Here is a 72,089-nt window from a genome sequence, read left to right on the forward strand (position 1 = left end):
GCTGCCGACTCGAACCTTATTAATCCTGAAACCGTGTCCTGAAGGCTGGTTTTTATTTTGCTCATTTCGGGAGATGAGAAAGGAACCCAAAAAACCACATAAAACCATCTTTGTCTCAAAAAAAGTTTACACAGAAGTATCTGATCAACCAGTTATTACTTTCAACTTCATTATTACTATTGCTGTATTAACTTAAGTAGTACAATCTACAAGTTGTGCGTCGTTTGTGAGACAAATGCGATGAGAAAATCACTTGTCTTAAAAAGTCTTATTCTTTTTCGTGCCCTGGAAATTTACGACTTTAATCAGATACAACATTCTGTTTATGTTTCCGTTATTCTTTGTAATTTATAGTAATTCCCCATAAGCTTGCCGCCTCCGTCCAGCTATTTATCATTTACAATTTTCAGTTTTGAAGTACATGTAAAGCGCTGAAGTACCCTACACTTTTAAGCCACGGCGTAGAAACCGTCCGAAGGACCTCGTCACTCAAGTCAAATGTTTTCAGTCCCATTACTAAGAATTTCTAGGCTATAATCAATTATTGCGCGACCCATTTCATATTTTCGTCTCACATTTTTACCTCATGATACAAGTGACCATTTTTAGACCTGATTCAGAAGTCCAGTTAGAATCAATGAACGCCAAGGAAACATACATCTACATCGATACTCCGCAAGCCACCCAACGGTGTGTGGCGGAGGGCACTTTACGTGCCACTGTCATTACCTCCCTTTCCTGTTCCAGTCGCGTATGGTTCGCGGGAAAAACGACTGTCTGAAAGCCTCCGTGCGCGCTCTAATCTCTCTAATTTTACATTCGTGATCTCCTCGGGAAGTATAAGTAGGGGGAAGCAATATATTCGATACCTCATCCAGAAACGCACCCTCTCGAAACCTGGCGAGCAAGCTACACCGCGATGCAGAGCGCCTCTCTTGCAGAGTCTGCCACTTGAGTTTATTAAACATCTCCGTAACGCTATCACGGTTACCAAATAACCCAGTGACGAAACGCGCCGCTCTTCTTTGGATCTTCTCTATCTCCTCCGTCAACCCGTCCTGGTACGGATCCCACACTGATGAGCAATACTCAAGTATAGGTCGAACGAGTGTTTTGTAAGCCACCTCCTTTGTTGACGGACTACATTTTCTAAGCACTCTCCCAATGAATCTCAACCTGGTACCCGCCTTACCAACATAATGAGCAGACAGGCAAAATGATATTTATAAAATTTCGAAAGATTGCTGAACTTGAGATGCGGTGCTTTGGCTGCAGAAGGAGCACAGAATCAGGTTCCCAGTGTTGGCAAAAGTACTAGCAATTGGATTCAATTACAATTACACGAAAAAATATGCACTAAATTACAGTTACTAATTACATTTTCAAAAAGTAATTGGTATAATTACAATCAATTTTAAGTACGGTGGCTTAACGACATAACTTAAATAATAGAAAGGCTACATGGCTCAAACGTAAAACACAATAAAAGAATACATTGATTAACTAATAGAACAAAAGAATCCTACATCCCCTACTCCAACCCATTCATGTCAACTTCAGTACCGCCTGAGTCAAACCCTTCTCTTACATCTAACATTGTTCAGCAGTCTATTGTGCCCAAAGGAAAAGTGAAGCCGCTAACCCTGTACTTCAGCATCAGTGGTCTGAGAAATAATGGGCGTATGGCAACCATCACTGGCAGAGGAAGACAGGGAGGATCATCATTCATGAAGCAGACACCGAACACAACAGTTAATAAAACGATATACGAGGTTTGTCCGGAAAATACGTATAAAAGTTGAATAATAACTTTATTTTACAATTATTCAGGTATTACAATATGGTCTCCTTCAAAGCACTCGCCCTGAGACGCGATAAACTTCTGCCAACGCCGTTTCCACTGTTGATAACATTGCTGAAAGTCTTCAGTTGTTGTTCAGTTGCCGTGTCGTTTCCGCCTTGATGGCTTCCACATCTCCCAAATGCCGCCCCCGAAGCATCATTTTGCATTTCGGGAACATGAAGAAGTCACACGGGGCTAAATCGGGTGAATAAGGCGGGTGGTCTGTCACGGTGATTGAGCTTCGGGCCAAAAACTCGCGCACAACGAGCGAGGTGTGAGCGGGCGCATTGTCGTGATGAAGTATCCACCTGCCAACTCCGGTCGAACTCGGGCCACACGAGCTCTGAGACGTGTCAGAACATCAACGTAAAAATTTCCGTTCACTCTCTGGCCGGGAGGGACAAATTCGTTGTGAACAATGTTCCTAGAACCAAAGAAAACAATCAACATTGTCTTCACATTGGACCTTGATTTCCGCGACTTTTTTGTTCTCGGTTCTACTGCTAGTTTCCATTCCTTGCTTTGAGATCTGAGCTCGTAAAACTAGGACTCGTCTCCAGTGATGACTGACTCGTCTCCAGTGATGACTCGGTTGAGAAAGTCCCCTCGTTCCTCGGCTTCCAACCAATCCTAACAGCACTCAACCCTCTTTGCTTTCTGTTCTGGCGTCAAGAGCTTCGGTACGATTTTCGCACACAATTTCTTCATTTCAAGTTTTTGTGTCAGGATTTCGTGAACGATTGTTTTGGGGATTGACAGCTCGTCAGCAATCATTCTGACTGTCAATCTACGGTCTTTAAGAACACAAGCCCGAATTCGTTCAACATTTGCATCGGAACTCGATGTCGACGGGCGGCCTGGGCGAGGGTAATCGTTCAGTTCTTCTCGGCCATCCCGGAACCTTTTTAAACACTTGTTAACGGTTGGTTCCTTCAAAGAATTGTCTCCGTAAACCTGTTTCAAACGCTCAAAAATCTGACGGCCATTCTTGCCTAGCTTTGCAAGAAACTTGATGTTGACGCGCTGTTCCTCAATCAGAGAGAGCTCCATGCCGACGGCAGGTGAAAAAGGGCAACTGTCAACAAGCTGCCGCACACTCCCACCTCCACGCAGAGTGCTCTGACTCGAACTGAGCGTTGATGGGATTGATTACAGCAGTAGTCCCACCTGGCGGTGACTGCAACTTGTGACATAAAGACATTATTCAACTTTTATACGTATTTTCCGGACAAATCTGGTATATTTCTTTGTTTTTAAAAAAAGATACAAGAATGAATATAGATTTCACGAACATATTCAATATCCATTTACAGTTTTAGATTACCATTGACTTGGCAATTATCTTAAGTTCACGAACCTTCATCACCTCTCTGGATAAAATAGGTAGCTGCTGTGTAATTAACCAATGAATAGTTTATACGATTCAAAGTAATTTTTTTAAACTTTTTTTCTCGTTCTGTGTTAAGTCACTGTCTATCAGTTAGGTTCACGATCATAGCCTAAAATATGTTTTACGTGTTTCATTCCATACCTCATTTTCAAACAATTTTTGCTTTAAGCTATACTGTTGCAAAATATATTTCGCTAATGCGTTTGGGGTTAAGTGAAAAATATGTTTTGGGGTAAAATAGGCAATGGTTCAATTAAGGCCACTAGAAACATGCATTGTACGTATTCCTACACTCACTGGCACACACCAGTAGAAGCATTATTAAGCTTTAGAAGTAGGCATACTGTGAATTACAGGGTTCATAATGCCAAGGATGAGATAGTCAATCACTGAATTGCTGAAAGACGCAATTAGTTAACATATCCATGAAAAGTTTCATATTGGAAATTAGAAAGATGTTTGAACATTCCTAGGTCAACACTTAAACGATATACAGAGATGTCCTTTATTCTAGAAACTGGCTGTCAAATGAACATTTAAATTTTTTCAGAAAAGTGGGAAAACAGTATCTGACTATATTACTTCTGCACACGATATTTATTATCACCGAAAACTATATGAAATCTTGCATGTGGATTTGCTAAGGAGGATGGAAAATCTGTACCAAAGACCTGGGAAAGAGAGAACTTAACTGGAACAGAGTGGCTCGGGGCATTCATTAAACTAGACAGACTTTCATGACGTTTAATAGGACAGACAAGTGTATGAATGTCCACTAATTATACAGACGTAAATGTTGAAGTGTTAGACAATAGACAATAACTGCAGACAATAAGGTTTTCCTTCAAAGAAAATACAAACTTTAACTGCAAGACATGTTGTGTCTGGATTAGACAGCAGCGATCACTGAAAGTATTGTGTCAGTCTGGCGGCAGACCGGTTGGACAAGCTACGTCTGCTGGAAGAAGTTCATTTGTGACAAAGGTTAGAATAACTACCCCTCTAACCACAGTGCTCGCGTTTCCTAAGCTGCACATTAATGATCATTTTCGCACAGTGTCCCACACTGCTCTGTGGGTGGAGCTACAGTTTCACTTTGGATGTATAGAGCATTGTTTTTACCAGTTCTACATCAGTCAAACACAAAAAACACCATAAACTCATGATTCTGAACAATCACGGAAGTTACACAAGCGTACTAGCAGTATCATGTGCAAAAGACAATGGTATTATTTTACTTTGCTACCTCACACAAGTCAAGTTACATCATCTTGATCTGGGAGTTTTGTTTCTTTGAAGAAATTCCATAATGTAGCACTTTTTTCTTATAGCAAGCACAGAGGTATCAGTCACGACCTGTGATGTTGATGGACTACTGGACAGAGCATTACTCCTTGCCGTCACCAGCGGAAATATATGCATCAGTTTAAGGCATGTGGTAGTGAACAACTGAACGCAGATATTATTGGAAATGAAGATTATCTGCCAGCTTATTTGACTAGCTGATATTTACCAACTTGTTTACCCAAAGAATGTATTTACCATCTACTTTAACTGTTGGTGATTCTAACATGACAATAACTACAGATGTGAACATTTCTTAGCCTTTGAAGATGTCAAGGCCAATGGCAAAAGAAGTAAGGCACTATCTCCAGAAGACGTTCTCCCTTATCCTAAAGCCTCCCTTCCAGGAATAAAACAAATTATGAAAACTAAACCAATGATTCTGATGCACACTCCCATCAAAAACAGTCGTAATGAAGGAGTTAGATTAACAGAACAAAAAAAACTGAAGAAATGTAATTGGCCTGTAGGAAAATAGTCTAACAACGGAAGGCATAAAAATTTAAAGAGGAAAGTATTTGACTTTGAAGAATCAGAAGAGGTTGAAGGATCCGATCTGTCGCGTAAGGCAACTCATTCCCGGCAGTGAGTCTTTCTTCAAATGAAGAAAGCGTGGTGTATTCTCCAGGAAATTTCGTGACTGTAGCTGTCAATGGCAAAAATCTACCAACTTTCTGCTGTGATGTTGCTATGTTTTTTTCAGCTCGTAATACATGCAGTTCAGGTGTTATTTTTCGCACAAAGAGCGCCTTGCCTGAGCGTCATATTCTCTGGTGTTTAGTCAGATGTTTGCAATATCGTTTTTGCAATGTGTAGCTGGATTCAGTCCGAACAAATGCTGCTCACTACACCTTTCTTTCGGCGCCTGGTGTTGTAGGAAAGTATCTCTTTGTTTCTTGTTACAAACAAAATTACTTTTAAGGAGGAATTTTACTCCCTCATTCGACAGAGCGGCACCGAATTAGCCTAGTGCAATATTTATCGATTATGAATTAACAGGGACAATAAAACACGAAGTACAACCAGTATTCCAGCAGCGGCAGCACCCTTCTTGGCCCGTGCTGACAGCTAGCGCCACGCAATAGCGCTGTTGTTCAGTCGTTTCTGAACTCCCAAGTTATTCTTCGTGTTTTACCGTCTCTGTTAATTCATATCGATAAAATATATATTACACTAGGCTAATTTGGGACCGTACTATAGTATGACACGTAAAATTTCTCTTTAAAATCATTTTGTTTGTAACGGGAAACAAAGTTACTCCTTCCATGGACACTTGGCTGACCCCAGCTACGTATTACAAAAAAGAAATCGCAAATATCTGCTGAAGCAACAGGGAAAATGGGCCTGACGACTCTTAGAAGTGACACGCGGTGTGTGACTGGAACAATGAAATTTATGCAAACATACAAAAGAAGTTTTGTACAAGAGACTGATGTACTGAAATTACCTAACCCATTTCAATTAAGATCGAATAGGTGTGAAGATATGTTGTCTTTTAATTGTGATTTGAGTGACGTTGTGTTGTCCTAGCCCTTTGGAGGCTGTTGTGATTCTACGATTCTCGTATAAATCTCACTGTTGTGTTCCATGGGGTGCAGCGATTGGCTGCTATGATGTGACTTTGTTTCTGAATGTGTAACAGTTAATGACAACGACACGGTAATCTCCTGCAGCGTGTTAAGTGAACTACTTGCAACTGTGTTGTGTTTTAGTATCTGCGTTTGTTAATATTTAGATTAGGCTCTTAATATATTTTTCAAACATTCCTTATATAGCAACCAAGTCACTGATGTGTCGTTAAAAATAAAAATGCAGAAAGTTAAAACTAAAAAAAAAACGTTCCCGTTAACCTAATGTTACTCTGTATTATAAGTATAATACATTTAAAACTTACCGCAATGTATTCATACAGAAATGTAACATCTACCGGTCGAAGCGTGCTAGCCCAATGCTCTCCATGAGGACATCTAGTGGATCTGAGTTTGCCGGCACGGTAGCTCAGCATGTTCGGTCAGTGGGTTAGTTACCACTCTGTAATAAAAAAAACTGAGTGAATGGATCAACGAAGAACCTGAACGGGTGTCATCGGACGTCCGTCCATAACAAATTCCACGAACAATATAGAACAAAAAAAAAAAAAGTGCTCATCGCGGAATACCACCCCAAGGAGCCCGGGTTCGATTCCCGGCTGTGGCAGGAGATTTTCTCCGCGCAGGGACTGGGTGTTGTGTTGTCCTCATCATCATTTCATCCCCATCTCCGGCGCGCAAGTCGCCCAACGTGGCGTCGAAAGCAATAAGTACTTGCCCTCGGCGGCCGAACTTCCCTGAATGGGGGACTCTCGACACACAATGCCGTACGCTCATTTTCAGGAGTCACAAGCAACTTATGGATCATCGAGTTTATGGAATCGGAAATTACAGTATTTCTTTGTTTATTCCGTGAAGCTTGGCAATGTGCAAATGTTGATACCTTCTTAAAATGACGATCGTCCTTTACTGTTTGGCTGTTTTACAATGAATACAAATGTAAGCACGTAAAACGCAGCGAGACTGTTGGCAAAAGCAATTAATTTATAAAGAACAGAATTTCTGTTTACCTCTACTGCTACCAGATTTAGCGTATGCGCAGCACACCGGAGATGTGGCGGCAGGTTACACTGGAATTACATATTCCATCCTCGTCAAGAATGGGTGCTACTTGAACAAACGCCATCTCTTCTGGTTCATCGCTGCCTCAACTTCACCTTCACCAGGTTTCATGCCAAATGTCCTTAAAATAAGTAATTAGAAAGTTGATATTTGTAAAAATAAAACAGAACTGATATTTTGGAGTACTCAACCAAAATATACATTCTTTAACTTAAGTGAAAGTGTAAGTAGGCTGTTTAGGTTTTTTTTATTGGTAACGCCACGTAACGCTCTGTATGAAAATCACTGGCCGTGCTGTGTGCAGTCTGAGGCTGGTCGGCATTGTTGCAATAGTCGCTATTGTCGTATTGGGCAGTTGGGTGTTAACAGCGCGTAGCGATGCGCAGTTGGAGGTGAGCTGCCAGCAGTGGTGGATGTGGGGAGAGAAATGGCGCAGTTTTGAGAGCGGGTGATCTGGACGTGTGTCCATCAGAGACAGTACATTTGTAAGAATGGATGTCATGAACTGCTATATATATTATGACTTTTGAACACTTTCAAGGTAAATACATAGTTTGTTCTCCATCAAAATCTTTCATTTGCTAACTATGCCTATCAGTTGTTAGTGCCTTCAGTAGTTTGAATCTTTTATTTAGCTGCCAGTAGTGGCGCTCGCTGTATTGCAGTAGTTCGAGTAACAAAGATTTTTGTGAGGTAAGTGATTTGTGAAAGTTACAGGTTATTGTTAGTAAGGGCCATTCTTTTGTTGGAATTATTAAAAGTCAGACTGCGTTGCGCTAGAAAATATTGTGTGTCAGTTTAAGCACAGTCCTTTATAAATTTTCTAAGGGGACGTTTCATATGTCGACCCTTAGCCGAGGATACCTCACTGGAATCTTCTGATTTTTTCTTGTAGTTTGTGTAATTAGTGTAGCTATTGTTTATTGCAAGCGCATAATTATAGAGAGAATTTCCTTTTTAGTTGTAGTTTTTCATTGTTGTACAGTAAAACAGTTGTGGCATGCATGCAGATTTGCACCAAGTATTTTGCAGCTGCGCTTGCAATTAGCTAGATATTATTTTCAGCACTATGCTAATGTGTTTTCTTATTTTTGCTCTTCAAATTGTGCTTTTCTGTGTTATTGTGTGAAATATTGTGACAATAATGGCGTGTGAAAAACGTAATACTAGGCTCCAAAGTAAACTGAGAAATGACAGTGAAGACGAAAGCAGTGTGTTAGCTCCACCGTGTAACGAATTACCTAATGTACAAAGTAGTAATTTGGTAATTGTGCATAGGGAAATGGAGTGGGCTGCAAATAATGGTGTAGGCAGTGAAACAATTAGTGAACAGGGAAGCATTCTCGATCGATCGGTCGGCAACAGCTCGCCTCAGGAATCCGAAATGACAGGAAACAGTCTTGCAAATACTGCAGATTCAGGTTTTGCGTCCTCACCGTTTTCTCAAATAAGTCAAGACACATTTTCTGCTTTTCAAAATGCGAATATTGCCGGTTCAAATGCACTGCCGAATAGCACTGAGGAACATGTTTCAGACACCAGTGCATTGTTATTACAGTTAATGCAACAAATGGGACAAAGGCTATAAAAGTTAGACACAACGCTTGAACAAAATCAGAAAAAATGGGACAAAATCTTTAAAAGTTAGACACAATGGAACAAAATCTTCAAAAGTTAGACACAATGGAACGAAATCTTCAAAAGTTAGACACAATGGAACAAAACCAGAGACAAACACAGCAACAGTTAGACGCAATGGAACAAAATCTTCAAAAGTTAGACACCACGCTTGAACGAACACGCGAAGATTTAACTACTGAGTTACATAAAATCGAATCAAAATGTCAAAAAGTCTGTAATGACGTAAAAAGACAAATTTGTGAGCATTTCCAACCTATTTTTTCGCGGCATGAAAATACATTACAGAATCACGAAGCAGCCATAAAAGAACTGCAAACTATTGTTCATCAAAATCACGACACCTTGCAAGCTAAAACAGACTCAGTTGCATCTACCGATTTGGTAACGCAACTTGCAAAAAATCAGGAAAACTTCAAGGACACAGTAGACACGATTTCAACTCAAATGGAAACTCTGAAACTTGGTTCAGAAAAACACACTGAGGAAATAAGTTCACTATCGGATAAAGTAGCCGACCTTTCGGATCAGTTCACTAACTTATCTATAAAGGTAGATGATGATCTGAATGACACAAGACCTGTAGCCATCACTGTCACAGAAGAGTATGAACAAATTAAGAAATTCAAACAAAATCAGAATCAAACTAATACGCAACACAAAAGAGAAATCCGGGAAGTACAAGATCAGTTGGCACAAGTAATACATAAATTACATATTTCAGAGGACACTCACGCTCCAACACGGGAAGAGGGACTTAGAAATACGGAAAAGCCGCAAAATAATAACACAGAGCATTTCGAAAATTATGAAAGAAATTGGCAAGGTGCACCGAATTTTGAGATGGAACCGCCCACACGACATAACAATGACCGATATGCGACTCGCCGACACGATGATTTTGACTATAAGCTGTTCATTACTACACGTAAATTCAAAACATTTAAGAATTCTGGCAACGACATTTATCCACAAGCGTGACTCCATTAATTCTCTCATTGTTTTCCTCCCAACTGGTCACTGGAGCACAGGTTAGAATTTATGTGTGGCTACTTAGAGAATGAAGCAGCTGTAAGAATGCGATCGGTCTTTCACGACTGTCACAGTGAAGGAGAATTTCATCATGCCTTCCTCTCAGCATATTGGTCTCAAGACCGAGTAAAACATAGCATCATAATGATGAAACATTTCGAACAATCTGAATTTCCAGTCTTGTGAAATATTTTGAAGACATGTTGCACAAGATTCAGTACCTGTCAAACCCTTACAGTCCCTCAGAACTCATCCGCATTTGCTTAATCAAATTGCCTGAACATTTACGACATATTATTTGGCAGGACGTTGCAAAGATGACATTGAAGCTTTTCAAGGACTGTTGCAAGAATTGTAAATTGACATTGACAATCTTGGAACGCGAAAACAGGAGCACAACAATTACAGGTCACATCCGTCACAATTCCGCGATGACAGAAATAATAAATGGACACGAGAAGGCTGTTCTTACAACGTAAATCGTGACCAAAACAGACGCCACCCGTATGACAACCGTTGGCAGTGTAGTAATAATTACAGGGAAAGATCACCTCTCCGCAGTAATGACTATCACAGAGATAACCATAGAAACAAAGAATATGGGAACCAAAACAATTTTTATCAAGGGAGACAGAATAACAGTTCAGCGCGCTGTTACGATTCAGGGAGAAATTCTCCTCCATGTGACCAACAAGAAAGAAACTACGGAATCTACCGACATGACGACAGACGATATATTCGTAACGACAGACCTGAATTTCATCAGAACTGGTGGGATTCAAACAGGACAGGGCCCTCTCGCCAAGGTGAATTTGTAGAAGCTAGACCTCCAAGTCCCAATAACAACGCGCGCCAACAAAGAAATAGACAATGACTCGCACCGCAGGCAGCCACGTGCGCCGGCTGGCTCAGAGAAAAATAACATAGACGCTAATCTCGAGAAAAATTCCAGTATTCTTTACCGACGTATACCACATGATAATTGTGTTGAAGTTGAAACTCTGCGTACTAGGAAGAGTAAAGGATTGCACCACATTTCACATGTAAAACCGTTTATTGAGAGATAATCTGTTTTTAACTTAGTCTTTGCTATAAAATTTTTCACTTCACGTTACTAGTATGCTTTGTCAGACTTAGAAACTGTTAACATGCATCAATGTCTGAAGTTAAATATCCAGTCAAGAACCAAGAGAACTTATTTAGACAGTAATTACGAATGCATTGTTATAGTGAACAGACAACACAGTGTTATTGTGTGTGTAGATTCTTGCTTGTTAGTTGCACGATTACGTAATGACTATAAGGCTTACATACTTCGAACATATACAGGTACTGCTAATGAGATTTTAATGCAACATTTTGGTTTACTTGAAAATACGTTCTGGATTTAAAGTACTTTCTGAGAGATACCAGACGACACAGTGGTTAGTTTATGTGACAGCTACATGATTATATTACAAAGCTACTAATGTGTGACACAATTTACATTGTTGCTTTTGCGGTGTATCTGTTTTATATCTGCACAGTTTTTCTGTATTATTCTGGAAAGTAAAAGATGTTTTAGTAGTAACTTTTGTGGTATAGCTACAATGAGACAGCCTTTTTCATAGCACAACAATACATTACAGTATAGTACTTTCTTGATTATGGTACTGTACGTAATAACTACGATATCTATACACATAGAATTTCACTTTTGTTTATTCTGAGGTAAGTACATTGACTTCTACAGAACTTTTCTTACGGACGACGATAATTACTACATTTGGCACATTTTTACCGTCAAGTAATGACAGAGATTATCTTACAACAAGATGCACAGTTTAGCGCTACAGTACAAATATTTGAGTGATTAATTTTGTACTTAAAACATTTATTTTTAAAGATTTTTGAATTACAAAGAAAGTTTTCCGTGATACATTTCATTCCATTGCTGTAATCTGTAACACCTGAGGGTATAATTACATTAATCCTCAGGGGGTACACGCTTACTTTGTGTACCATGTGTCTGGCAAGCACAAGGAGCCCTAGCTAATATGGTATTTGCTTATACAACTTTACACATCGGTACCATATTTCTCTAACACATAAATTACACAGCTATCAGATCATTTAACTGAGAGAGACAAACATTTATTTTACTACATCAGTGACAGATGTTTACGTAATTACACAGTTGGATAACTTCACACTTATGAAATTGTATTTTGTCTGTACTTTGTGAACATTTCATATTTTTTTGGAACCATTATGATATTATAAGAGCTTTGAATGATGTATTTGGCATGGGATCACGACTTTTAAAGTACTTTTGAGGTAGATGACACTATTGAAATGAGCAGAGAATTTTTCTTAGGTCTTGAAATTATTGAAAGAAGCTGCGACGATTTTGAGATGTGATTGATCTATTATGATGTTATTATTACGATGGCGATGTGTATTATGCTGTTGAGGTATGTTTATGATCAATAAGCTGATGCTATATGAGGAATTTATTATGATGAAATATTGAAGAAATGTCGATGAATATGTATATGTGTAATAAAGTAAGGAATAATGAGTAGTGGTTAGGGAGTCTGGTTTGTGAAAAAGGATGTTGGAAACCAAGAATCGTAATTTAAGAGTTATGAAATGTGTGTATATCCGTGAATGTATCACAATGCCGGCGAACATTTTTTGGACACTGTTATATTTAAAAGATTTTGTTTCTACAGATTTGTAACGCAAATATTTCGACCTGTGAAATTTTATTTCTATCAAACCGTCACTCTATCGGAAACTGATGTCGTAAATATTTTGGTAAGGAAATAATAATTTTATGTTCTACTTCCAAAAAAGAACGAGGGAGCACAAAAAGACATTTCTGCTCACAGGAATTGCATACATAATTTTTGTCAATGACTTGGTAACTTGTCTGCTAGAGTAAGTTCTCGAGATGCATTGCTCTAGTGTTAAGATGTGACATAGGTATTAGACATGGCGATCTTTACTGTAATATTTTTTCTGCTTGAGCTTTGTCATGTTTAGATATTAGTTATTGCATTTGATGCTGCTGTTTGCCGGGCATAATGCTACTAAATTTCACTTTGTATTACTCTGTTAAGCCAGTTTTACTACTGATTTATTTTTCTTATTGCTGCACATTGGCTCATATTAGTTATAACGTTGCATTTGCTTTGCTGATTTATCTTTATTGCTGCTAACTTTGCCACTTTGCATTTTATTTGTCATTGCGGTTTATGTTAGTTGTTTTGTGCTGCTGCATTGCCTCGTCCCTTAGTTTATGCATCTGAGCTCAGTAGATTTAAGTTAGCTTAAGATGGGGTAGGCTATATAAGAGAACGAGTTGTGATGAATTGGAAGAAATGCATTGAGAAGCTATAAGAAAAGGGTTTGGCCAAAAAAGTATTTTGAAAGAGGAATGTTATTTACTTTGTAAAGATGGTTAGACATTATTTATTCTGTTTTGTTGCTCATGTGTGAAACTGATGTTTCGAAAGCTATTCTGATCTTTCATGTATTTACTTATATCATAATTCCTGTGACACTGATGTTTATGTTATTTCGATTCTTTTGTAAAGCCCGTATTACTACCAATGTTATCTATATTGTTATGTCCTTTAATGATGTATGAGGGCAGTTCAATAAGTAATGCAACACATTTTTTTTCTGAAACAGGGGTTGTTTTATTCAGCATTGAAATACACCAGGTTATTCCCCAATCTTTTAGCTACACAACACTTTTTTTCAACGTAATCTCCATTCAATGCTATGGCCTTACACCACCTTGAAATGAGGGCCTGTATGCCTGCACGGTACCATTCCACTGGTCGATGTCAGAGCCAACGTCGTACTCCATCAATAACTTCTTCATCATCCGCGTAGTGCCTCCCACATATTGCGTCCTTCATTGGGCCAAACATATGGAAATCCGACGGTGCGAGATCGGGGCTGTAGGGTGCATGAGGAAGAACAGTCCACTGAAGTTTTGTGAGCTCCTCTCGGGTGCGAAGACTTGTGTGAGGTCTTGCGTTGTCATGAAGAAGGAGAAGTTCGTTCAGATTTTTGTGCCTACGAACACGCTGAAGTCGTTTCTTCAATTTCTGAAGAGTAGCACAATACACTTCAGAGTTGATCGTTTGACCATGGGGAAGGACATCGAACAGAATAACCCCTTCAGCGTCCCAGAAGACTGTAACCATGACTTTACTGGCTGAGGGTATGGCGTTAAACTTTTTCTTGGTAGGGGAGTGGGTGTGGCGCCACTCCATTGATTGCCGTTTTGTTTCAGGTTCGAAGTGATGAACCCATGTTTCATCGCCTGTAACAATCTTTGACAAGAAATTATCACCCTCAGCCACATGACGAGCAAGCAATTCCGCACAGATGGTTCTCCTTTGCTCTTTATGGTGTTCAGTTAGACAACGAGGGACCCAGCGGGAACAAACCTTTGAATATCCCAACTGGTGAACCATTGTGACAGCACTACCAACAGAGATGTCAAGTTGAGTACTGAGTTGTTTGATGGTGATCCGTCAATCACCTCGAACGAGTGTGTCCACACGCTCCGCCATCGCAGGAGTCACAGCTGTGCACGGCCGGCCCGCACGCGGGAGATCAGACAGTCTTGCTTGACCTTGCGGCGATGATGACACACGCTTTGCCCAACGACTCACCGTGCTTTTGTCCACTGCCAGATCACCGTAGACATTCTGCAAGCGCCTATGAATATCTGAGATGCCCTGGTTTTCCGCCAAAAGAAACTCGATCACTGCCCGTTGTTTGCAACGCACATCCGTTACAGACACCATTTTAACAGCTCCGTACAGCGCTGCCACCTGTCGGAAGTTAATGAAACTATACGAGACGAAGCGGGAATGCTTGAAAATATTCCACAAGAAATTTCCGGTTTTTTCAACCAAAATTGGTCGAGAAAAAAAAATGTGTTGCATTACTTATTGAATTGCCCTCGTATTTTGTACCTTTGTAATTGTATTCCTATGTTGTAAATTTATAATTGTATAGACACCTTTCTTCAAATTAAGTTACATTTCACTGCACACGTTTCTGTTGGCCATAGTATATGCACAATAGAAGAGAAGTTGGGACTGTTAGTGTTTGCACGTGTGGTAATAATTCAGCAAGGGACTGATTAACAGTATTGCTGGTTCTAAGAACAATCCCAAAAAAGTTTGTGAGTGCACAAGTGGTGGTTTATGGACTTGCTATATAGTACAAGACTCTTCGATGGTGATTGTGCACCTGCACAGTCGCAGCAGATGCCGGTTTGCGTTACCGCTGTTGGTGAATGACGCTTCGTCGCTAAATAGAACGCGTGCAAAAAATCTGTCATCGTCCCGTAATTTCTCTCGTGTCCAGTGGCAGAACTGTACACGACGTTTCAAAGTCGTCGCCATGCAATTCCTGGTGCATAGAAATATGGTACGGGTGCAATCGATGTTGATGTAGCATTCTCAACACCGCCGTTTTTGAGATTCCCGATTCTCGCGCAATTTCTCTACTACTGATGTGCGGATTAGCTGCGACAGAAGCTAAAGCGCCTACTTGGGCATCATCATTTGTTGCAGGTCGTGGTTGACGTTTCACATGTGACTGAACACTTCCTGTTTCCTTAAATAACGTAACTATCCGGCGAACGGTCCGGACACTTGGGTGATGTCGTCCGGGATACCGAGCAGGATACATAGCACACGCCCGTTGGGCATTTTGATCACAATAGCCATACACCAACACGATATCGACCTTTTCCGCAATTGGTAAACGGTCCATTTTAACACGGGTAATGTATCACGAAGCAAATACCATCCGCACTGGCGGAATGTTTCGTGATACCACGTACTTACACGTTTGTGACTACTACAGCGCCATCTATCACAAAGCGAAAAAAGTGGTCCAACTAAAACATTCATGTTTCTTTACGTACTACACGAATATGTAAGAAAAATGGGGGTCCTATTTTTAAAAAAACACAGTTGATATCCGCTTGACCTATGGCAGCGCCATCTAGGTGGCCAACCACAGCGCCATCTCGTTTTCCCCTTCAAGCTAGACGAGTTTAGTTCTTTGTAGTTTTTTCGCTTGATGTTTATTTCGTGAGATATTAGGCCCGGTCACTATCAATGGACCATCCTGTATATAAATACTGTCCTTTGTACTTCATAAATCATTGTTGGCACGACCACGTCATGACCACTGATACCACTTTCGATGTGGACATCCTTAAAGAGGTCAGGTCTATTTGTTGCCATTGGATCCAATATATTTCCATCGCAAGTGGGGTTTCGAACTGTTGCTGTTGTTGTTGTTGTTGTGGTCTTCAATCCTGAGACTCGTTTGATGCAGCTCTCCATGCTACTCTATCCTGTGCAAGCTGCTTCATCTCCCAGTACGTACTGCACCCTACATCCTTCTGAATCCGCTTAGTGTATTCATCTCTTAGTCTCCCTCTACGATTTTTACCCTCCACGCTGCCCTCCAGTACTAAATTGGTAATCCCTTGATGCCTCAGAACATGTCCTACCAACCGATCCCTTCTTCTTGTCAAGTTGTCGCATAAACTCCTCTTCTCCCCATTTCTATTCAATACCTCCTCATTAGTTATGTGATCTACCCATCTAATCTTCAGCATTCTTCTGTAGCACCACATTTCAAAAGCTTCTATTCTCTTCTTGTCCAAACTATTTATCGTCCATGATTCACTTCCATACATGGCTACACTCCATACAATAACTTTCAGAAACGACTTCCTGACACTTAAATCTATACACGATGTTAACAAATTTCTCTTCTTCAGAAACGCTTTCCTTGCCATTGCCGACTACATTTGATATCTTCTCTACTTCGACCATCATCAGTTATTTTGCTCCCCAAATAGCAAAACTCCTTTACTACTTTAAGTGTCTCATTTCGTAATCTAATTCCCCCAGCATCACCCGAGTAAACTCGACTACATTCCATTATTCTTGTTTTGCTTTTGTTGGTGATCATCTTATATCCTCCTTTCAAGACACTGTCCATTCCGTTCAACTGTCCTTCCAAGTCGTTTGCTGTCTCTGACAGAATTACAATGTTATCAGCGAACCTTAAAGTTTTTATTTTTTCTCCATGGATTTTAATACCCACTCCGAATTTTTCTTTTGCTTATTTACTGCTTGCTCAATATACAGATTGAATAACATCGGGGAGAGGCTACAACCCTGTCTCACTCCCTTCCCAACCATTGCTTCCCTTTCATATCCCACGACTCTTATAACTGCGATCTAGTTTCTGTACAAATTGTAAATAGCCTTTCGCTCCCTGTATTTTACCCCTGCCACCTTCAGAATCTGAGAGTGTTCCAATCAACATTGTCAAAAGTTTTCTCTAAGCCTACAAATGCTAGAAACGTAGGTTTGCCTTTCCTTAATCTTTCTTGTAAGATAAGTCGTAAGGTCAGTATTGCCTCACGTGTTCCAACATTTCTTTGGAATCCAAACTGATCTTCCCCGAAGTCGGCTTCCACCAGTTTTTCCATTCGTCTGTAAAGAATTCGCGTTGTATTTTGCAGCCGTGACTTATTAAACTGATAGTTCGGTAATTTTCACATCTGTCAACCCCTTTTTTTTGGGATTGGAATTATTATATTCTTCTTGAAGTCTGAGAGTATTTCGCCTGTCTCATACATTTTGCTCACCAGATGGTAGACATTTGTCAGGACTGGCTCTCCCAAGGCTGTCAGTAGTTCTCCCGGGGCCATGTTCCGACTTAGGTCTTTCAGTGCTCTGTCAAACTCTTCAGGCAGTATCATATCTCCCATTTCATCTTCATCTACATCCTCTTCCATTTCCATAATATTGCCCTCAAGTACATCGCCCTTGTATAGACCCTCTGTATACTCCTTCCACCTTTCTGCTTTCCGTTCTCTGCTTAGAACTGGGTTTCCATCTGAGCTCTTGACATTCATACAAGTGGTTCTCTTTTCTCCAAAGGCCTCTTTAATTTTCCTGTAGGCAGTATCTATCTTACCCCTAGTGAGATAAGCTTCTACATCCTTACATTTGTCCTCTAGCCATCCATGCTTAGCCATTTTGCACTTCCTGTCGATCTCATTTTTGAGACATTTGTATTCCTTTTTGCCTGCTTCATTTACTGCATTTTTATATTTTCTCGTTTTATCAATTAAATTCAATATTTCTTCTGTTACCCAAGGATTTCTACTAGCCTTCGTCTTTTTACCTACTTGATCCTCTGCTACCATCACTACTTCATCCCTCAAAGCTACCCATTCTTCTTCTACTGTATTTCATTCCCCCATTCTTGTCAATTGTTCCCTTATGCTCTCCTTGAAACTCTGTACAACCTATCGTTTAGTCAGTTTATCTAGGTCCCATCTCTTTAAATTGCCGCCTTTTTGCAGTTTCTTCAGTTTTAATCTATGGCTCATAACCAATAGATTGTGGTCAGAGTCCACATCCGCCCCTGGAAATGTCTTACAATTTAAAACCTGGTTCCTAAATCTCTGTCATATCATTATATAATCTATCTGAAACCAGTCAGTATCTCCAGGCTTCTTCCATGTATACAACCTTCTTTTATGATTCTTGAACAAAGCGGCTTCCTCTTTCATTTCTTCCCCCCAATCCATATTCACCTACTACGTTTCCTTCTCTTCCTTTTCATACTATCGAATTCCAGTCACCCATGACTATTAAATTTTCGTCTCCCTTCCTTGTCTGAATAATTTCTTTTATCTCATCATACATTTCTTCAATTTCTTCGTCATCTGCAGAGCTAGTTGGCATATAAACTTGTACTACTGTAGTAGGCGTGGGCTTCGTGTCTATCTTGGCCGTAATAAGGCGTTCACTATCCTGTTTGTGGTAGTTTACCCGCACTCCTATTTTTTATTCATTATTAAACCTACACCTGCATTACCCCTATTTGATTTTGTATTTATAACGCTGTATTCACCTGACCAAAAGTCTTGTTCCTCCTGCCACCGAACTTCGCTAATTACCACTATATCTAACTTTAACCTATCCATTTCCCTTTTTAAATTTTCTAACGTACCTGCCCGATTAAGGGATCTGATATTCCACCCTCCGATCCGTAGAACGCCAGTTTTCTTTCTCCTGATAACGACGTCCTCTTGAGAAGTCCCCGCCCGGAGATCCGAATGGGGGACTATTTTACCTCCGGAATATTTTACCAAAGAGGACGCCATCATGATTTAACCATGCGGTAAAGCTGCATGCCCTCGGGAAAAATTACGGCTGTAGTTTCCCCTTGCTTTCAGCCGTTCGAAGTACCAGCACAGCAAGGCCGTTTTGGTTAGTTTAAAAGGCCAGTTCAGTCAATCATCCAGACTGTTGCCCCTGCAACTACTGAAAAGGCTGCTGCCCCTCTTCAGGAACCATACGTCTGTCTGGCCTCACAACTGATACCCCTCTGTTGTGGTTGCACCTACGGTACAGCTATCTGTATCGCTGAGGCACGCAAGCCTCCCCACCAACAGCATGTGGGGGGGGGGCGGGGGGGTGTTGGAACTATCTGTTCTAATTAGTTTTTAGAGTAGGCATTTAGTAATGCTTAACAGGATGCTTTATCATGCGCACCACTAACAAAAATGTAATTTTCCCGATTGATCTTTGAATGATTGTAGTCTCTACCGATGATTACAGTATGACTGGGGAACTTACATGTAAGTGAACTGAGACCTGGTCTAAAGCTTTCGGTTATATCATGAGATGAGCCTGATGGGCGATAGAAAGATCCAGTCCCAATTTTATGGCTACTGCTGAAACCGAGTCTTGCCCAAACAATCTTACATGCAGCTTCAATTCTGTCTCGGATGGTCTGAGTTTCTTGTCTACTGTGACAAATCCACCATCTTAATTTCCCATTAGCCTATCTTTCGATGTACACCTCAATTATCCCCCAAAATTTCAGGTTTCAATCAGGTTTCTGTACCTAGTATTATACGAGCTCCACTGCTATTCAGGGGCACTTCGAACCCGGACACTTTGGTTGCGAATGATTCGTCAGTTAACCAGTAGGATTTTAATACTGTCACCCGCAGGAACAATTTCTTTCGATTTTACGCTGATACTTCTCGGTTTGCCGGCCGGAGTGGCCGTGCGGTTCTAGGCGCTTCAGTCTGGAGGCGAGCGACTGCTACGGTCGCAGGTTCGAGTCCTGCCTCTGGCATGGATGTGTGTGGTGTCCTTAGGTTAGTTAGGTTTAATTCTTTCTCAGTTATAGGTGACTGATGACCTCAGATGTTAAGTCGCATAGTGCTCAGAGCCATTTTGAACATCTCGGTTTCCTACAGCTATCATTATCTGAAATGGATGGACAGTTGCCTAATCTAAAAACCGTTGTTTGTACCCACACACAGCTAGCTACCTGGGTAGCAGCCTAAGATGTCTGTGTAGTGCACAACTGACCCATTTAGGGGCCCCTACGGTTCTCAGCCCTATGGCGCAATTCCAGGAAGTTGCGGCCTACATTATCACAGAACCTTCGAAGTTTCTAGTTCAGTCCTTCGACTTTACAGAAGTGATGGCATTAACGTTAAAAATGCTGCCATCTGAAGGACACATTTTTATGTGGTCGATTATTTACTATAAATTCAGGCAGAATTATGAAACTGACCGAAAAGAAAATCTTAACGTCAACTGCAGTGCCTATAACGCATCTTATTAAAGCCACTTCTGCTACTCTTTCTCTTGCCAACAGTTATCACAAAGAAATTATTGAAGGGATGCTCGTGAAACACGTAAACGTACAGTCAAGACACTAGCCCTACCGTCTCCGAAGAAGAAGAAAATTGGAGCAAATCGCTGAAACAGAAAAAAATCGTATCGAGGGTGGAACTGAGAAATTTGAGAAAGAACTAACACTACTGAAGGGAAAAAAATCAGCGTTTAATAACAGAAAAAAAGACGCCGAGAAAACAAATACTGACTCGTGCTTTACACAGACATAGGAACCAGTGCACAAAGCTTTCATTTTTTGACACAGTGCTAAACTAATGACTGAAGTACACTTCATATTACAAAAAGTCTTTACGGTCGCACAAATTAAATGTCACGTCAAATGCAAGAAGAAGGCCCTTGGAGTAGGAAAGATACAAGAAAAACCTTACTTTTACGCTCTTTGTCCAGGGAAACTCAAATTTATGTAAGAAACATGATGAGAATACCATTACCCGGATTTTCAACGTTAAAAACATGGGTATCTTATTCTTTTTGGTCATCCTAGAGTCTTCATTAATGTATGTCTTTTAATCTCAATTATGCGCGTTCGTCAAGTAACTGCAATTGCGGCATGTTCTTGTTAGTTCACATTTGCATGAAAAAGATGTTCAACGCTGTTACCGATAGCGGTTTTTGTGGCTCACAAGACGTGATTATTACTTCGAAAACTACTACGATTGTTGTGCATGCAGTACTATTGAAATTGAGGGACAACAGTTATCGCCGGCTGCGGTGGTCTCGAGGTTCTAGGCGCGCAGTCCGGAACCGTGCGACTGCTACGGTCGCAGGTTCGAATCCTGCCTCGGGCATGGCTGTGTGTGATGTCCTTCGGTTAGCTAGGTTTAAGTAGTTCTAAGTTCTAGGGGACTGATGACCACAGCAGTTGAGTCCCATAGTGCTCAGAGCCATTTGAACCATTTGACAACAGTTATCTAATAGCTCTTAGAGAAAGGAAAATATACAGTGTAGCTAGCTGATTTTCTTCCTTTTAAAAGTCGGTATCACGCTGGTCGGAACGGAACTTTTTATGGCTGCTAACAAGTCGCCATTCGTCTTCCAAACTATTAGAAGTACTCCGTACTCCCAAGTGTAGCCCCCCTCCCATCCCCATCTCCTGCAATCTATATTATGGGCACCATTGGTTACAAGGAAAGCAGCTTACGAATTTCAAGTCGGTAGGATGTATTTACGTAAGTCCTTGTGTATGTATGTTTCTATCATACCCAAAACTCACTACAATGCCCTTCAGTTTGCGTAAATTAATTTTCGGTAGAGCGAAATAGTGCCATACGCGAACGTTAGAATATGTCATGGTCGCATCTCGACAATGATGCCACAACGTCCCGTCGCTGCCGACTCGAACCTTATTAATCCTGAAACCGTGTCCTGAAGGCTGGCTTTTATTTTGCACATTTCGGGAGATGAGAAAGGAACCCAAAAAACCACATAAAACCATCTTTGTCTCAAAAAAAGTTTACACAGAAGTATCTGATCAACCAGTTATTATTTCAACTTCATTATTACTGTTGCTGTATTAACTTAAGTAATACAATCTACAAGTTGTGCGTCGTTTGTGAGACAAATGCGATGAGAAAATCACTTGTCTTAAGAAGTCTTATTCTTTTTCGTGCCCTGGAAATTTACGACTTTAATCAGATACAACATTCTGTTTATGTTTCCGTTATTCTTTGTAATTTATAGTAATTCCCCATAAGCTTGCCGCCTCCATCCAGCTATTTATCATTTACAATTTTCAGTTTTGAAGTACATGTAGAGCCCTTCACTTTTAAGCCACAGCGTAGAAACCGTCCGAAGGACCTCGTCACTCAAGTCAAATGTTTTCAGTCCCATTACTAAGAATTTCTAGGCTATAATCAATTACTGCGCGACCCATTTCATATTTTCGTCTCACAGTTTTACCTCATGATACAAGTGACCATTTTTAGACCTGATTCAGAAGTCCAGTTAGAATCAATGAACGCCAAGGAAACATAATGAGCAGACAGGCAAAATGATATTTATAAAATTTCGAAAGATTGCTGAACTTGAGATGCGGTGCTTTGGCTGCAGAAGGAGCACAGAATCAGGTTCCCAGTGTTGGCAAAAGTACTAGCAATTGGATTCAATTACAATTACACGAAAAAATATGCACTAAATTACAGTTACTAATTACATTTTCAAAAAGTAATTGGTATAATTACAATCAATTTTAAGTATGGTGGATTAACGACATAACTTAAAAAAAACTAATAATAGAAAGGCCACATGGCTCAAACGTAAAACACAATAAAAGAATACATTGATTAACTAATAGAACAAAAGAATCCAACATCCCCTACTCCAGCCCATTCATGTCAACTTCAGTACCGCCTGAGTCAAACCCTTCTCTAACATTGTTCAGCAGTCTATTGTGCCCAAAGGAAAAGTGAAGCCGCTCACCTTGTACCTTCAGCATCAGTGGTCTGAGAAATAATGGGCGTATGGCAACCATCACTGGCAGAGGAAGACAGGGAGGATCATCATTCATGAAGCAGACACCGAACACAACAGTTAATAAAACGATATACGAGGTTTGTCCGGAAAATACGTATAAAAGTTGAATAATAACTTTATTTTACAATTATTCAGGTATTACAATATGGTCTCCTTCAAAGCACTCGCCCTGAGACGCGATACACTTCTGCCAACGCCGTTTCCACTGTTGATAACATTGCTGAAAGTCTTCAGTTGTTGTTCAGTTGCCGTGTCGTTTCCGCCTTGATGGCTTCCACATCTCCCAAATGCCGCCCCCGAAGCATCATTTTGCATTTCGGGAACATGAAGAAGTCACACGGGGCTAAATCGGGTGAATAAGGCGGGTGGTCTGTCACGGTGATTGAGCTTCGGGCCAAAAACTCGCGCACAACGAGCGGCGTGTGAGCGGGCGCATTGTCGTGATGAAGGATCCACCTGCCCCCTTTTGCCAACTCCGGTTGAACTCGGGCCACACGAGCTCTGAGACGTGTCAGAACATCAACGTAAAAATTTCCGTTCACTCTCTGGCCGGGAGGGACAAATTCCTTGTGAACAATGCCTCTAGAACCAAAGAAAACAATCAACATTGTCTTCACATTGGACCTTGATTTCCGCGACTTTTTTGTTCTCGGTTCTACTGCTAGTTTCCATTCCTTGCTTTGAGATCTGAGCTCGTAAAACGAGGACTCGTCTCCAGTGATGACTGACTCGTCTCCAGTGATGACTCGGTTGAGAAAGTCCCCTCGTTCCTCGGCTTCCAACCAATCCTAACAGCACTCAACCCTCTTTGCTTTCTGTTCTGGCGTCAAGAGCTTCGGTACGATTTTCGCACACAATTTCTTCATTTCAAGTTTTTTGTCAGGATTTCGTGAACGATTGTTTTGGGGATTGACAGCTCGTCAGCAATCATTCTGACTGTCAATCTACGGTCTTTAAGAACACAAGCCCGAATTCGTTCAACATTTGCATCGGAACTCGATGTCGACGGGCGGCCTGGGCGAGGGTAATCGTTCAGTTCTTCTCGGCCATCCCGGAACCTTTTTAACCACTTGTGCACGGTTGCTTCCTTCGTCTCCGTAAACCTGTTTCAAACACTCAAAAATCTCACGGCCATTCTTGCCTAGCTTTACAAGAAACTTGATGTTGACGCGCTGTTCCTTAATCAGAGAGAGCTCCATGCCGACGGCAGGTGAAAAAGGGCAACTGTCAACAAGCTGCCGCACACTCCCACCTCCACGCAGAGTGCTCTGACTCGAACTGAGCGTTGATGGGATTGATTACAGCAGTAGTCCCACCTGGCGGTGACTGCAACTTGTGACATAGAGACATTATTCAACTTTTATACGTATTTTCCGGACAAATCTGGTATATTTCTTTGTTTTTAGAAAAAGATACAAGAATGAATATAAATTTCACGAACATATTCAATGTCCATTTACAGTTTTAGATTACCATTGACTTGGCAGTTATCTTAAGTTCACAAACCTTCATCATCTCTCTGGATAAAATAGGTGGCTGCTGTGTAATTACCCAATGAATAGTTTATACGATTCAAAGTAATTTTTTTAAACTTTTTTTCTCGTTCTATGTTAAGTCACCGTCTATCAGTTAGGTTCACGATCATAGCCTTTTAAAACATGTTGTACGTGTTTCATTCCATACCTCATTTTCAAACAATCTTTTGCTTTAAGCTATACTGTTGCAAAATATATTTCGCTAATGCGTTTGGGGTTAAGTGAAAAATATGTTTTGGGGTAAAATAGGCAATGGTTCAATTAAGGCCACTAGAAACATGCATTGTACGTATTCCTACACTCACTGGCACACACCAGTAGAAGCATTATTAGGCTTTAGAAGTAGGCATACTGTGAATTACAGGGTTCATAATGCCAAGGATAAGATAGTCAATCACTGAATTGCTGAAAGACGCAATTAGTTAACATATCCATGAAAAGTTTCATATTGGAAATTAGAAAGATGTTTGAACATTCCTAGGTCAACACTTAAACGATATACAGAAATGTCCTTTATTCTAGAAACTGGCTGTCAAATGAACATTTAAATTTTTTCAGAAAGGTGGGAAAACAGTATCTGACTATATTACTTCTGCACACGATATTTATTATCACCGAAAACTATATGAAATCTTGCATGTGGATTTGCTAAGGAGGATGGAAAATCTGTACCAAAGACCTGGGAAAGAGAGAACTTAACTGGAACAGAGTGGCTCGGGGCATTCATTAAACTAGACAGACTTTCATGACGTTTAATAGGACAGACAAGTGTATGAATGTCCACTAATTACACAGACGTAAATGTTGAAGTGTTAGACAATAGACAATAACTGCAGACAATAAGGTTTTCCTTCAAAGAAAATACAAACTTTAACTGCAAGACATGTTGTGTCTGGATTAGACAGCAGCGATCACTGAAAGTATTGTGTCAGTCTGGCGGCAGACCGGTTGGACAAGCTACGTCTGCTGGAAGAAGTTCATTTGTGACAAAGGTTAGAATAACTACCCCTCTAACCACAGTGCTCGCGTTTCCTAAGCTGCACATTAATGATCATTTTCGCACAGTGTCCCACACTGCTCTGTGGGTGGAGCTACAGTTTCACTTTGGATGTATAGAGCATTGTTTTTACCAGTTCTACATCAGTCAAACACAAAAAACACCATAAACTCATGATTCTGAACAATCACGGAAGTTACACAAGCGTACTAGCAGTATCATGTGCAAAAGACAATGGTATTATTTTACTTTGCTACCTCACACAAGTCAAGTTACATCATCTTGATCTGGGAGTTTTGTTTCTTTGAAGAAATTCCATAATGTAGCACTTTTTTCTTATAGCAAGCACAGAGGTATCAGTCACGACCTGTGATGTTGATGGACTACTGGACAGAGCATTACTCCTTGCCGTCACCAGCGGAAATATATGCATCAGTTTAAGGCATGTGGTAGTGAACAACTGAACACAGATATTATTGGAAATGAAGATTATCTGCCAGCTTATTTGACTAGCTGATATTTACCAACTTGTTTACCCAAAGAATGTATTTACCATCTACTTTAACTGTTGGTGATTCTAACATGACAATAACTACAGATGTGAACATTTCTTAGCCTTTGAAGATGTCAAGGCCAATGGCAAAAGAAGTAAGGCACTATCTCCAGAAGACGTTCTCCCTTATCCTAAAGCCTCCCTTCCAGGAATAAAACAAATTATGAAAACTAAACCAATGATTCTGATGCACACTCCCATCAAAAACAGTCGTAATGAAGGAGTTAGATTAACAGAACAAAAAAAACTGAAGAAATGTAATTGGCCTGTAGGAAAATAGTCTAACAACGGAAGGCATAAAAATTTAAAGAGGAAAGTATTTGACTTTGAAGAATCAGAAGAGGTTGAAGGATCCGATCTGTCGCGTAAGGCAACTCATTCCCGGCAGTGAGTCTTTCTTCAAATGAAGAAAGCGTGGTGTATTCTCCAGGAAATTTCGTGACTGTAGCTGTCAATGGCAAAAATCTACCAACTTTCTGCTGTGATGTTGCTATGTTTTTTTCAGCTCGTAATACATGCAGTTCAGGTGTTATTTTTCGCACAAAGAGCGCCTTGCCTGAGCGTCATATTCTCTGGTGTTTAGTCAGATGTTTGCAATATCGTTTTTGCAATGTGTAGCTGGATTCAGTCCAAACAAATGCTGCTCACTACACCTTTCTTTCGGCGCCTGGTGTTGTAGGAAAGTATCTCTTTGTTTCTTGTTACAAACAAAATTACTTTTAAGGAGGAATTTTACTCCCTCATTCGACAGAGCGGCACCGAATTAGCCTAGTGCAATATTTATCGATTATGAATTAACAGGGACAATAAAACACGAAGTACAACCAGTATTCCAGCAGCGGCAGCACCCTTCTTGGCCCGTGCTGACAGCTAGCGCCACGCAATAGCGCTGTTGTTCAGTCGTTTCTGAACTCCCAAGTTATTCTTCGTGTTTTACCGTCTCTGTTAATTCATATCGATAAAATATATATTACACTAGGCTAATTTGGGACCGTACTATAGTATGAACACGTAAAATTTCTCTTTAAAATCATTTTGTTTGTAACGGGAAACAAAGTTACTCCTTCCATGGACACTTGGCTGACCCCAGCTACGTATTACAAAAAAGAAATCGCAAATATCTGCTGAAGCAACAGGGAAAATGGGCCTGACGACTCTTAGAAGTGACACCCGGTGTGTGACTGGAACAATGGAATTTATGCAAACATACAAAAGAAGTTTTGTACAAGAGACTGATGTACTGAAATTACCTAACCCATTCCAATTAAGATCGAATAGGTGTGAAAATATGTTGTCTTTTAATTGTGATTTGAGTGACGTTGTGTTGTCCTAGCCCTTTGGAGGCTGTTGTGATTCTACGATTCTCGTATAAATCTCACTGTTGTGTTCCATGGGGTGCAGCGATTGGCTGCTATGATGTGACTTTGTTTCTGAATGTGTAACAGTTAATGACAACGACACGGTAATCTCCTGCAGCGTGTTAAGTGAACTACTTGCAACTGTGTTGTGTTTTAGTATCTGCGTTTGTTAATATTTAGATTAGGCTCTTAATATATTTTTCAAACATTCCTTATATAGCAACCAAGTCACTGATGTGTCGTTAAAAATAAAAATGCAGAAAGTTAAAACTAAAAAAAAACGTTCCCGTTAACCTAATGTTACTCTGTATTATAAGTATAATACATTTAAAACTTACCGCAATGTATTCATACAGAAATGTAACATCTACCGGTCGAAGCGTGCTAGCCCAATGCTCTCCATGAGGACATCTAGTGGATCTGAGTTTGCCAGCACGGTAGCTCAGCATGTTCGGTCAGTGGGTTAGTTACCACTCTGTAATAAAAAAACTGAGTGAATGGATCAACGAAGAACCTGAACGGGTGTCATCGGACGTCCGTCCATAACAAATTCCACGAACAATATAGAACAAAAAAAAAAAAAGTGCTCATCGCGGAATACCACCCCAAGGAGCCCGGGTTCGATTCCCGGCTGTGGCAGGAGATTTTCTCCGCGCAGGGACTGGGTGTTGTGTTGTCCTCATCATCATTTCATCCCCATCTCCGGCGCGCAAGTCGCCCAACGTGGCGTCGAAAGCAATAAGTACTTGCCCTCGGCGGCCGAACTTCCCTGAATGGGGGACTCTCGACACACAATGCCGTACGCTCATTTTCAGGAGTCACAAGCAACTTATGGATCATCGAGTGGATGGAATCGGAAATTACAGTATTTCTTTGTTTATTCCGTGAAGCTTGGCAATGTGCAAATGTTGATACCTTCTTAAAATGACGATCGTCCTTTACTGTTTGGCTGTTTTACAATGAATACAAATGTAAGCACGTAAAACGCAGCGAGACTGTTGGCAAAAGCAATTAATTTATAAAGAACAGAATTTCTGTTTACCTCTACTGCTACCAGATTTAGCGTATGCGCAGCACACCGGAGATGTGGCGGCAGGTTACACTGGAATTACATATTCCATCCTCGTCAAGAATGGGTGCTACTTGAACAAACGCCATCTCTTCTGGTTCATCGCTGCCTCAACTTCACCTTCACCAGGTTTCATGCCAAATGTCCTTAAAATAAGTAATTAGAAAGTTGATATTTGTAAAAATAAAACAGAACTGATATTTTGGAGTACTCAAACAAAATATACATTCTTTAACTTAAGTGAAAGTGTAAGTAGGCTGTTTAGGTTTTTTTTATTGGTAACGCCACGTAACGCTCTGTATGAAAATCACTGGCCGTGCTGTGTGCAGTCTGAGGCTGGTCGGCATTGTTGCAATAGTCGCTATTGTCGTATTGGGCAGTTGGGTGTTAACAGCGCGTAGCGATGCGCAGTTGGAGGTGAGCTGCCAGCAGTGGTGGATGTGGGGAGAGAAATGGCGCAGTTTTGAGAGCGGGTGATCTGGACGTGTGTCCATCAGAGACAGTACATTTGTAAGAATGGATGTCATGAACTGCTATATATATTATGACTTTTGAACAATTTCAAGGTAAATACATAGTTTGTTCTCCATCAAAATCTTTCATTTGCTAACTATGCCTATCAGTTGTTAGTGCCTTCAGTAGTTTGAATCTTTTATTTAGCTGCCAGTAGTGGCGCTCGCTGTATTGCAGTAGTTCGAGTAACAAAGATTTTTGTGAGGTAAGTGATTTGTGAAAGTTACAGGTTATTGTTAGTAAGGGCCATTCTTTTGTTGGAATTATTAAAAGTCAGACTGCGTTGCGCTAGAAAATATTGTGTGTCAGTTTAAGCACAGTCCTTTATAAATTTTCTAAGGGGACGTTTCATATGTCGACCCTTAGCCGAGGATACCTCACTGGAATCTTCTGATTTTTTCTTGTAGTTTGTGTAATTAGTGTAGCTATTGTTTATTGCAAGCGCATAATTATAGAGAGAATTTCCTTTTTAGTTGTAGTTTTTCATTGTTGTACAGTAAAACAGTTGTGGCATGCATGCAGATTTGCACCAAGTATTTTGCAGCTGCGCTTGCAATTAGCTAGATATTATTTTCAGCACTATGCTAATGTGTTTTCTTATTTTTGCTCTTCAAATTGTGCTTTTCTGTGTTATTGTGTGAAATATTGTGACAATAATGGCGTGTGAAAAACGTAATACTAGGCTCCAAAGTAAACTGAGAAATGACAGTGAAGACGAAAGCAGTGTGTTAGCTCCACCGTGTAACGAATTACCTAATGTACAAAGTAGTAATTTGGTAATTGTGCATAGGGAAATGGAGTGGGCTGCAAATAATGGTGTAGGCAGTGAATCAATTAGTGAACAGGGAAGCATTCTCGATCGATCGGTCGGCAACAGCTCGCCTCAGGAATCCGAAATGACAGGAAACAATCTTGCAAATACTGCAGATTCAGGTTTTGCGTCCTCACCGTTTTCTCAAATAAGTCAAGACACATTTTCTGCTTTTCAAAATGCGAATATTGCCGGTTCAAATGCACTGCCGAATAGCACTGAGGAACATGTTTCAGACACCAGTGCATTGTTATTACAGTTAATGCAACAAATGGGACAAAGGCTATAAAAGTTAGACACAACGCTTGAACAAAATCAGAAAAAATGGGACAAAATCTTTAAAAGTTAGACACAATGGAACAAAATCTTCAAAAGTTAGACACAATGGAACGAAATCTTCAAAAGTTAGACACAATGGAACAAAACCAGAGACAAACACAGCAACAGTTAGACGCAATGGAACAAAATCTTCAAAAGTTAGACACCACGCTTGAACGAACACGCGAAGATTTAACTACTGAGTTACATAAAATCGAATCAAAATGTCAAAAAGTCTGTAATGACGTAAAAAGACAAATTTGTGAGCATTTCCAACCTATTTTTTCGCGGCATGAAAATACATTACAGAATCACGAAGCAGCCATAAAAGAACTGCAAACTATTGTTCATCAAAATCACGACACCTTGCAAGCTAAAATAGACTCAGTTGCATCTACCGATTTGGTAACGCAACTTGCAAAAAATCAGGAAAACTTCAAGGACACAGTAGACACGATTTCAACACAAATGGAAACTCTGAAACTTGGTTCAGAAAAACACACTGAGGAAATAAGTTCACTATCGGATAAAGTAGCCGACCTTTCGGATCAGTTCACTAACTTATCTATAAAGGTAGATGATGATCTGAATGACACAAGACCTGTAGCCATCACTGTCACAGAAGAGTATGAACAAATTAAGAAATTCAAACAAAATCAGAATCAAACTAATACGCAACACAAAAGAGAAATCCGGGAAGTACAAGATCAGTTGGCACAAGTAATACATAAATTACATATTTCAGAGGACACTCACGCTCCAACACGGGAAGAGGGACTTAGAAATACGGAAAAGCCGCAAAATAATAACACAGAGCATTTCGAAAATTATGAAAGAAATTGGCAAGGTGCACCGAATTTTGAGATGGAACCGCCCACACGACGTAACAATGACCGATATGCGACTCGCCGACACGATGATTTTGACTATAAGCTGTTCATTACTACACGTAAATTCAAAACATTTAAGAATTCTGGCAACGACATTTATCCACAAGCGTGACTCCATTAATTCTCTCATTGTTTTCCTCCCAACTGGTCACTGGAGCACAGGTTAGAATTTATGTGTGGCTACTTAGAGAATGAAGCAGCTGTAAGAATGCGATCGGTCTTTCACGATTGTCACAGTGAAGGAGAATTTCATCATGCCTTCCTCTCAGCATATTGGTCTCAAGACCGAGTAAAACATAGCATCATAATGATGAAACATTTCGAACAATCTGAATTTTCCAGTCTTGTGAAATATTTTGAAGACATGTTGCACAAGATTCAGTACCTGTCAAACCCTTACAGTCCCTCAGAACTCATCCGCATTTGCTTAATCAAATTGCCTGAACATTTACGACATATTATTTGGCAGGACGTTGCAAAGATGACATTGAAGCTTTTCAAGGACTGTTGCAAGAATTGTAAATTGACATTGACAATCTTGGAACGCGAAAACAGGAGCACAACAATTACAGGTCACATCCGTCACAATTCCGCGATGACAGAAATAATAAATGGACACGAGAAGGCTGTTCTTACAACGTAAATCGTGACCAAAACAGACACCACCCGTATGACAACCGTTGGCAGTGTAGTAATAATTACAGGGAAAGATCACCTCTCCGCAGTAATGACTATCACAGAGATAACCATAGAAACAAAGAATATGGGAACCAAAACAATTTTTATCAAGGGAGACAGAATAACAGTTCAGCGCGCTGTTACGATTCAGGGAGAAATTCTCCTCCATGTGACCAACAAGAAAGAAACTACGGAATCTACCGACATGACGACAGACGATATATTCGTAACGACAGACCTGAATTTCATCAGAACTGGTGGGATTCAAACAGGACAGGGCCCTCTCGCCAAGGTGAATTTGTAGAAGCTAGACCTCCAAGTCCCAATAACAACGCGCGCCAACAAAGAAATAGACAATGACTCGCACCGCAGGCAGCCACGTGCGCCGGCTGGCTCAGAGAAAAATAACATAGACGCTAATCTCGAGAAAAATTCCAGTATTCTTTACCGACGTATACCACATGATAATTGTGTTGAAGTTGAAACTCTGCGTACTAGGAAGAGTAAAGGATTGCACCACATTTCACATGTAAAACCGTTTATTGAGAGATAATCTGTTTTTAACTTAGTCTTTGCTATAAAATTTTTCACTTCACGTTACTAGTATGCTTTGTCAGACTTAGAAACTGTTAACATGCATCAATGTCTGAAGTTAAATATCCAGTCAAGAACCAAGAGAACTTATTTAGACAGTAATTACGAATGCATTGTTATAGTGAACAGACAACACAGTGTTATTGTGTGTGTAGATTCTTGCTTGTTAGTTGCACGATTACGTAATGACTATAAGGCTTACATACTTCGAACATATACAGGTACTGCTAATGAGATTTTAATGCAACATTTTGGTTTACTTGAAAATACGTTCTGGATTTAAAGTACTTTCTGAGAGATACCAGACGACACAGTGGTTAGTTTATGTGACAGCTACATGATTATATTACAAAGCTACTAATGTGTGACACAATTTACATTGTTGCTTTTGCGGTGTATCTGTTTTATATCTGCACAGTTTTTCTGTATTATTCTGGAAAGTAAAAGATGTTTTAGCAGTAACTTTTGTGGTATAGCTACAATGAGACAGCCTTTTTCATAGCACAACAATACATTACAGTATAGTACTTTCTTGATTATGGTACTGTACGTAATAACTACGATATCTATACACATAGAATTTCACTTTTGTTTATTCTGAGGTAAGTACATTGACTTCTACAGAACTTTTCTTACGGACGACGATAATTACTACATTTGGCACATTTTTACCGTCAAGTAATGACAGAGATTATCTTACAACAAGATGCACAGTTTAGCGCTACAGTACAAATATTTGAGTGATTAATTTTGTACTTAAAACATTTATTTTTAAAGATTTTTGAATTACAAAGAAAGTTTTCCGTGATACATTTCATTCCATTGCTGTAATCTGTAACACCTGAGGGTATAATTACATTAATCCTCAGGGGGTACACGCTTACTTTGTGTACCATGTGTCTGGCAAGCACAAGGAGCCCTAGCTAATATGGTATTTGCTTATACAACTTTACACATCGGTACCATATTTCTCTAACACATAAATTACACAGCTATCAGATCATTTAACTGAGAGAGACAAACATTTATTTTACTACATCAGTGACAGATGTTTACGTAATTACACAGTTGGATAACTTCACACTTATGAAATTGTATTTTGTCTGTACTTTGTGAACATTTCATATTTTTTTGGAACCATTATGATATTATAAGAGCTTTGAATGATGTATTTGGCATGGGATCATGACTTTTAAAGTACTTTTGAGGTAGATGACACTATTGAAATGAGCAGAGAATTTTTCTTAGGTCTTGAAATTATTGAAAGAAGCTGCGACGATTTTGAGATGTGATTGATCTATTATGATGTTATTATTACGATGGCGATGTGTATTATGCTGTTGAGGTATGTTTATGATCAATAAGCTGATGCTATATGAGGAATTTATTATGATGAAATATTGAAGAAATGTCGATGAATATGTATATGTGTAATAAAGTAAGGAATAATGAGTAGTGGTTAGGGAGTCTGGTTTGTGAAAAAGGATGTTGGAAACCAAGAATCGTAATTTAAGAGTTATGAAATGTGTGTATATCCGTGAATGTATCACAATGCCGGCGAACATTTTTTGGACACTGTTATATTTAAAAGATTTTGTTTCTACAGATTTGTAACGCAAATATTTCGACCTGTGAAATTTTATTTCTATCAAACCGTCACTCTATCGGAAACTGATGTCGTAAATATTTTGGTAAGGAAATAATAATTTTATGTTCTACTTCCAAAAAAGAACGAGGGAGCACAAAAAGACATTTCTGCTCACAGGAATTGCATACATAATTTTTGTCAATGACTTGGTAACTTGTCTGCTAGAGTAAGTTCTCGAGATGCATTGCTCTAGTGTTAAGATGTGACATAGGTATTAGACATGGCGATCTTTACTGTAATATTTTTTCTGCTTGAGCTTTGTCATGTTTAGATATTAGTTATTGCATTTGATGCTGCTGTTTGCCGGGCATAATGCTACTAAATTTCACTTTGTATTACTCTGTTAAGCCAGTTTTACTACTGATTTATTTTTCTTATTGCTGCACATTGGCTCATATTAGTTATAACGTTGCATTTGCTTTGCTGATTTATCTTTATTGCTGCTAACTTTGCCACTTTGCATTTTATTTGTCATTGCGGTTTATGTTAGTTGTTTTGTGCTGCTGCATTGCCTCGTCCCTTAGTTTATGCATCTGAGCTCAGTAGATTTAAGTTAGCTTAAGATGGGGTAGGCTATATAAGAGAACGAGTTGTGATGAATTGGAAGAAATGCATTGAGAAGCTATAAGAAAAGGGTTTGGCCAAAAAAGTATTTTGAAAGAGGAATGTTATTTACTTTGTAAAGATGGTTAGACATTATTTATTCTGTTTTGTTGCTCATGTGTGAAACTGATGTTTCGAAAGCTATTCTGATCTTTCATGTATTTACTTATATCATAATTCCTGTGACACTGATGTTTATGTTATTTCGATTCTTTTGTAAAGCCCGTATTACTACCAATGTTATCTATATTGTTATGTCCTTTAATGATGTATGAGGGCAGTTCAATAAGTAATGCAACACATTTTTTTTCTGAAACAGGGGTTGTTTTATTCAGCATTGAAATACACCAGATTATTCCCCAATCTTTTAGCTACACAACACTTTTTTTCAACGTAATCTCCATTCAATGCTATGGCCTTACACCACCTTGAAATGAGGGCCTGTATGCCTGCACGGTACCATTCCACTGGTCGATGTCAGAGCCAACGTCGTACTGCATCAATAACTTCTTCATCATCCGCGTAGTGCCTCCCACATATTGCGTCCTTCATTGGGCCAAACATATGGAAATCCGACGGTGCGAGATCGGGGCTGTAGGGTGCATGAGGAAGAACAGTCCACTGAAGTTTTGTGAGCTCCTCTCGGGTGCGAAGACTTGTGTGAGGTCTTGCGTTGTCATGAAGAAGGAGAAGTTCGTTCAGATTTTTGTGCCTACGAACACGCTGAAGTCGTTTCTTCAATTTCTGAAGAGTAGCACAATACACTTCAGAGTTGATCGTTTGACCATGGGGAAGGACATCGAACAGAATAACCCCTTCAGCGTCCCAGAAGACTGTAACCATGACTTTACTGGCTGAGGGTATGGCGTTAAACTTTTTCTTGGTAGGGGAGTGGGTGTGGCGCCACTCCATTGATTGCCGTTTTGTTTCAGGTTCGAAGTGATGAACCCATGTTTCATCGCCTGTAACAATCTTTGACAAGAAATTATCACCCTCAGCCACATGACGAGCAAGCAATTCCGCACAGATGGTTCTCCTTTGCTCTTTATGGTGTTCAGTTAGACAACGAGGGACCCAGCGGGAACAAACCTTTGAATATCCCAACTGGTGAACCATTGTGACAGCACTACCAACAGAGATGTCAAGTTGAGTACTGAGTTGTTTGATGGTGATCCGTCAATCACCTCGAACGAGTGTGTCCACACGCTCCGCCATCGCAGGAGTCACAGCTGTGCACGGCCGGCCCGCACGCGGGAGATCAGACAGTCTTGCTTGACCTTGCGGCGATGATGACACACGCTTTGCCCAACGACTCACCGTGCTTTTGTCCACTGCCAGATCACCGTAGACATTCTGCAAGCGCCTATGAATATCTGAGATGCCCTGGTTTTCCGCCAAAAGAAACTCGATCACTGCCCGTTGTTTGCAACGCACATCCGTTACAGACACCATTTTAACAGCTCCGTACAGCGCTGCCACCTGTCGGAAGTTAATGAAACTATACGAGACGAAGCGGGAATGCTTGAAAATATTCCACAAGAAATTTCCGGTTTTTTCAACCAAAATTGGTCGAGAAAAAAAAAATGTGTTGCATTACCTATTGAATTGCCCTCGTATTTTGTACCTTTGTAATTGTATTCCTATGTTGTAAATTTATAATTGTATAGACACCTTTCTTCAAATTAAGTTACATTTCACTGCACACGTTTCTGTTGGCCATAGTATATGCACAATAGAAGAGAAGTTGGGACTGTTAGTGTTTGCACGTGTGGTAATAATTCAGCAAGGGACTGATTAACAGTATTGCTGGTTCTAAGAACAATCCCAAAAAAGTTTGTGAGTGCACAAGTGGTGGTTTATGGACTTGCTATATAGTACAAGACTCTTCGATGGTGATTGTGCACCTGCACAGTCGCAGCAGATGCCGGTTTGCGTTACCGCTGTTGGTGAATGACGCTTCGTCGCTAAATAGAACGCGTGCAAAAAATCTGTCATCGTCCCGTAATTTCTCTCGTGTCCAGTGGCAGAACTGTACACGACGTTTCAAAGTCGTCGCCATGCAATTCCTGGTGCATAGAAATATGGTACGGGTGCAATCGATGTTGATGTAGCATTCTCAACACCGCCGTTTTTGAGATTCCCGATTCTCGCGCAATTTCTCTACTACTGATGTGCGGATTAGCTGCGACAGAAGCTAAAGCGCCTACTTGGGCATCATCATTTGTTGCAGGTCGTGGTTGACGTTTCACATGTGACTGAACACTTCCTGTTTCCTTAAATAACGTAACTATCCGGCGAACGGTCCGGACACTTGGGTGATGTCGTCCGGGATACCGAGCAGGATACATAGCACACGCCCGTTGGGCATTTTGATCACAATAGCCATACACCAACACGATATCGACCTTTTCCGCAATTGGTAAACGGTCCATTTTAACACGGGTAATGTATCACGAAGCAAATACCATCCGCACTGGCGGAATGTTTCGTGATACCACGTACTTACACGTTTGTGACTACTACAGCGCCATCTATCACAAAGCGAAAAAAGTGGTCCAACTAAAACATTCATGTTTCTTTACGTACTACACGAATATGTAAGAAAAATGGGGGTCCTATTTTTAAAAAAACACAGTTGATATCCGCTTGACCTATGGCAGCGCCATCTAGGTGGCCAACCACAGCGCCATCTCGTTTTCCCCTTCAAGCTAGACGAGTTTAGTTCTTTGTAGTTTTTTCGCTTGATGTTTATTTCGTGAGATATTAGGCCCGGTCACTATCAATGGACCATCCTGTATATAAATACTGTCCTTTGTACTTCATAAATCATTGTTGGCACGACCACGTCATGACCACTGATACCACTTTCGATGTGGACATCCTTAAAGAGGTCAGGTCTATTTGTTGCCATTGGATCCAATATATTTCCATCGCAAGTGGGGTTTCGAACTGTTGCTGTTGTTGTTGTTGTTGTGGTCTTCAATCCTGAGACTCGTTTGATGCAGCTCTCCATGCTACTCTATCCTGTGCAAGCTGCTTCATCTCCCAGTACGTACTGCACCCTACATCCTTCTGAATCCGCTTAGTGTATTCATCTCTTAGTCTCCCTCTACGATTTTTACCCTCCACGCTGCCCTCCAGTACTAAATTGGTAATCCCTTGATGCCTCAGAACATGTCCTACCAACCGATCCCTTCTTCTTGTCAAGTTGTCGCATAAACTCCTTTTCTCCCCATTTCTATTCAATACCTCCTCATTAGTTATGTGATCTACCCATCTAATCTTCAGCATTCTTCTGTAGCACCACATTTCAAAAGCTTCTATTCTCTTCTTGTCCAAACTATTTATCGTCCATGATTCACTTCCATACATGGCTACACTCCATACAATAACTTTCAGAAACGACTTCCTGACACTTAAATCTATACACGATGTTAACAAATTTCTCTTCTTCAGAAACGCTTTCCTTGCCATTGCCGACTACATTTGATATCTTCTCTACTTCGACCATCATCAGTTATTTTGCTCCCCAAATAGCAAAACTCCTTTACTACTTTAAGTGTCTCATTTCGTAATCTAATTCCCCCAGCATCACCCGAGTAAACTCGACTACATTCCATTATTCTTGTTTTGCTTTTGTTGGTGATCATCTTATATCCTCCTTTCAAGACACTGTCCATTCCGTTCAACTGTCCTTCCAAGTCGTTTGCTGTCTCTGACAGAATTACAATGTTATCAGCGAACCTTAAAGTTTTTATTTTTTCTCCATGGATTTTAATACCTACTCCGAATTTTTCTTTTGCTTATTTACTGCTTGCTCAATATACAGATTGAATAACATCGGGGAGAGGCTACAACCCTGTCTCACTCCCTTCCCAACCACTGCTTCCCTTTCATATCCCACGACTCTTATAACTGCCATCTAGTTTCTGTACAAATTGTAAATAGCCTTTCGCTCCCTGTATTTTACCCCTGCCACCTTCAGAATCTGAGAGTATTCCAGTCAACATTGTCAAAAGTTTTCTCTAAGCCTACAAATGCTAGAAACGTAGGTTTGCCTTTCCTTAATCTTTCTTGTAAGATAAGTCGTAAGGTCAGTATTGCCTCACGTGTTCCAACATTTCTATGGAATCCAAACTGATCTTCCCCGAAGTCGGCTTCCACCAGTTTTTCCATTCGTCTGTAAAGAATTCGCGTTGTATTTTGCAGCCGTGACTTATTAAACTGATAGTTCGGTAATTTTCACATCTGTCAACCCCTTTTTTTTGGGATTGGAATTATTATATTCTTCTTGAAGTCTGAGAGTATTTCGCCTGTCTCATACATTTTGCTCACCAGATGGTAGACATTTGTCAGGACTGGCTCTCCCAAGGCTGTCAGTAGTTCTCCCGGGGCCATGTTCCGACTTAGGTCTTTCAGTGCTCTGTCAAACTCTTCAGGCAGTATCATATCTCCCATTTCATCTTCATCTACATCCTCTTCCATTTCCATAATATTGCCCTCAAGTACATCGCCCTTGTATAGACCCTCTGTATACTCCTTCCACCTTTCTGCTTTCCGTTCTCTGCTTAGAACTGGGTTTCCATCTGAGCTCTTGACATTCATACAAGTGGTTCTCTTTTCTCCAAAGGCCTCTTTAATTTTCCTGTAGGCAGTATCTATCTTACCCCTAGTGAGATAAGCTTCTACATCCTTACATTTGTCCTCTAGCCATCCATGCTTAGCCATTTTGCACTTCCTGTCGATCTCATTTTTGAGACATTTGTATTCCTTTTTGCCTGCTTCATTTACTGCATTTTTATATTTTCTCGTTTTATCAATTAAATTCAATATTTCTTCTGTTACCCAAGGATTTCTACTAGCCTTCGTCTTTTTACCTACTTGATCCTCTGCTACCATCACTACTTCATCCCTCAAAGCTACCCATTCTTCTTCTACTGTATTTCATTCCCCCATTCTTGTCAATTGTTCCCTTATACTCTCCTTGAAACTCTGTACAACCTATCGTTTAGTCAGTTTATCTAGGTCCCATCTCTTTAAATTGCCGCCTTTTTGCAGTTTCTTCAGTTTTAATCTATGACTCATAACCAATAGATTGTGGTCAGAGTCCACATCCGCCCCTGGAAATGTCTTACAATTTAAAACCTGGTTCCTAAATCTCTGTCATATCATTATATAATCTATCTGAAACCAGTCAGTATCTCCAGGCTTCTTCCATGTATACAACCTTCTTTTATGATTCTTGAACAAAGCGGCTTCCTCTTTCATTTCTTCCCCCCAATCCATATTCACCTACTACGTTTCCTTCTCTTCCTTTTCATACTATCGAATTCCAGCCACCCATGACTATTAAATTTTCCTCTCCCTTCCTTGTCTGAATAATTTCTTTTATCTCATCATACATTTCTTCAATTTCTTCGTCATCTGCAGAGCTAGTTGGCATATAAACTTGTACTACTGTAGTAGGCGTGGGCTTCGTGTCTATCTTGGCCGTAATAAGGCGTTCACTATCCTGTTTGTGGTAGTTTACCCGCACTCCTATTTTTTATTCATTATTAAACCTACACCTGCATTACCCCTATTTGATTTTGTATTTATAACGCTGTATTCACCTGACCAAAAGTCTTGTTCCTCCTGCCACCGAACTTCGCTAATTACCACTATATCTAACTTTAACCTATCCATTTCCCTTTTTAAATTTTCTAACGTACCTGCCCGATTAAGGGATCTGATATTCCACCCTCCGATCCGTAGAACGCCAGTTTTCTTTCTCCTGATAACGACGTCCTCTTGAGAAGTCCCCGCCCGGAGATCCGAATGGGGGACTATTTTACCTCCGGAATATTTTACCAAAGAGGACGCCATCATGATTTAACCATGCGGTAAAGCTGCATGCCCTCGGGAAAAATTACGGCTGTAGTTTCCCCTTGCTTTCAGCCGTTCGAAGTACCAGCACAGCAAGGCCGTTTTGGTTAGTTTAAAAGGCCAGTTCAGTCAATCATCCAGACTGTTGCCCCTGCAACTACTGAAAAGGCTGCTGCCCCTCTTCAGGAACCATACGTCTGTCTGGCCTCACAACTGATACCCCTCTGTTGTGGTTGCACCTACGGTACAGCTATCTGTATCGCTGAGGCACGCAAGCCTCCCCACCAACAGCATGTGGGGGGGGGGGGGCGGGGGGGTGTTGGAACTATCTGTTCTAATTAGTTTTTAGAGTAGGCATTTAGTAATGCTTAACAGGATGCTTTATCATGCGCACCACTAACAAAAATGTAATTTTCCCGATTGATCTTTGAATGATTGTAGTCTCTACCGATGATTACAGTATGACTGGGGAACTTACATGTAAGTGAACTGAGACCTGGTCTAAAGCTTTCGGTTATATCATGAGATGAGCCTGATGGGCGATAGAAAGATCCAGTCCCAATTTTATGGCCACTGCTGAAACCGAGTCTTGCCCAAACAATCTTACACGCAGCTTCAATTCTGTCTCGGATGGTCTGAGTTTCTTGTCTACTGTGACAAATCCACCATCTTAATTTCCCATTAGCCTATCTTTCGATGTACACCTCAATTATCCCCCAAAATTTCAGGTTTCAATCAGGTTTCTGTACCTAGTATTATACGAGCTCCACTGCTATTCAGGGGCACTTCGAACCCGGACACTTTGGTTGCGAATGATTCGTCAGTTAACCAGTAGGATTTTAATACTGTCACCCGCAGGAACAATTTCTTTCGATTTTACGCTGATACTTCTCGGTTTGCCGGCCGGAGTGGCCGTGCGGTTCTAGGCGCTTCAGTCTGGAGGCGAGCGACTGCTACGGTCGCAGGTTCGAGTCCTGCCTCTGGCATGGATGTGTGTGGTGTCCTTAGGTTAGTTAGGTTTAATTCTTTCTCAGTTATAGGTGACTGATGACCTCAGATGTTAAGTCGCATAGTGCTCAGAGCCATTTTGAACATCTCGGTTTCCTACAGCTATCATTATCTGAAATGGATGGACAGTTGCCTAATCTAAAAACCGTTGTTTGTACCCACACACAGCTAGCTACCTGGGTAGCAGCCTAAGATGTCTGTGTAGTGCACAACTGACCCATTTAGGGGCCCCTACGGTTCTCAGCCCTATGGCGCAATTCCAGGAAGTCGCGGCCTAGGTTATCACAGAACCTTCGAAGTTTCTAGTTCAGTCCTTCGACTTTACAGAAGTGATGGCATTAACGTTAAAAATGCTGCCATCTGAAGGACACATTTTTATGTGGTCGATTATTTACTATAAATTCAGGCAGAATTGTGAAACTGACCGAAAAGAAAATCTTAACGTCAACTGCAGTGCCTATAACGCATCTTATTAAAGCCACTTCTGCTACTCTTTCTCTTGCCAACAGTTATCACAAAGAAATTATTGAAGGGATGCTCGTGAAACACGTAAACGTACAGTCAAGACACTAGCCCTACCGTCTCCGAAGAAGAAGAAAATTGGAGCAAATCGCTGAAACAGAAAAAAATCGTATCGAGGGTGGAACTGAGAAATTTGAGAAAGAACTAACACTACTGAAGGGAAAAAAATCAGCGTTTAATAACAGAAAAAAAGACGCCGAGAAAACAAATACTGACTCGTGCTTTACACAGACATAGGAACCAGTGCACAAAGCTTTCATTTTTTGACACAGTGCTAAACTAATGACTGAAGTACACTTCATATTACAAAAAGTCTTTACGGTCGCACAAATTAAATGTCACGTCAAATGCAAGAAGAAGGCCCTTGGAGTAGGAAAGATACAAGAAAAACCTTACTTTTACGCTATTTGTCCAGGGAAACTCAAATTTATGTAAGAAACATGATGAGAATACCATTACCCGGATTTTCAACGTTAAAAACATGGGTATCTTATTCTTTTTGGTCATCCTAGAGTCTTCATTAATGTATGTCTTTTAATCTCAATTATGCGCGTTCGTCAAGTAACTGCAATTGCGGCATGTTCTTGTTAGTTCACATTTGCATGAAAAAGATGTTCAACGCTGTTACCGATAGCGGTTTTTGTGGCTCACAAGACGTGATTATTACTTCGAAAACTACTACGATTGTTGTGCATGCAGTACTATTGAAATTGAGGGACAACAGTTATCGCCGGCTGCGGTGGTCTCGAGGTTCTAGGCGCGCAGTCCGGAACCGTGCGACTGCTACGGTCGCAGGTTCGAATCCTGCCTCGGGCATGGCTGTGTGTGATGTCCTTCGGTTAGTTAGGTTTAAGTAGTTCTAAGTTCTAGGGGACTGATGACCACAGCAGTTGAGTCCCATAGTGCTCAGAGCCATTTGAACCATTTGACAACAGTTATCTAATAGCTCTTAGAGAAAGGAAAATATACAGTGTAGCTAGCTGATTTTCTTCCTTTTAAAAGTCGGTATCACGCTGGTCGGAACGGAACTTTTTATGGCTGCTAACAAGTCGCCATTCGTCTTCCAAACTATTAGAAGTACTCCGTACTCCCAAGTGTAGCCCCCCTCCCATCCCCATCTCCTGCAATCTATAGTATGGGCACCATTGGTTACAAGGAAAGCAGCTTACGAATTTCAAGTCGGTAGGATGTATTTACGTAAGTCCTTGTGTATGTATGTTTCTATCATACCCAAAACTCACTACAATGCCCTTCAGTTTGCGTAAATTAATTTTCGGTAGAGCGAAATAGTGCCATACGCGAACGTTAGAATATGTCATGGTCGCATCTCGACAATGATGCCACAACGTCCCGTCGCTGCCGACTCGAACCTTATTAATCCTGAAACCGTGTCCTGAAGGCTGGCTTTTATTTTGCACATTTCGGGAGATGAGAAAGGAACCCAAAAAACCACATAAAACCATCTTTGTCTCAAAAAAAGTTTACACAGAAGTATCTGATCAACCAGTTATTATTTCAACTTCATTATTACTGTTGCTGTATTAACTTAAGTAATACAATCTACAAGTTGTGCGTCGTTTGTGAGACAAATGCGATGAGAAAATCACTTGTCTTAAGAAGTCTTATTCTTTTTCGTGCCCTGGAAATTTACGACTTTAATCAGATACAACATTCTGTTTATGTTTCCGTTATTCTTTGTAATTTATAGTAATTCCCCATAAGCTTGCCGCCTCCATCCAGCTATTTATCATTTACAATTTTCAGTTTTGAAGTACATGTAGAGCCCTTCACTTTTAAGCCACAGCGTAGAAACCGTCCGAAGGACCTCGTCACTCAAGTCAAATGTTTTCAGTCCCATTACTAAGAATTTCTAGGCTATAATCAATTACTGCGCGACCCATTTCATATTTTCGTCTCACAGTTTTACCTCATGATACAAGTGACCATTTTTAGACCTGATTCAGAAGTCCAGTTAGAATCAATGAACGCCAAGGAAACATAATGAGCAGACAGGCAAAATGATATTTATAAAATTTCGAAAGATTGCTGAACTTGAGATGCGGTGCTTTGGCTGCAGAAGGAGCACAGAATCAGGTTCCCAGTGTTGGCAAAAGTACTAGCAATTGGATTCAATTACAATTACACGAAAAAATATGCACTAAATTACAGTTACTAATTACATTTTCAAAAAGTAATTGGTATAATTACAATCAATTTTAAGTATGGTGGATTAACGACATAACTTAAAAAAAAACTAATAATAGAAAGGCCACATGGCTCAAACGTAAAACACAATAAAAGAATACATTGATTAACTAATAGAACAAAAGAATCCAACATCCCCTACTCCAGCCCATTCATGTCAACTTCAGTACCGCCTGAGTCAAACCCTTCTCTAACATTGTTCAGCAGTCTATTGTGCCCAAAGGAAAAGTGAAGCCGCTCACCTTGTACCTTCAGCATCAGTGGTCTGAGAAATAATGGGCGTATGGCAACCATCACTGGCAGAGGAAGACAGGGAGGATCATCATTCATGAAGCAGACACCGAACACAACAGTTAATAAAACGATATACGAGGTTTGTCCGGAAAATACGTATAAAAGTTGAATAATAACTTTATTTTACAATTATTCAGGTATTACAATATGGTCTCCTTCAAAGCACTCGCCCTGAGACGCGATACACTTCTGCCAACGCCGTTTCCACTGTTGATAACATTGCTGAAAGTCTTCAGTTGTTGTTCAGTTGCCGTGTCGTTTCCGCCTTGATGGCTTCCACATCTCCCAAATGCCGCCCCCGAAGCATCATTTTGCATTTCGGGAACATGAAGAAGTCACACGGGGCTAAATCGGGTGAATAAGGCGGGTGGTCTGTCACGGTGATTGAGCTTCGGGCCAAAAACTCGCGCACAACGAGCGGCGTGTGAGCGGGCGCATTGTCGTGATGAAGGATCCACCTGCCCCCTTTTGCCAACTCCGGTTGAACTCGGGCCACACGAGCTCTGAGACGTGTCAGAACATCAACGTAAAAATTTCCGTTCACTCTCTGGCCGGGAGGGACAAATTCCTTGTGAACAATGCCTCTAGAACCAAAGAAAACAATCAACATTGTCTTCACATTGGACCTTGATTTCCGCGACTTTTTTGTTCTCGGTTCTACTGCTAGTTTCCATTCCTTGCTTTGAGATCTGAGCTCGTAAAACGAGGACTCGTCTCCAGTGATGACTGACTCGTCTCCAGTGATGACTCGGTTGAGAAAGTCCCCTCGTTCCTCGGCTTCCAACCAATCCTAACAGCACTCAACCCTCTTTGCTTTCTGTTCTGGCGTCAAGAGCTTCGGTACGATTTTCGCACACAATTTCTTCATTTCAAGTTTTTTGTCAGGATTTCGTGAACGATTGTTTTGGGGATTGACAGCTCGTCAGCAATCATTCTGACTGTCAATCTACGGTCTTTAAGAACACAAGCCCGAATTCGTTCAACATTTGCATCGGAACTCGATGTCGACGGGCGGCCTGGGCGAGGGTAATCGTTCAGTTCTTCTCGGCCATCCCGGAACCTTTTTAACCACTTGTGCACGGTTGCTTCCTTCGTCTCCGTAAACCTGTTTCAAACACTCAAAAATCTCACGGCCATTCTTGCCTAGCTTTACAAGAAACTTGATGTTGACGCGCTGTTCCTTAATCAGAGAGAGCTCCATGCCGACGGCAGGTGAAAAAGGGCAACTGTCAACAAGCTGCCGCACACTCCCACCTCCACGCAGAGTGCTCTGACTCGAACTGAGCGTTGATGGGATTGATTACAGCAGTAGTCCCACCTGGCGGTGACTGCAACTTGTGACATAGAGACATTATTCAACTTTTATACGTATTTTCCGGACAAATCTGGTATATTTCTTTGTTTTTAAAAAAAGATACAAGAATGAATATAAATTTCACGAACATATTCAATGTCCATTTACAGTTTTAGATTACCATTGACTTGGCAGTTATCTTAAGTTCACAAACCTTCATCATCTCTCTGGATAAAATAGGTGGCTGCTGTGTAATTACCCAATGAATAGTTTATACGATTCAAAGTAATTTTTTTAAACTTTTTTTCTCGTTCTATGTTAAGTCACCGTCTATCAGTTAGGTTCACGATCATAGCCTTTTAAAACATGTTGTACGTGTTTCATTCCATACCTCATTTTCAAACAATCTTTTGCTTTAAGCTATACTGTTGCAAAATATATTTCGCTAATGCGTTTGGGGTTAAGTGAAAAATATGTTTTGGGGTAAAATAGGCAATGGTTCAATTAAGGCCACTAGAAACATGCATTGTACGTATTCCTACACTCACTGGCACACACCAGTAGAAGCATTATTAGGCTTTAGAAGTAGGCATACTGTGAATTACAGGGTTCATAATGCCAAGGATAAGATAGTCAATCACTGAATTGCTGAAAGACGCATTTAGTTAACATATCCATGAAAAGTTTCATATTGGAAATTAGAAAGATGTTTGAACATTCCTAGGTCAACACTTAAACGATATACAGAAATGTCCTTTATTCTAGAAACTGGCTGTCAAATGAACATTTAAATTTTTTCAGAAAGGTGGGAAAACAGTATCTGACTATATTACTTCTGCACACGATATTTATTATCACCGAAAACTATATGAAATCTTGCATGTGGATTTGCTAAGGAGGATGGAAAATCTGTACCAAAGACCTGGGAAAGAGAGAACTTAACTGGAACAGAGTGGCTCGGGGCATTCATTAAACTAGACAGACTTTCATGACGTTTAATAGGACAGACAAGTGTATGAATGTCCACTAATTATACAGACGTAAATGTTGAAGTGTTAGACAATAGACAATAACTGCAGACAATAAGGTTTTCCTTCAAAGAAAATACAAACTTTAACTGCAAGACATGTTGTGTCTGGATTAGACAGCAGCGATCACTGAAAGTATTGTGTCAGTCTGGCGGCAGACCGGTTGGACAAGCTACGTCTGCTGGAAGAAGTTCATTTGTGACAAAGGTTAGAATAACTACCCCTCTAACCACAGTGCTCGCGTTTCCTAAGCTGCATATTAATGATCATTTTCGCACAGTGTCCCACACTGCTCTGTGGGTGGAGCCACAGTTTCACTTTGGATGTATAGAGCATTGTTTTTACCAGTTCTACGTCAGTCAAACACAAAAAACACCATAAACTCATAATTCTGAACAATCACGGAAGTTACACAAGCGTACTAGCAGTATCATGTGCAAAAGACAATGGTATTATTTTACTTTGCTACCTCACACAAGTCAAGTTACATCATCTTGATCTGGGAGTTTTGTTTCTTTGAAGAAATTCCATAATGTAGCACTTTTTTCTTATAGCAAGCACAGAGGTATCAGTCACGACCTGTGATGTTGATGGACTACTGGACAGAGCATTACTCCTTGCCGTCACCAGCGGAAATATATGCATCAGTTTAAGGCATGTGGTAGTGAACAACTGAACACAGATATTATTGGAAATGAAGATTATCTGCCAGCTTATTTGACTAGCTGATATTTACCAACTTGTTTACCCAAAGAATGTATTTACCATCTACTTTAACTGTTGGTGATTCTAACATGACAATAACTACAGATGTGAACATTTCTTAGCCTTTGAAGATGTCAAGGCCAATGGCAAAAGAAGTAAGGCACTATCTCCAGAAGACGTTCTCCCTTATCCTAAAGCCTCCCTTCCAGGAATAAAACAAATTATGAAAACTAAACCAATGATTCTGATGCACACTCCCATCAAAAACAGTCGTAATGAAGGAGTTAGATTAACAGAACAAAAAAAACTGAAGAAATGTAATTGGCCTGTAGGAAAATAGTCTAACAACGGAAGGCATAAAAATTTAAAGAGGAAAGTATTTGACTTTGAAGAATCAGAAGAGGTTGAAGGATCCGATCTGTCGCGTAAGGCAACTCATTCCCGGCAGTGAGTCTTTCTTCAAATGAAGAAAGCGTGGTGTATTCTCCAGGAAATTTCGTGACTGTAGCTGTCAATGGCAAAAATCTACCAACTTTCTGCTGTGATGTTGCTATGTTTTTTTCAGCTCGTAATACATGCAGTTCAGGTGTTATTTTTCGCACAAAGAGCGCCTTGCCTGAGCGTCATATTCTCTGGTGTTTAGTCAGATGTTTGCAATATCGTTTTTGCAATGTGTAGCTGGATTCAGTCCAAACAAATGCTGCTCACTACACCTTTCTTTCGGCGCCTGGTGTTGTAGGAAAGTATCTCTTTGTTTCTTGTTACAAACAAAATTACTTTTAAGGAGGAATTTTACTCCCTCATTCGACAGAGCGGCACCGAATTAGCCTAGTGCAATATTTATCGATTATGAATTAACAGGGACAATAAAACACGAAGTACAACCAGTATTCCAGCAGCGGCAGCACCCTTCTTGGCCCGTGCTGACAGCTAGCGCCACGCAATAGCGCTGTTGTTCAGTCGTTTCTGAACTCCCAAGTTATTCTTCGTGTTTTACCGTCTCTGTTAATTCATATCGATAAAATATATATTACACTAGGCTAATTTGGGACCGTACTATAGTATGAACACGTAAAATTTCTCTTTAAAATCATTTTGTTTGTAACGGGAAACAAAGTTACTCCTTCCATGGACACTTGGCTGACCCCAGCTACGTATTACAAAAAAGAAATCGCAAATATCTGCTGAAGCAACAGGGAAAATGGGCCTGACGACTCTTAGAAGTGACACCCGGTGTGTGACTGGAACAATGAAATTTATGCAAACATACAAAAGAAGTTTTGTACAAGAGACTGATGTACTGAAATTACCTAACCCATTTCAATTAAGATCGAATAGGTGTGAAAATATGTTGTCTTTTAATTGTGATTTGAGTGACGTTGTGGTGTCCTAGCCCTTTGGAGGCTGTTGTGATTCTACGATTCTCGTATAAATCTCACTGTTGTGTTCCATGGGGTGCAGCGATTGGCTGCTATGATGTGACTTTGTTTCTGAATGTGTAACAGTTAATGACAACGACACGGTAATCTCCTGCAGCGTGTTAAGTGAACTACTTGCAACTGTGTTGTGTTTTAGTATCTGCGTTTGTTAATATTTAGATTAGGCTCTTAATATATTTTTCAAACATCCTTATATAGCAACCAAGTCACTGATGTGTCGTTAAAAATAAAAATGCAGAAAGTTAAAACTAAAAAAAAACGTTCCCGTTAACCTAATGTTACTCTGTATTATAAGTATAATACATTTAAAACTTACCGCAATGTATTCATACAGAAATGTAACATCTACCGGTCGAAGCGTGCTAGCCCAATGCTCTCCATGAGGACATCTAGTGGATCTGAGTTTGCCGGCACGGTAGCTCAGCATGTTCGGTCAGTGGGTTAGTTACCACTCTGTAATAAAAAAAACTGAGTGAATGGATCAACGAAGAACCTGAACGGGTGTCATCGGACGTCCGTCCATAACAAATTCCAAGAACAATATAGAACAAAAAAAAAAAAAGTGCTCATCGCGGAATACCACCCCAAGGAGCCCGGGTTCGATTCCCGGCTGTGGCAGGAGATTTTCTCCGCTCAGGGACTGGGTGTTGTGTTGTCCTCATCATCATTTCATCCCCATCTCCGGCGCGCAAGTCGCCCAACGTGGCGTCGAAAGCAATAAGTACTTGCCCTCGGCGGCCGAACTTCCCTGAATGGGGGACTCTCGACACACAATGCCGTACGCTCATTTTCAGGAGTCACAAGCAACTTATGGATCATCGAGTGGATGGAATCGGAAATTACAGTATTTCTTTGTTTATTCCGTGAAGCTTGGCAATGTGCAAATGTTGATACCTTCTTAAAATGACGATCGTCCTTTACTGTTTGGCTGTTTTACAATGAATACAAATGTAAGCACGTAAAACGCAGCGAGACTGTTGGCAAAAGCAATTAATTTATAAAGAACAGAATTTCTGTTTACCTCTACTGCTACCAGATTTAGCGTATGCGCAGCACACCGGAGATGTGGCGGCAGGTTACACTGGAATTACATATTCCATCCTCGTCAAGAATGGGTGCTACTTGAACAAACGCCATCTCTTCTGGTTCATCGCTGCCTCAACTTCACCTTCACCAGGTTTCATGCCAAATGTCCTTAAAATAAGTAATTAGAAAGTTGATATTTGTAAAAGTAAAACAGAGCTGATATTTTGGAGTACTCAACCAAAATATACATTCTTTAACTTAAGTGAAAGTGTAAGTAGGCTGTTTAGGTTTTTTTTTATTGGTAACGCCACGTAACGCTCTGTATGAAAATCACTGGCCGTGCTGTGTGCAGTCTGAGGCTGGTCGGCATTGTTGCAATAGTCGCTATTGTCGTATTGGGCAGTTGGGTGTTAACAGCGCGTAGCGATGCGCAGTTGGAGGTGAGCCGCCAGCAGTGGTGGATGTGGGGAGAGAAATGGCGGAGTTTTGAGAGTGGATGATCTGGACGTGTGTCCATCAGAGACAGTACATTTGTAAGAATGGATGTCATGAACTGCTATATATATTATGACTTTTGAACACTATTAAGGTAAATACACAGTTTGTTCTCTGTCAAAATCTTTCATTTGCTAACTATGCCTATCAGTAGTTAGTGCCTTCAGTAGTTTGAATCTTTTATCTAGCTGGCAGTAGTGGCGCTCGCTGTATTGCAGTAGTTCGAGTAACAAAGTTTTTTGTGAGGTAAGTGATTTGTGAAAGGTATAGGTTATTGTTAGTCAAGGCCATTCTTTTGTAGGGATTATTAAAAGTCAGACTGCGTTGCGCTAAAAAATATTGTGTGTCAGTTTGTTATGATTATTAAAACCGCGATGTATGCTCTCAATAGCAGCCAGAACATCGTATGTATGGCGTTCCACATGCCTCTTTATAGCAAGCATAGCAGATTTTCTGCCTAGTGTTCCGTCATCGAGCCAGTGCACAGTAACCCCAAGAAAAGCCCCACTGAAATTTGTTCGGCAATCTGCGGTGGTTGTAACTGCATCAGCTCTTGATAACTCTTCTGTGAGTTTCATTTTTTGGTTATTGTGCCTTTTCTTCAGTCGTGGTGCAACAGTATTTTTACGCATCACTGTCCTGTCTGGTGCCAAACCCTTTATAAAATTTATGAACGACTATTCTTCTACCATTGCAAAGGGCTGAACAGAATAGCAGACAAAATTTAAAATCAATTTGTCGACAGTGCTTTGGCTGGTTGCGCTATTTGTGAAGGAAAGTATAGATGATGTTTTCTTTGCACCTATACTTCCAGTTTGAATATCATGTTTTCTTTTCTTCCCTCGCTGCAGGGATTGTTCCATTTCAGTTAACTTTGTTGCATGAATCCTCTGCAATGGAAATAAAGATTTTGCGATTACTCGTAAAATGGTTATATTTTTTGCCTTTTTGTTGTATTTGCACCATTTACTGTTATATTGTTTCCTTAGGTTAGCGAAGTATTCTTGGAAATTTGTGGCATCGCTTGGCAATAGAATGCACATGTCTTTCAGTTTGTAACTTTAATATTACATAGTACATTTTCAAATTGTAACTGCTTATCTATAAATGATTTCTTAAGTTCCGACGCCGTACTCCAGACAGATTTCAAAAATTTATTTCTCGGACAGAGCTTACATTTTATGGGCGTGTTTTCCTTGCTTTGTCCTCCCTTAACTCAAAATGATTCCTTAAGTAAGGAAACGTAAATACTCACTGTTTTCTATATCGCAGGGCATGCTGTATATCAGAGCAAGAAACAAATCGCGACTTCGCTCATGTCATACAGCTTTAATGATGAACGAATGAAAATTACACCAAAGAATATAGAGGTGACACATCTTCCGCCAGCTGTGAGACACGTGCAAAAGAGAGCTACTTAGACTTGCAGAGTAACGATTCCAATGTTGTAATGTTTACTGTTCTATTGGAATAAGTAAATTACAAGTACATATTACATTTTCTAAAATGTATCGATTACAAGGAAAAATTACATGAAAAGTAATCGTTACATACCATTCAATTCAAAATGGTTCAAATGGCTCTGAGCACTATGGGACTTAACATCTGAGGTCATCAGTCCCCTAGAACTTAGAACTACTTAAACCTAACTAACCTAAGGACATCACACACATCCATGCCCAAGGCAGGATTCGAACCTGCGACTGTGGTGGTTGCGCGGTTCCAGACTGAAGCGCCTAGAACCACGAGGCCACATCGGCCGGCACCATTGAATTACTTTTTCTCAATTACTTACCAGCAGTGCAGGTTTCGACAAACACATTCACAAGGCAAACAAAAAATGACAAATTTCGTTCTCTTCTTGTGGTGATAATTCAGATTCATCATGGAGCAAACGTTTTCATGTAGTAAATTGCTGTCCTCATCCTCAATTCCTCAATCCTCAATCTACTGGAACAAGGAACGGCACTCCACATGGTAGTGATTTGCCAAGAGCAGTGTAATAACTATTATTCATTTCATAATGATTGATCCCTGGCTTTGACCTCATACAACTTTGAAGTGCTGTGGGTGCTTTTGTGGTGCTGAGTATACTCATACATATAGTCCGCAGTGGATACTGTGGCAGATGTGCAGTGACCAGTTTTCATGCAAAGCGCTGGGAGAGTTCATTCGTTTGTTCGGAAGGGGAGGCTGTTAAGTGTTTTCCATCTTTCTGCCAGTCAGCGATGTCACAATGGAGCTGCGCACACTGCAATCTTTCTCAAATAATTTTGCAGAAACTATTCGCTAAAAAATCATTTTTGGTTTACTTATAGCTTTATATGAGAGGGTCATGATGATGTGCCCTTCATTTTGCACATGGTCATACACTATGTGATCAAAAGGATGTGGACACCCCCAAAAACTTCCGTTTTTCATATTAGGTGCATTTTGCTGCCCCTTACTGCCAGGTACTCCATATCAGCGACCTCTCTGGTCAGTAGACATCGTCAGAGAGCAGAACTGGGCGCATTGCAGAACTCACGGACTTCGAACGTGATCAGGTGAATGGGTGTCACTTGTCTCATATATTTGTAAGCGAGATTTCCACACTCTGAAACATCCCTAGGTCCACTGTTTCCAATGTGATAGTGAAGTGGAAACATGAAGGAACACGTACAGCACAAAAGTGTAAGGGCCGACCGCATCTGTTGGCTGACAAGAGGGCCGGCCGGAATGGCCGTGCGGTTCTAGGCGCTAGTCTGGAGCCGAGCGACCGCTATGGTCACAGGTTCGAATCCTGCCTTGGGCATGGATGTGTGTGATGTCCTGAGGTTAGTTAGGTTTAATTTGTTCTAAGTTCTAGGCGACTGATGACCTCAGAAGTTAAGTCGCATAGTGCTCAGAGCCATTTGAACCAAGTTGAAGAGGGTCGTAATGTGTAATAGGCAGACATCTATCCAGACCATAACACAGGAATTCCAAACTGCTTCAGGATACACTGCAAGTACTATGATAGTTCGGTGGGAAGTGAGAAAACTTGGATTTCATGGTCGAGTGGCTGCCCATAAGCCACACATCACGCCTTTAAATTCCAAACGACGCCTCGCTTGGTGTTAGGAGCATAAACATTCGACGATTGAACAGTGGAAAAACGTTGTGTGGAGTGACGAATTACTGTACACAACATGGCGATCCGATGACAGGGTGTGGATACGGCGAATGTCGGTGAACATCATCTGCCAGCGTGTGTAGTGCCAACAGTGAAATTCGGAGGCGGCGGAGTTATGGTGTGGTCGTGTTTTTCATGGAGGGGGCTTGCACCCCTTGTGGTTTTAAATGGCACTATCGCAGCACGGGCCTACATTGATGTTTTAAACACCTTTTTGCTTCCCACTGTTGAAGAGCAATTCTGGAATGGCGATTGCATATTACAACACGATCAAGCACCTGTTCGTAATGCACAGCCTATGGCGGAGACGGCCTATGGCGGAGTGGTTACACGACAATAATATCCGTGTAATGGACCGGCCTGCACAGAGCCCTGACCTGAATCCTATAGAACACCTTTGGGACGTTTTGGAACGCCGACTTCTTGTGAGGCCTCACCGACCGACATCGATACCTCTCCTCAGTGTAGCACTACGTGAAGAATGGGCTGCCATTACCCATGAAACCTTGCAGCACCTGACTGAACGTATGCCTGCGAGATTGGAAGCTGTCATCAAGGCTAAGGGTGGGCTAGCACCGTATTGAATTCCAGCATTACCGTTGGAGGGCGCCACGAACTTGCAAGTCATTTTCAGCCAGGTATCCGGATACCTTTGATCATATCGTGTAGTTACTGTGATATTTACGTGAAAACAAGACACAGCGAATTTCGGAAAAGTGTGCAATGAATAATAGAGGTCGCTATGATTTTGCGTTCGGTGCATATCACGTAACATGTTGTTGCGTATGAAATTTAGCTAACACAGTGAATTTTTGTTTGGACTTGGGTAGAGGTATCTATCTGTCACCTATCTTAAGAAAACTGTTTGATGTAGCACATTCATTTGCAATCGCGCCGCGCCAACGATAAAGCCAAAGTGAAATATTCCACAAGATTCCTCATATTTCATAAACGGTTGCAGATATCGAAATGAGATTTCAACAAATGAAGCACGCAAAGAGGAGAGTATTTTACCATATCATTATTATGTAGAACTTCATTATCTACCACGTTATCCCAATAACTACGGAATTTTTTTGCTGAAAGAAACTGATTTTTAAGGGCCATCGACAGCTGGTGAAACGAGAAATGATGTGGGTTGTAGAACAACACATGGGAAGACATTGCACGTTACTTTGTACCGAGGATGTGCTTTTTCATAAGCTATTGACTTTACTTTACCTCAGTTCTTCACAAATAAACTTACACTACTGGCCATTAAAATTGCTACACCACAAAGATGACGTGCTACAGACGCGAAATTTAACCGACTAGAAGAAGATGCTGTGATATGCAAATGATTAGCTTTTCAGAGCATTCACACAAGCTTGGCGCCGGTGGCTACACCTACAACGTGCTGACATGAGGAAAGTTTCCAACCGATTTTTCATACACAAACAGCAGTTGACCGGCGTTGCCTGGTGAAACGTTGTTGTAATGCCTCGTGTAAGGGGGAGAAATGCGTACCATCACGTTTCCGACTTTCATAAAGGTCGGATTGTAGCCCGTCGCGATTGCGGTTTATCGTATCGCGACATTGCTCCTCGCGTTGGTCGAGATCCAATGACTGTTAGCAGGAGGGTAATACGGAACGCCGTGCTGGATCCCAACGGCCTCGTCTCACTAGCAGTCGAGATGACAGACATCTCATCCGCAGGGCTGTAACGGATCGTGCAGCCACGTCTCGATCCCTGAGTCAACAGATGGGGACGTTTGCAAGACAACAACCATCTGCACGAACAGTTCGACGACGTTTGCAGCAGCATGGACTATCAGCTCGGAGACCATGGCTGCGGTTACCCTTTACGCTGCATCACAGACAGGAGCGCCTGCGATGGTGTACTCAACGACGAACCTGGGTGCACGAATGGCACGCACATTGTAAGCGCGTATTCGTCATGGCCATACTGGCGCATCACCCGGCGTGATGGTATAAGATGCCATTGGTTACACGTCTCGGTCACCTCTTGTTCGCACTGACGGCACTTTGAACAGTGGACGACACATTTCAGATGTGTTACGACCCGTGGCTCTACCCTTCATTCGATCCCTGTGAAATCGTACATTTCAGCAGGATAATGCACGACCGCATGTTGCAGGTTCTGTACGGGCATTTCTGGATACAGAAAATGTTCGACTGCTGCCCTGGCCAGAACATTCTCCAGATCTCTCACCAATTGAAAACGTCTGGTCAATGATGGACGAGCAACTGGCTCGTCACAATACACCTGTCACTACTCTTGATGAACTGTGGTATCGTGTTGAAGCTGCATGGGCAGCTGTACTTGTGTACGTCATCCGAGCTATTTTTGACTCATTACCCAGGCGTATCAAGGCCGTTATTAAGGCCAGAGGTGGTTGTTCTGGGTACTGATTTCTCAGGATCTATGCACCCAAATTGCGTGAAAATGTAATCACATGTCAGTTCTAGTATAATATATTTGTCCAGTGAATACCCGTTTATTATCTGCATTTCTTCTTGGTGTAGCAATTTTAATGGCCAGTAGTGTATTAAAACGCTGTATCAGAATTCTCTCACAACTGGTTCTGCACAACACGTTAGTGAGGTGAGACTGAGTAAACTCCGATGATTTTTGGCAAAAGAAGCAAATTTTTACGTGGCAGCCAGATAAATGAGTAGGTTTTTAAGCCAGGCGAAAATAAATGGCTGCATTTTTGGCGGAATTCTTTTCCGATACTAACAAAAGCAGAGGGGGTAGTAGACCTTTTTGAATAGTCACCATGCAAGTGTGGGTGTGGAGGGGCCCCACTTAATATTTACAAAAAATGGAAGCATAAGCTTCAGTTTTGAACGGCATTTCCCTTACAGTGCTCGAGGTACAACACTGTCGCTGCTGAGGACAGTATAGCTAATGCAGGCTCTATGACTGTGACTGCCGTCGCTACCAACGGCAGCGGGTGCGGCGCTGTGGCAGCGGAGGCAGCAGGGGTCGATCTCCGTGGCAGAGTCGTCGGAAGTCACATGCGCCCAGATGTCAGGCGCGAGCAAGGGCTGCTCGGCTGGTGGGGGTGGGGTTTGGGGTGAAGGGCGAGGGCTGGAGGCTGGGGCGCAGGGAGAAAGTCTAAAAATGAAAAAGAGGCTTGTTATACACATAATGGAAAACTTTGTCCTTCGTGTGGAATTTCGTTGCGCCGTTAGCGCCTGGAGCAGATTAGCGAGTTCTGCTAGTGAAGCGTTGTGAGCAGGCAAAGTGTGATACATTCTCAGAAACAACAACAAAACATTATCCCTCGAGTGCAAAGCATGAAGTTCGGACATCTGAGTCCCGAAAGTGTGAACGAAATGTTTGGCTTCACCATTTGATTGAGGAGAGAAATGTATGTTCAGATATGTTGAATTCCATTCCGTTGGAAAAACTGTTGAAATTCCAACGAAGAAAATTGTGGACCATAGTCCGTAACAGTTGTTTGTGGCAAACCTTCTAAGAAAAAACATAAGCGAATTTTTTTTATAGAGCTAGTGGTAGTCGTTGAATGAATTGGAGAGACAAAAGGATATTTGCTGTATGTATCAATGATAATAAGCTATCTTGTGTTCCAGAAAGGACCAGCCAAGGATCCTCAGGCCGTGACCAACTGAAAAATTCCTGGCGTGGCACTGCCTGCTGATCCTCGTATGTGCGGCAACGGGCCATCATATTTTCAATCTGTTTATGAGGATGGTTTGATAAATCTGGTAAAAAAGCGAGAAAAAATGTTTGTTTTGTAAACAGCTCACTTTACTGCTCGACATAGTCTCCTTTGAGGGGGATACACTTGGTTCAGGGATCCTCCAGCTTTTTCATCCCATCTGAAAAATAGGTTCTGCCAAACTCTGCAAAACACTCGTTGACTGCAGCTATCACTTTCTCCCTAGAAAGCCAAAGTCTGAAGTTAATGAACAGAAAGAAGTCACTTGGGGCTACGTCTGGTGAATAGGGTTGATGAAAAACCAATTCAAAGTCCAGTTCATTTACTTTCGCCATTATAATCGTTGATGTGCGTGATGGTGCATTAGCCTGGAAAAACAGCACTTTTTTGTGTGCCCACCTCGGTCTTTTCCAGCCAGCGCAAGCTTCAAACCATCCAGCAATGAAGCATAATAAGGGCCAGTTATAGTCTTGCATTTTTCCAAATAATCTGTGAGGATTATTCCTTGGGAATTCTCGCGTCCGTCGGCCGTCGTAATTTAATATATTATTATTGTTATTATTATTTTTTGATTGTTGCCGACTTACGTGGTGGGCCTTGATAAAAATGATATTTAATTCAATTTTGATTTACGATTAAATGCTTTCCTGAAGTTGTCCTTTTTAATAATATTAATCTCAAATTATTTGCTATGTTAATGAATGTTAGACTCGCTGAATCTTAAAACATGAGCATATAAGCTGAACAATGTAATAAAGTTTTCATATTAATTTCCTCGGCTAGTCAGTTCACTTTAAAGCAAGAAATCTTTAGTTATTAATTACAATTGCGGCCCACACACGCGCGAGAGTATTTTTCTTACCTCCGTTAACCATTGTATTGTAGTCGGAGTCCTGGCTCTGGCTCTCGGCTATGGTACTGAAAATAAGAATCTGAAAGCTACGTATTTCTGCATCTTCGTGCGGCTGTGGAGAAAAATTAATATTATGCTAATAGCGGGCGAGTATTTCGCTTCCGCTAATTTTTCATAAGTTAATATCGCCACGTAATGGCGTCGTTGGCTGCATTGGCCGCTGCGATTGTTGAACTGTAAATTACTTGAATGCAGGTTAATTCAAGGAAGGCGGACATGAAATCGGAATCACCTCTTACAAATTAAAAGTGCACAATAATATTAAATGAATATATTATATGCTTAACTCATACAAATATGCTTACATTTGCCAGCACTCGCAAGATGTCCGTCTGTACACAATCAAGACAAGAGAAGAAGTGAAGACGACTAAAAAATTAACAAAAGAGCGTATCTTGTCATCTCTTTAGATCATTTTGTTACATTTCCTTGCACTCGAAACCTACCCAGAGAAATTATTATTTTACGGCTTCATGATAAAAATATATTATTCAATTTTTAAATATCTCTTCTTTATAAATACTGTTTTTTAAGTCTTTTCGTAATATAGCACTGGGGACCCTATACTGCCCCCCGAAATGTTTATGTCACAAAAAATGTTCGTGTTTTTTGACATAAATATTTCCTCTTTCATGTCCGCAGTGTCCACACGCAGATTTTTCTTTCACAGTCTACATATGTGAATCGTATGTTTAAACCGTTGTAATTACTGAGGTGTGTTGCACACAAAGTGTAATACAGATGAAGTTATCTGCATAACAATATACTATACAATTAGTTACGTATACAGTCATGTACAAAAGGACATAGAACACAATTAGTTTCATTTTGGCTGCTTCTTTTTAGGTTTGTAACTTTTACAGTGTTCAAAGGTATACAATCACGAGTTAGTCCGGAATATCTGAAGTCCCAGGAGTGTCAACTGTTCGCTCCCCATTTGGCGCGGCCGTAGTGAAACCTGGGGAAATCCTCGGTGGAGCGACAGACTAACTGCTTTGGTCACTTTCACTTAAATGTTTCTGGGATGTCATTGGAGTACGGGATGTGCATACATTACAATATTTTTTGTTACACTATGCAAAGAAATGAGGTCAATATAACAATTGATTGCAGTGTCGTTGATGATCTACGCCGCGACGTTTGGCTCGCGACGGCGTCGGTTGGTGTGTTCGGTGCTCGGCGTTCGCGGCGGCTGCGGAGAGGTCAACCCCCGCTCGACGCCAGCGTGTCTCTCGCCGTCGCGGAACGTCAGAATCAGCTGATCGGCTGCACGGTTGACGATGCGCTTCTGTCTCGCCCGGGCGTGGCGGAGTGGGATGATATTCGCCCCCCGCGCTTGTTGGCAGGAGTCAGCTCTGCTACGCGTCTCCAACGTAGTACATGAAACATACACACAACCAACGTAATATCTGATCTCTTTCCCTATCTCTTTCTTCTAACCTGCGCAGAAATTCTGCAAATGGGTCTGCAATCGGTGAGCATACTGGTGCCCCGCTTAATCTAGCACTCGATTGGGCCCCCTGCCCAGGCAGTGGAGTTGTTACTCTATTCCCATTCTGCTGTGGAGCGTCATTCACCGTCCACAGATACTCGCCCTCCGCTCCGCAAATTATGTTATCCGAGGCGGTAGCTTGGGATTCGTTTACGTATTGCAAATGACCCTCACTTTCCATATTAACAAAATTTTGTTCGTCTGGTACGGATGCTTTAGCTTGTCCTATCTTACCCATAATAAATTCACTTTAAGCCACTGACGAATCTTTAACACTGATACACACACGAATAATTATCCCCTCCAAAAATAAACGCATAAATACACAAATGTACACAATTTAAATTGCACTTTACTTACTATTTTTTTTTCACCGAAGGTATCTCATATGCATATGGGTTCGATATTCCGCACAGAGCTACACAGGATGCTTGTACAATAGGCCTTACCTTACTTATTTTTCTTTCTCGCAATCCCTTTTCTTTTCTACACTTTTTCTTCTCCAGCTCTCCTCAGGGTGTGGTATTGTTGTTGTACATGTAAAAGAATTCATATAGGCATTAATATTTTACAACAATTAGACACATACATAATTACATTCATTACAATAGAATCATATTGATCGGGCCCCAAAGTTGCGGCGCCAATCTCGCGTCCGTCGGCCGTCGTAATTTAATATATTATTGTTGTTATTATTTTTTGATTGTTGCCGACTTACGTGGTGGGCCTTGATAAAAATGACATTTAATTCAATTTTGATTTACGATTAAATGCTTTCCTGAAGTTGTCCTTTTTAATAATATTAATCTCAAATTATTTGCTATGTTAATGAATGTTAGACTCGCTGAATCTTAAAACATGAGCATATAAGCTGAACAATGTAATAAAGTTTTCATATTAATTTCCTCGGCTAGTCAGTTCACTTTAAAGCAAGAAATCTTTAGTTATTAATTACAATTGCGGCCCACACACGCGCGAGAGTATTTTTCTTACCTCCGTTAACCATTGTATTGTAGTCGGAGTCCTGGCTCTGGCTCTCGGCTATGGTACTGAAAATAAGAATCTTAAAGCTACGTATTTCTGCATCTTCGTGCGGCTGTGGAGAAAAATTAATATTATGCTAATAGCGGGCGAGTATTTCGCTTCCGCTAATTTTTCATAAGTTAATATCGCCACGTAATGGCGTCGTTGGCTGCATCGGCCGCTGCGATTGTTGAACTGTAAATTACTTGAATGCAGGTTAATTCAAGGAAGGCGGACATGAAATCGGAATCACCTCTTACAAATTAAAAGTGCACAATAATATTAAATGAATATATTATATGCTTAACTCATACAAATATGCTTACATTTGCCAGCACTCGCAAGATGTCCGTCTGTACACAATCAAGACAAGAGAAGAAGTGAAGACGACTAAAAAATTAACAAAAGAGCGTATCTTGTCATCTCTTTAGATCATTTTGTTACATTTCCTTGCACTCGAAACCTACCCGGAGAAATTATTATTTTACGGCTTCATGATAAAAATATATTATTCAATTTTTAAATGTCTCTTCTTTATAAATACTGTTTTTTAAGTCTTTTCGTAATATAGCACTGGGGACCCTATACTGCCCCCCGAAATGTTTATGTCACAAAAAATGTTCGTGTTTTTTGACATAAATATTTCCTCTTTCATGTCCGCAGTGTTCACACGCAGATTTTTCTTTCACAGTCTATATATGTGAATCGTATGTTTAAACCGTTGTAATTACTGAGGTGTGTTGCACACAAAGTGTAATACAGATGAAGTTATCTGCATAACAATATACTATACAATCAGTTACGTATACAGTCATGTACAAAAGGACATAGAACACAATTAGTTTCATTTTGGCTGCTTCTTTTTAGGTTTGTAACTTTTACAGTGTTCAAAGGTATACAATCACGAGTTAGTCCGGAATATCTGAAGTCCCAGGAGTGTCAACTGTTCGCTCCCCATTTGGCGCGGCCGTAGTGAAACCTGGGGAAATCCTCGGTGGAGCGACAGACTAACTGCTTTGGTCACTTTCACTTAAATGTTTCTGGGATGTCATTGGAGTACGGGATGTGCATACATTACAATATTTTTTGTTGCACTATGCAAAGAAATGAGGTCATTATAACAATTGATTGCAGTGTCGTTGATGATCTACGCCGCGACGTTTGGCTCGCGACGGCGTCGGTTGGTGTGTTCGGTGCTCGGCGTTCGCGGCGGCTGCGGAGGGGTCAACCCCCGCTCGACGCCAGCGTGTCTCTCGCCGTCGCGGAACGTCAGAATCAGCTGATCGGCTGCACGGTTGACGATGCGCTTCTGTCTCGCCCGGGCGTGGCGGAGTGGGATGATATTCGCCCCCCGCGCTTGTTGGCAGGAGTCAGCTCTGCTACGCGTCTCCAACGTAGTACATGAAACATACACACAACCAACGTAATATCTGATCTCTTTCCCTATCTCTTTCTTCTAACCTGCGCAGAAATTCTGCAAATGGGTCTGCAATCGGTGAGCATACTGGTGCCCCGCTTAATCTAGCACTCGATTGGGCCCCCTGCCCAGGCAGTGGAGTTGTTACTCTATTCCCATTCTGCTGTGGAGCGTCATTCACCGTTCACAGATACTCGCCCTCCGCTCCGGAAATTATGTTATCCGAGGCGGTAGCTTGGGATTCGTTTACGTATTGCAAATGACCCTCACTTTCCATATTAACAAAATTTTGTTCGTCTGGTACGGATGCTTTAGCTTGTCCTATCTTACCCATAATAAATTCACTTTAAGCCACTGACGAATCTTTAACACTGATACACACACGAATAATTATCCCCTCCAAAAATAAACGCATAAATACACAAATGTACACAATTTAAATTGCACTTTACTTACTATTTTTTTTTCACCGAAGGTATCTCATATGCATATGGGTTCGATATTCCGCACAGAGCTACACAGGATGCTTGTACAATAGGCCTTACCTTACTTATTTTTCTTTCTCGCAATCCCTTTTCTTTTCTACACTTTTTCTTCTCCAGCTCTCCTCAGGGTGTGGTATTGTTGTTGTACATGTAAAAGAATTCATATAGGCATTAATATTTTACAACAATTAGACACATACATAATTACATTCATTACAATAGAATCATATTGATCGGGCCCCAAAGTTGCGGCGCCAATCTCGCGTCCGTCGGCCGTCGTAATTTAATATATTATTGTTATTATTATTTTTTGATTGTTGCCGACTTACGTGGTGGGCCTTGATAAAAATGACATTTAATTCAATTTTGATTTACGATTAAATGCTTTCCTGAAGTTGTCCTTTTTAATAATATTAATCTCAAATTATTTGCTATGTTAATGAATGTTAGACTCGCTGAATCTTAAAACATGAGCATATAAGCTGAACAATGTAATAAAGTTTTCATATTAATTTCCTCGGCTAGTCAGTTCACTTTAAAGCAAGAAATCTTTAGTTATTAATTACAATTGCGGCCCACACACGCGCGAGAGTATTTTTCTTACCTCCGTTAACCATTGTATTGTAGTCGGAGTCCTGGCTCTGGCTCTCGGCTATGGTACTGAAAATAAGAATCTTAAAGCTACGTATTTCTGCATCTTCGTACGGCTGTGGAGAAAAATTAATATTATGCTAATAGCGGGCGAGTATTTCGCTTCCGCTAATTTTTCATAAGTTAATATCGCCACGTAATGGCGTCGTTGGCTGCATCGGCCGCTGCGATTGTTGAACTGTAAATTACTTGAATACAGGTTAATTCAAGGAAGGCGGGCATGAAATCTGGATCACCTCTTACAAATTAAAAGTGCACAATGATATTAAATGAATACATTATATGCTTAACTCATACAAATACGCTTACATTTGCCAGCACTCGCAAGATGTCAGTCTGTACACAATCAAGACAAGAGAAGAAGTGAAGACGACTAAAAAATTAACAAAAGAGCGTATCTTGCCATCTCTTTAGATCATTTTGTTACATTTCCTTGCACTCGAAACCTACCCAGAGAAATTATTATTTTACGGCTTCATGATAAAAATATATTATTCAATTTTTAAATGTCTCTTCTTTATAAATACTGTTTTTTAAGTCTTTTCGTAATATAGCACTGGGGACCCTATACTGCCCCCCGAAATGTTTATGTCACAAAAAATGTTCGTGTTTTTTGACATAAATATTTCCTCTTTCATGTCCGCAGTGTCCACACGCAGATTTTTCTTTCACAGTCTACATATGTGAATCGTATGTTTAAACCGTTGTAATTACTGAGGTGTGTTGCACACAAAGTGTAATACAGATGAAGTTATCTGCATAACAATATACTATACAATTAGTTACGTATACAGTCATGTACAAAAGGACATAGAATACAATTAGTTTCATTTTGGCTGCTTCTTTTTAGGTTTGTAACTTTTACAGTGTTCAAAGGTATACAATCACGAGTTAGTCCGGAATATCTGAAGTCCCAGGAGTGTCAACTGTTCGCTCCCCATTTGGCGCGGCCGTAGTGAAACCTGGGGAAATCCTCGGTGGAGCGACAGACTAACTGCTTTGGTCACTTTCACTTAAATGTTTCTGGGATGTCATTGGAGTACGGGATGTGCATACATTACAATATTTTTTGTTGCACTATGCAAAGAAATGAGGTCAATATAACAATTGATTGCAGTGTCGTTGATGATCTACGCCGCGACGTTTGGCTCGCGACGGCGTCGGTTGGTGTGTTCGGTGCTCGGCGTTCGCGGCGGCTGCGGAGAGGTCAACCCCCGCTCGACGCCAGCGTGTCTCTCGCCGTCACGGAACGTCAGAATCAGCTGATCGGCTGCACGGTTGACGATGCGCTTCTGTCTCGCCCGGGCGTGGCGGAGTGGGATGATATTCGCCCCCCGCGCTTGTTGGCAGGAGTCAGCTCTGCTACGCGTCTCCAACGTAGTACATGAAACATACACACAACCAACGTAATATCTGATCTCTTTCCCTATCTCTTTCTTCTAACCTGCGCAGAAATTCTGCAAATGGGTCTGCAATCGGTGAGCATACTGGTGCCCCGCTTAATCTAGCACTCGATTGGGCCCCCTGCCCAGGCAGTGGAGTTGTTACTCTATTCCCATTCTGCTGTGGAGCGTCATTCACCATCCACAGATACTCGCCCTCCGCTCCGGAAATTATGTTATCCGAGGCGGTAGCTTGGGATTCGTTTACGTATTGCAAATGACCCTCACTTTCCATATTAACAAAATTTTGTTCGTCTGGTACGGATGCTTTAGCTTGTCCTATCTTACCCATAATAAATTCACTTTAAGCCACTGACGAATCTTTAACACTGATACACACACGAATAATTATCCCCTCCAAAAATAAACGCATAAATACACAAATGTACACAATTTAAATTGCACTTTACTTACTATTTTTTTTTCACCGAAGGTATCTCATATGCATATGGGTTCGATATTCCGCACAGAGCTACACAGGATGCTTGTACAATAGGCCTTACCTTACTTATTTTTCTTTCTCGCAATCCCTTTTCTTTTCTACACTTTTTCTTCTCCAGCTCTCCTCAGGGTGTGGTATTGTTGTTGTACATGTAAAAGAATTCATATAGGCATTAATATTTTACAACAATTAGACACATACATAATTACATTCATTACAATAGAATCATATTGATCGGGCCCCAAAGTTGCGGCGCCAATCTCGCGTCCGTCGGCCGTCGTAATTTAATATATTATTGTTATTATTATTTTTTGATTGTTGCCGACTTACGTGGTGGGCCTTGATAAAAATGACATTTAATTCAATTTTGATTTACGATTAAATGCTTTCCTGAAGTTGTCCTTTTTAATAATATTAATCTCAAATTATTTGCTATGTTAATGAATGTTAGACTCGCTGAATCTTAAAACATGAGCATATAAGCTGAACAATGTAATAAAGTTTTCATATTAATTTCCTCGGCTAGTCAGTTCACTTTAAAGCAAGAAATCTTTAGTTATTAATTTCAATTGCGGCCCACACACGCGCGAGAGTATTTTTCTTACCTCCGTTAACCATTGTATTGTAGTCGGAGTCCTGGCTCTGGCTCTCGGCTATGGTACTGAAAATAAGAATCTTAAAGCTACGTATTTCTGCATCTTCGTGCGGCTGTGGAGAAAAATTAATATTATGCTAATAGCGGGCGAGTATTTCGCTTCCGCTAATTTTTCATAAGTTAATATCGCCACGTAATGGCGTCGTTGGCTGCATCGGCCGCTGCGATTGTTGAACTGTAAATTACTTGAATACAGGTTAATTCAAGGAAGGCGGGCATGAAATCGGGATCACCTCTTACAAATTAAAAGTGCACAATGATATTAAATGAATACATTATATGCTTAACTCATACAAATATGCTTACATTTGCCAGCACTCGCAAGATGTCAGTCTATACACAATCAAGACAAGAGAAGAAGTGAAGACGACTAAAAAATTAACAAAAGAGCGTATCTTGCCATCTCTTTAGATCATTTTGTTACATTTCCTTGCACTCGAAACCTACCCAGACAAATTATTATTTTACGGCTACATGATAAAAATATATTATTCAATTTTTAAATGTCTCGTCTTTATAAATACTGTTTTTTTAGTCTTTTCGTAATATAGCACTGGGGACGCTATAGAATCCTAAAAAATAGTGACTATCTCCTTACCAGCTAACAAAATGGTCTTTGCTTCCTTTGATTGTTGTGACTGCTGTTTTGACTCTGTTGCGTAATGAAGGCTACAGATTTCATCAACGATCCCAAATCGCAGCAAAAAGTCTTGCGGATTGCGATTAAACATCGGTAGACATTGTGTTGAACGTTGTGGTTGATGCGCTTACGGTCAGCTGTTACAGTCCGATCCACGAACGATGGCGGTTCGCGCAGATAAAGACAGAGACGGGGATTGCATTGTTGCCGGTCCCAAGCGACAATTGAGGTACATGTGTACACGTGCTTTGAGCTTCATGAATGCGTGTTTCTTGTAAATTATATCTCTCGCTTGCTTGTTTAGACTTTGTCGCTTACCACCACCATCAGCCGCAACAAATGGAATAACAAGTCACTAAATAAATCGCTACGATCACATTTAATGCTCGCATTGGCTACGATATTTATGGTAAATTGCTCAGAACACTACTGAACACACATTGCTGTCGGAGAATGCTTGACTTAGGTTCGCAGAACAACTCTAAATTCGACAGTCATCATTCGTGACTCCAACTACAGCAATCATAGTATCAACCTTGCACACAGCTTCTTCGTAGTCAATTCTCCATGCAGTATACTGTTGTTACAGAATGACTCTTGAAGAGCCATTTAAGCCACAGATACGTATATAAAATACTGCAAACATTCGAATATTAAATTTCATACTAATTACTATGTGAATTTCCCAGTAGTTAATAAGGGTGTTCTGATTAGCAGCCAAGAACCGCTCGGCCACCTCGGCCGGCCTAAACCCGTCCATAGATGTAAACAACCATGCATGAGCAGTGCCTATTAGACAGAGGGCTTTCCGACAGCCGATCACCTCCAGTCAAGGTCCGTAAAAAAAATAAGGTTGAGCAGTAAGCGTTCTGTCCTGCCATTGGCTGAGGCTGTGACGTCACGAAGGAACCGCCGCTGCCTCTGAACAGCGCTACAAGACGCAGTCCGCGCATTTAAGCGATGTATTTGTGAAATGTTTCAGTTTCTACAGAAATGGTAAAAGGTAAATTGTTATTCTGCTATTTCTAGAAAGTTACTGCTATATTCTGTAACTTGTCCAGCTTTTAAACAGACACTGCTGAGTGCTGACTTTAATAAAATGAAGCGTCTATAGATCAAACTATACAAAAATAAGTCCTAAGTACAGTCTGTTTTGCAGTTCTCTACGAAGTAAACGTTCGAAATGAGCATTCAATTATCTAACTTTGGCTCTGGGAAAAGTGTTAACTTGTAGACAAGCTCTATGTAACGCTCATTTATATTCTGTCTACATCATGTCTACAAAAACACTTTCATTTTCACTCAAGAAATTATGCAATTGCCTTATTTGTAGGAAGCATTTGAATTACCTGCCTGAACTGACACACACACACACACACACACCACACACACACACACACACACACACACACACACACATTCTTAATTTCCTCACACCTCAAACCTTTGGCTTATATTTTTATCAAGGTGGCTGTATAATATTTGCCCTAGTTGTTAAAATTCATTTATATAAAAGAGCATTGAATCAAAAAAAGTGCTGCAAAATACGATCATTCCACCAGGAAGGAGGTACACAGCTCGTGTTGTCTTTAACGCAAACACGCCTAGACGGTCAATACCGCGGTTCGATCGCGTCCGCATTCTTACTTTGTGCCAGGAAGGGCTCTTAACCTTTATCTGGCGACGTGCCGATCTTGTCACACTACCGATGACGTGCGGTCTCTCAAACCGCTGTATTGTTGGCGTCGTACAGGCAACAATTCGATGTGTTTTATATATATATATTCTTCAAATACATGTATAACAATTGAAAGGCATGTAAATTTACTTAAGAAACGTACTGTTCATAAAGGTTTTTTGACATATTCCATGATTGTGTGTTACAAACATGAGCGGAGAAGGAACAACGAAATAAGAATTAAAAAAACTACAAATTTTTTTTATTTAACCAAACACTGTTTTAAGCAATAAATTATAAGGCGGTCTGAGTAACTTAACATACTAATGACGTATTTCAGTCTTATAATAAAAAAAATTGCAATAGCACAACATTAGCTGCAATTTTTACATGCAAATGTTGCACATTGTAGACAAATAGCCTTTTTGCACGTGTTACACAAATAACCCGTTTTTCTCTTTAATTTTGAAGGGCAGGTGTAGCAGGTTTGCCTTCTTTTTACCTCCTTCTTCAGGGTCTGGTGCTTGTTCTTCCGGTGCATCGGGTCCAAGAACTCTGATGATGGTCGCTCTTAATTACCGTGGTAACTTGTTGTTCACAGCGGCTCGTTTCATTTCAGGCAACGCTAAAGCTCGTGCTTACATTTTCAGAAAAACTCCTCATTCTATTGGCTTGGTAAATTGTGTGTTGTAGATCATATACGCATTTACCCCACTCAGATCGAAAATTCTGTAAAAAATTGCCATCGGCCATTGCCCTTTGACTCGTCGAGTAAATTGCGCGTTTCTTGTCGAGCTCATCCACACCTCCCTTCGTGGAATTGAAATAGGCAATAATTTAAGGTTTGTTTGTATGCCTATCTATTTCATTAGAATGGTGCATTGATGAAACTAACACCACTGATTTTATTTTTTTTAGGCACATATGAAAATAACGTTTTTGTACCCATGAAACCAAATAAGCCACCGATGTGGCCGTGCGGTTCTAGGCGCTTCAGTCTGGAACCGTGTGACCGCTACGGTCTCAGGTTCGAATCCTGCCTCGGGCATGGATGTGTGTGATGTCCTTAGGTTACTTAGGTTTAAGTAGTTCTAAGTTCTAGGGGACTGATGACCACAGATGTTAAGTCCCATAGTGCTCAGAACCATTTGAACCAAACCAAATAGCGCAGACCCTTCTTCACGGTTTTTGTTTGGAAGAAATTCATTAGGTAATTCTTTTTTTTTCATGGTTCCAACACACGTAAGGTCCTTATTTATCAAATCATCGACCAATTCAGTAGATGAAAACCAAATGTCAGCAATAACATTGCGATGTGAGCCATAAATCGGTTTACATAAGCGGATAACAGATTGAGTTGGTACCAAAAATTTTTGTTCTTCAGAAGATAAATTTTGACCATCGGAACCTTTTCCACAATAGACGTATCCATTGTAGAAGTAGCTGCTTTTGCTGTAGCACATACTCATAATTTTGATGCCGTATTTGGCAGGTTTTTGTGGCATGTACTGAACAAAATAAGAACGGCCTCGGAAAGGCACCAACATTTCATCCACACTGACACTTTCTCCTAAATTGTACAAGCTTCGGGCATTGGAAACAAATTTTTCAAATATGAACGATACAGCTGCAAGCTTATCACTCAACAATCTTTCACTCCTGTCTGTTGCATCGTCGAATCGTAAACAGTGCAGTAGTACAAGAAATCTATTTTTGCTCATAATACACCGGAAAATTTCACGGCCAGAACCATGAGACGCGAAAATGTAGTCAGGATTTTCATGATTTGATTTGAAAACTGCCGAATAGAATAATGTACCAAAAAACGCTCTCAGTTCTATAGAGTCTAATTCAGCGAGTTTAGGCCGATTTTCGCGTAACAATTTATTTTTATAAGTTTTTCATTCGTCCATTTTAAAATTTCATTCATCATTTCAGTAGCTATCAACTTGCACCAGGCTCAAGCTTTTCGGTTATAGGCAACTTGGAAGGTGGTAATTTTACAATAATATTATGCGCAGGAACTCTAACTGCTCTGTTCGGTGGATTTTTTGACCACTTGTACCGGTTCTTGCCATAAAAACTATTTGAAATTCTTTGTGCTGGGTCTAGGTCTTCCTCTTCCTTTTCTGAAACAACCATTTCTGTATCATCTTCAGAGACTATTTCTTCGTTCTCAGAGTTGTCTGGAGTCTGTCCCACAACACTGAAGTCCGAATATTCGGTTTCCTCTAACCAACGTTGCACAGTTGTTTCAAAATGTTCATTAGTAACACATCTGAGTTGCTGTTGGCCCTTTTTCGATCTTTTACTGCCAGACGGACCGGCTACTTCCATTTATTTATGTGTACAATACCTATAAAGAAGAATGACAAAGTAACCCCTTCGTTGTAAATAATTACACTAACGCTGACGTGCGGTCTGACAGACCGCCGTCAACATTTAATTAGTTCTAACTCACCTGTCTAGCGGAAAAGCTGTTTGCCTCGCAGTTACGTGACTCGTCTTGCACTTCTCAGAAGCTACTGAAACGGTGGCGCGATAGTGAGAGCGGAAAAGTATTTAAATCACGTGATGGAAAACGCGCGAGGTCTCACAGACCGCACGTCAGCAGTTAAAGGTTAACAAGGGAATTGTCCAGGCGTCTCTGAGTGAACCAGATCGATGGAGGAGATACAGAGAGACAGGAACCTTCGACGACATGTCTCGTTCAGGCCGCCACAGAGCTACTACTGCAGTAGATGACCGCTGCCTACGGATTATGGCTCGGAGGAACCCTGACAGCAATGCCACCATGTTGAATAATGCTTTTCGTGCAGGCGCAGGACGTCGTGTTACGACTCAAACTGGGCCCAGTAGGCTGCATGACGCTCGACTTCACTCCCGACGTCCATGGAGAAGTCCATCTTTGCAACCACGACACCATGCAGCGTAGTACAGATGGGTCCAACAACATGCCAAATGGACTGTTCAGGATTGGCATCAAGTTCTCTTCACCGATTAGTGTCGCAAATGCCTTCAACCAGACAATCATCGGAGATGTGTCTGGAGGCAACCCAGTCAGGCTGAACGTCTTAGACACACTGCCCAGCGAGTGCAGCAAGGCCCAGCGAGTGCAGCAAAGTGGTTTCCTGCTATTTTGGAGTGGCATTATGTGGGACCGACGTACGCCGCTGGTGGTCATTGAAGGCGCCGAAGCGGCTGTACGATACGTGAATGCCATCCTCCGACCGATAGTGCAACCATATTGGCAGCACATTGGCGAGGCATTCTTCTTCATGGACGACAACTCGCGCCCCTATCGTGCACATCTTGTAGATGAGTTCGTTCAGGATAGCGACATCGCTCGACTAGAGTGGCCAACATGTTCTCCAGACATGAACCCTATTGAACATGCCTGGGATAGACTGAAAAGGGCTGTTTATGGACGACGTGTTCCACCAACCACTATGAGGGATGTACGTCGAATCGCCGTTGAGGAGTGGAACAATCTGGACCAACAGTGCCTTGATTAACTTGTGGATAGTATGCCACGACGAATACAGATATGCATCAGTGCAAGAGGACGTGCTATTGGGTATTAGAGGTATCGGTGTGTACACCATTCTGGACCTCCACCTCTGAAGGTCTCGCCCGTATGGTGGTACAACATGCGATGTTCGGTTTTTATTAGCAATAAAAAGAGCGGAAATGATGTTTATCTTGATCTGTATTCCAATTTTCTGTACAGGTTTCGGAACTCTCGGAACCGAGGTGATGCAAAACCTTTTTTGATGTGTGTATATTTGCCTCATATTTTGGTCGCACTGTT

This window comes from Schistocerca americana, chromosome 1 (assembly GCF_021461395.2).
Source record: "Schistocerca americana isolate TAMUIC-IGC-003095 chromosome 1, iqSchAmer2.1, whole genome shotgun sequence".
Taxonomy (NCBI): Eukaryota; Metazoa; Arthropoda; class Insecta; order Orthoptera; family Acrididae; genus Schistocerca; species Schistocerca americana.